This window comes from Pyrus communis, chromosome 1, assembly GCF_041283825.1.
Source record: "Pyrus communis isolate YQ-2024b chromosome 1, ASM4128382v1, whole genome shotgun sequence".
NCBI classification, from domain to species: Eukaryota; Viridiplantae; Streptophyta; class Magnoliopsida; order Rosales; family Rosaceae; genus Pyrus; species Pyrus communis.
In genome coordinates, this window is record NC_142565.1 from 15,843,938 (window position 1) to 15,914,160 (window position 70,223).

The 70,223-nt window shown below is 36.6% G+C and overlaps 2 protein-coding genes, 1 non-coding gene and 1 pseudogene across 3 annotated transcripts; 1 reads left to right on the forward strand and 3 right to left on the reverse strand.

The window, feature by feature from the left end:
* Positions 1-4,817: 4,817 nt before the first annotated feature.
* Positions 4,818-4,902, reverse strand: TRNAM-CAU (transfer RNA methionine (anticodon CAU)). The gene is given in 2 exon segments: positions 4,818-4,853; positions 4,865-4,902. It is a non-coding gene; the product is annotated as a tRNA-Met (tRNA).
* A 5,654-nt stretch (positions 4,903-10,556) lies between these two features.
* Positions 10,557-13,363, reverse strand: LOC137719620 (cysteine-rich receptor-like protein kinase 26; annotated as a pseudogene).
* An 11,308-nt stretch (positions 13,364-24,671) lies between these two features.
* On the forward strand, positions 24,672-28,945 carry LOC137721566 (uncharacterized). The gene is made up of 3 exons (XM_068460661.2): positions 24,672-25,107; positions 26,556-27,307; positions 28,079-28,945. Exons 1-3 carry the CDS (start codon positions 24,820-24,822, stop codon positions 28,614-28,616), a joined length of 1,578 nt encoding a protein of 525 aa, XP_068316762.2. The 5' UTR covers positions 24,672-24,819; the 3' UTR covers positions 28,617-28,945.
* Positions 28,946-47,658: 18,713 nt separating this feature from the next.
* LOC137720962 (uncharacterized) lies at positions 47,659-50,078 on the reverse strand. Its single transcript, XM_068460087.2, has one exon. The coding sequence runs from the start codon at positions 49,358-49,360 to the stop codon at positions 47,990-47,992; it is 1,371 nt and encodes a 456-aa protein (XP_068316188.2). The 5' UTR covers positions 49,361-50,078; the 3' UTR covers positions 47,659-47,989.
* Positions 50,079-70,223: the final 20,145 nt, after the last annotated feature.

The window sequence follows — 70,223 nt, forward strand, 5'->3', positions numbered from 1 at the left end:
ACAAATAATGTAAGCTTCATTTCCCAATGTGGGACTACTCTCATCAATGACATGGATTGTTACATCACAAAAAAACAGAACTTAAACCTAAAATTCAAGACTAATTGGCAGAGAGGCCAATTTGGTACCCTCCCTACGGGGTTTGTGATGTCTACGGCTTTGGCGAGATGTGGCCACACCCTTTCTGTGATGATTTTAAGTTTGTCGATGTCGAGTCTATCACGTATGTTGTCTTTGTGATAAATTTGTATGAATGACTTTTCATTCTTGTGTTGGTCATATGGTAGTTTTTTTTTTTTTTTTTTTTGCTTGTGCAAATTTCTCTTTAGATTAGGAAATTGATCACTATAAATAATATTCTCATTGATGCCTGTAATATTTGGTTCTTATTAATGAAATTACTCTCACTTCTTATAAAAAAAATAAAAAAATACTCAGCAAGCTTTACATTTCCGATATGAGATAAACTCAACAATATACACAAGATATGAAGCATGCTTGCTACTGAATTTGTTCAGGGAAAGTATGCGTGGGATTGCTCTACCAGGAAACGAGCAAAAGATTTTGAAATGCTCAGTTCGCATCGACTCTATGCTTGTTGCAATAAAAAAGGAATAATTTCAACGGAAAAAAGAAAAAGAAAAAAAAAAGTACGTTGAGACATAATTAACCACATTTAATAGGAAAGGGATGTTCGTGGATAATATGCCCAATATGACGGTTGTACTCTTAACATCATGAGGTAGACTATAGAACTATCCAAAGGAATAAGACGTAGTCTGCTCCTAGGAAATTGGGCTTTTATACCACCAATGGATCATGGGCCTTCCAAGCCGCCCATAGTACAAGTCATGGACTCTCCGAGCTGCCCATGACACACACATTCTGCCTTTTTGGTTGTACATAATACTTTTTGCCATCGAGCCATATCCGATCCAATTATGGCAAAGCACTGACTCTCCAGGGTCTCTGCTTGGGCGTCTGGTGCATCCACGCTCTTATCAACATGGACCTACAAAACTTCTAGTTAGCAAGTTAGCAGGATTGTGAAGACTAACCTCCATCATCAAGGACTGCCTAGTATGCTCTGCAACCTCCCTTCTCAGCTGCTTGCTAGGGTATTTCCCTATAAATAGCCAAGTCAAACAGAGAAAACGATAATCACCACATTACTCAAAATTTGCTCACATTCTATTTTTCTCTCTACTACTTCCAACTTAGGCATCATAGGCCCTTTGGTGGACACTCTCCCCATTTTTCAGGGTGTTCGTCAATTAGGCTAATGAGATTTGTTCTCTTGTAGGTGGAATTTTGTCAAATCAACGTGTACAAATTTGCCTCAACAATACACATTTGGGAATTTTATTGCACCTAAATCATTTGTTTCCTTTGCAAGGACCAAATTGAGAAAATAAATTGAATGGTTTAGGGTGTTTTAAGATATTACTAAGGTGCTTCAGAGTATCTCGCATTTTAATTCATGTGATTTAACAGTTACATATTTGTTTAAAATACAAAAATCGAGATTAAACAGTTAAAAAATTCGGAGTATGAGATACTCCAAGGCACCTTATCCTATACTTAGAATAATTAGTTTTTAAAACCTTATTTACAGAGATTTTTTAGTGTAATCGGAACACAACACAAGACAATTTACTACATGTCAAAATATAAGTGGATGGACAGTGGAAATATACTAAAAGTATGACATGTCAATGTTGCGGTGCACTTATCTTATAAGACATGATATGCTACCTTCGATCGTCGGTGTATGGCAAAAGGCAATAAGCAAGTATGTAAGGGCCATTTGACTATGGTATGTGTTCTACCTTAATTAGTCTTGTTGATAGCCGTCAGATGTAAGATCTGGGAAAACCATGTGTGAGTGCGAGACCGATGGTTGAAATAGTTGACTTGTGAGCAAGTTGGATTCAATGAGTGCTTATTATTTAATATTATTAATCTTGTTTTATTAACCATGGTGGCGTTAATGCGTTTCCCATCTGGGATTGGGATCAAGTTCAAGTTTCAACTACGTAATTAAACACCGAGACTGTCTGGTAGGGCCGTGGCACGTACGTGCCTGCATGAGGCCACGTTGTGATCACAAGTCCTACTGGGACCCAGTTGTGAGGATCCTATGCAATGGCTGATGTACCCTCTTTAGTATCTCTCTCATTAGAATGAACGTAGGGAACTGAGCTAGAATTATATCCTACGGACCGCACCTTTGTTTTGTATGCGGCTTGATCTACTAAACTAAACCTCACTCAAACAAAATATCATCCAAAATATCATTAAGATTATGATTCAACTTTGTGATTCCATTTTTTTTTTAATTTTAATTATTATTAAAAAAATGGTGAGGATTCAAAATTATTACAATAGTTTATAAAAGAGAGGAGTTTCGAACTCGAAACGCATGAATAGAAACCCAACACTCTATCCACTAGGATATTGGACTGCATTCAACATTGTGATTCTATTTGCTATGCAATAATTTATACATATAAAAACGATCTCATTTACTATAAATATTTTGGTTCGTAGAAGACACATTGGGATCACACTTGTTCACTTGTAATTGATAGGTTTTAATTTCAAATTATATAAAAAGCGAATTTGATATTAATTATTATTTGAGTTCCTTTAGGTTTTAACTTTATGGTCGTGCTTCCACTCGTCTCTGCCATTTGAAGCCCATGAGGGGTTAATTGTAATCGGTCACATGAAGAAAGTCATGTGAAAATGGCCAGGCAAGGCCATTAAAGGAACAAGGGCAAAAAAGGATGAAGAAGCCCACCATTTTTCTTTTTCTTTTTCCTTCATCTTTATATAAAAAGTCGGGGACATACATGGATCCAAAATATGCCCCCCTTGCCTTCTCTTTTTCTTTTTTAGCAATGATTTTTTAATTTTAACTTAATTAGAGCAATGATCCTTCAACTAAAAATCTATTACCATTAGTCCCTCAACTTATCAAAACATGCAGCTATGGTCTCTCAACTAAAAATCTATTACCATTGGTCCCTCAACTTTAATCTAACCAGAGAAATGGTTCCTCAACTTTAACCCAATTGGAGCAATGATCCCTCAACTTTAACCTAATTGTAGCAATGCTCATTCCAACATAACTCATTTTGACCAAATTCTGACGAAGTTTTACGAAAATGACTATAGCTACACTTTTGAAGAGTTGAGGAACCCCAATTGTAGCAATAGTCATTTCAACATAACTCATTTTGATGAGTTGAGGGACCAATGGTAATGGATTTTAGTTGAGGGACCATTGCTTTAATTTGATTAAAATTAAGGGACCATTGCTACAATTTACTCTCTCTCTCTTTCTCTCTCTCTCTCTCTCTCTCTCTATATATATATATATATAGGCCCTTTAGGCAAAGTGATTCTCATTTTTTTTTTAAATAGGGATTGGTTGTGGGGCTCACTTCACATTGAACTTCAATGATCTGAACCATCTATATTGTAAGTCTCGATTCATAGATCATCCTTGCGAAAATTCAATTCAATCCGAAACCATTTGCCTATATAAATATCAAGATAGAATTTCATTGTCTTTTATATAACAAAGTATTCTTTAATTTCTTTTAACCCAATTAGATGTCTTAAACATTTCTGGTTTTACTAATATTTTGTAAGGATGATCTGTGAGGTACAATTTAAAATATAGACGGTTCAGATCGTTAAAATTTGATGTGGTATGGACCTCACAACTAATCCCTATTTTAAAAAAAAAAAAAGTATCCCTTCCCTTAAAGGTTTCATATATATACACACACATATCATTGTTCTAAAAATCCTCGTTTAGAGCCGCCTAAGCCTCACTTAGGAGTTAGGTGGTTGGCCACTACCCTGATTAATTCTTAGGCTAGCCCGTCTGTACCACCTAGGCATTCACTTAAGTCGCGATTCTCACTTAGACAGAAAATCAATACATTTCATTTTACATTTTATTTTTTCAATAAAATGTAAGAGACTTGTTGAATATTTGAGTGAACACTCATTATATGCTTGTTCCCCATATTTTCAACATGTTCTAATACTTTATAATCTATATGTCATTTTATTTTTCAATTTATGTATTCCAACACAATTATTTATTTATTTTTAAGTATAAATAGATAATTTATATGATATATAATAAAGTTACTTGAATTTGTCTAGGTCCCGCCTAAACCTCGTCTTGCCACCTCAAATGCCTTCTCATTAATTTTCTGTGTTCTTCGAAAGCCCTTGTAATAATAACACAAGGCAAATGTACCACAAAGGTAAAATGGATGTACAAACAAACTTAAGACAAAAGGTAGGATTTGAGGAACGAAGGGTTTCCTTAGTTTCTGGATCTTTACATTTCCCAAAACACCGGCAAGTTGTTTTGTTCCCCATTTCTTCAACGTGTCCAAAAAGGTAAAAGGCCAACTATGTCTTTTAGTGCGAGATATTATAGTTTTGTTGATTAAGTATATTTAGTGTTGCATTAGAGGTTTTATATTCAACTAACTACTCTATCGTGACGGTATAATTTCAAACTCTGTTAGTGACTAATTTAATATCTAATTTAACAAATTTTATCGTTTGACAAAAAAAAAAAAAAAACTGTTATTAGCACTCTAATAATTTTATTCTACATTTTTTATAAGCATATTTTTCTTTTTAATTATAGAAAATTTAGAGTACAAAATGAGATTTTTGAAGTAACAATAATAATTCCAAAAAAAAAAAAAAAAAAAAAAAAAAAAAACTAACTACGAAAAATAAAACAAAATCAACTTCCGAAACAAAAATTGTAAAAACAATGGGGTGAGAGAGGCTCGAACTCTCGACCTCAGGATAACTCAGAAGCTATGAGACCTACGCGCTAGCCAACTGCGCCACCACCCCCATGTTGTTGTTAATTACCCTTTATATATATCAAGACGTAACTCCTATAGTTCTGATATTTTACATTATCTTAATAATAAAAAAATCCCACTAGATATGCCAAAACCAACTGACCAATGACGTTGAAATCTTACCATGTGACTTTTATTTTTTTTTCACAATTGGGTCCGTGATAGTTTCAATTTTCAAGGCCTTTTGAGATTTGCTTTTGTTGTAAGCTGTTTTTCTGATCACAAACCCAAGTCTAATGTCTCTTTGTTATTTAGGTTAATTTTGTATAGACTATCGCTTACATCGAAAAAAATATAAATGAAAGTGACTACAAATAATTAATGTGAAGCAACGAATGAACGACATCATACTGCTAATTAGGATTTATTGTGGGGTTTAATTGTATGATATTATTCTTCTCACCAAGGAGGGGGAGGGAAATATATATTGTACAATATTGATTTACAAGGGAAGAAACATAAAATAATACCTACTCTAATCATATCATGATTACGAGGACCCAAACGGACAACTAAACTAATTACAAAAGGTCAACTCTCTCCAACACTCTCCCTCAAGTTGGTGAATAAATGTCGTTCATGCCCAACTTGCTGAGAGAGTTGTAGAACGCTTGATTTGCGACAACTTTAGTTAAGATGTCTGCTAATTGATCATCTGACTTTACGAACAAAAAATGAATAAAATTTCCATCCAACGTTTCCTTAATGAAGTGTCTGTCATGTTTCGTACGATCATGCTGGATTGTAGGGATATGTTCGGTTTCATTCGGTTTGGTTTTTTGCAAAACCTAAACCGGACCAAAACTTCGGTTCGATTTTTTTTTGGGTTTGATTTTGTTCGGTTCGATTTCGGTATGGTTTCGATTTTTTATTTTATTTTATAAAACTTGATCTTTTTTAATATGGAATTTAGAAAATAGTCTTGCATTGGTAAACTAATAATAAGAAAATAGGGAAAGTGGAGAGTGCGATACTGGATTGGATTGTGTGAGATATCAATGGCTACTTTATTATCAAAACAAATCTGCGCCGACATTGAAGGATACCCAAGTTTTGCGAGTAACCTCTGAAACCATAATAATTAACATACTCCTTTTGCCATACCCCTGTATTCCGTTTCTGCACTTGATAAATACCACTTTTTGTTTCTTACTCTACCAGGTCACTAAATTTCCTCCCACAAATGTAAAGTATCCAGATGTGGATCGTTGATCAGTAATATTCCCTGCCCAATTTGCATCAGTATAACCTTTTATCCGACAATGACCATTCTTTGAAAACATGATGCCTCCACTCGGGGAGGACTTTAGGTATCATAGAATGCGTTTAATTGCACCCACGTGAGTATCACTTGGGGAATGCATAAACTGACTAACAACATTTACTGCATATGCAATATTAGGCCTGGTGTGAGATAAGTAGATCAACCTCCCAACTAACATCTGATAACAATCTTTGTTAGTATGAACTTAATCAGGGTGCACGACAAGGTGGTGATTTTGGACTATGGGGGTGTCACCTAGTTTACAGTCAAGCATTCCGGTTTCGGCTAACAAGTCTAAAACATATTTTCTTTGATATAGAAATATACTCTATACAATTCGAGCTACTTTTATACCCAAGATATATTTCAATCCACAAAAATCTTTCATCTCGAACTCGATTGCTAAATAATCTTTCAGTCTTAAGATTTCCTTTTTATCATCACCTGTAACAATCATATTGTCTATATAGATAATGAGTGCCATCAATTTACCCATTCGACGTTTCAAGAAACGTGTATGATTGGAATTGCTCTGCCTGAACCCATACTTCTTCATGGTTGTCTGGAACCTACCAAACCATGTTCAAGGTGATTGTTTCAATCCATACAATGCCTTATTCAACTTGCACACTGTTCCAGATTCACAACCAATGCGTATCTAGGCGGAAGATCCATGTACACTTCTTTCTTAAGATTTCCATGTAAGAAAGTAATACTTCTACCGTATTAATCTTTGCTATTGGGAAAATGTTTCTATATAATCAACACCATACATCTGAGTGTATCCCTTGGCCACCAACCGTGCTCTGTATTTCTCTATGAACCCATTAGCTTTGTACTTGATGATGTATACCCATCTACATCTGATTGTCTTCTTTCTTCATGGTAACGGAACTAAATCCCACATTTGATTTTTTCTGAAGTGCATCAATTTCTTCCTCCATTGCCTTGGTCCATTGATTGTCAAATAGTGCCTCATTCAATGAACTTGGTGTGCTATCATTGGATATTTGTTGTACAACGGCCTTTTTGGGTTCTAATAATTTATGTAATGACACATAGTTGACAATGGGATACTTATAGCCTTTAGTTGTTCCCAGTGAGTATCAATTAGGTGGCTTTCCTCGGTTGTGCCTGAAAGGTAACTGATAATTTGGAACTTTGGATACATAAACAGGGATAGTAGAGCTTACCTCAGAAATATTCTTAGGAGTATGGTCACATCTGGTGGTACTATATTTGGAGATGAAGGGGAGTAGTATCAATAGAAGTCCCAAAAACTGCAGGTGCCAACACTGTTGCTGTGGGTGGTAAGGGCACTATTGTCGTGCCTGCTACTTATTCTGTGGGTAATGTTTGCAATTGTTGTTGATTGGGTTGGTAGCACATCAACTGTTATCTCATCTGATAGTGGTAGCGGAAGATTGGTGGTGGTAGCCATAGTCCAATCCTGCTCGTCATTCGGTGTCTTCCCCAGAAAAGTAAGGTTGGAAGGAGCTGAAGAGTAGTACATCTCGGGCTCTAAAAAAGTGACATCCATGGTAATATACATCTGTCGTGAAGAGGGTGGTAGCAATGGTACCCTTTTTGATGTATTTTGTACCCCATAAAAATACGACAAAGAACACACGGGTCAAGTTTTGTCCGTTATTTCTTATGAAGATGAACAAATGCAACACACCCAAAAACCTGAGATGGGAAGACCAAGACTGATGGTAGATGCTCGAATGTAACAAGAACTTGTAAATGTGTATGAAAGTCTAAGACTTTGGATGACATTCGGTTGATAAGATAACTGGCAGTCTGAAGAGCGACATCCCAAGAAAAGCAGGGAACATGCACCTCAATCAATAGAGACCGAGCCATTTCTAATAGATGGCGATTTTTGCGCTCAGCCACCCTATTCTATTGAGGAATCTGAGGACAAGTAATTTCGTGAAGGATTTTGTGATTAGTCAAATAATGTGTAAAATCATTATTAACATATTCATCGCCATTATCCGAACGCAAAATCTAGATTTTAGTAGAAAACTATGTTTAAACCATGGTGTGGAATGTCTTAAAAGCCAAAAACACGTCACTTTTATGCTTAAGAAGGTATAACCATGTCATCTGTGTGCAATCGCCTATGAAAGTCATGAACCACCTAATGCCAGATAAAGTAGTAATTAGGATGGCCCCTAAAAATCCAAATGAACAAGTCCAAAAGAAGTAACCCTTTTATTAGAATTCAATGGATAAGAAACACAGTGACTCTATGCAAGTACGCAAGTGTCACATTTAAAGTCTGAAACATAATAACCAACAAATAAATCCGGAAACATATACTGTAAATAAATGAAAAATGAATGACCTAAACAGTGATGTCATAACCAAATTTGATGCCGCTTGTGATCTACGGCTTCTTGGGTTAGATTAACTCAGCCTATATTGACATCATCCACAAAATGGAGATCCTCTTTTTATTACACAACCAATTGTCTCATTCGTGAGAACATCCTGAATAAGATAAAAGTTCAGATACATTAGTACACAACAATTCAATTGCTCAGTAACTTGGCCAGAAGACATCAATTTATGCTTTCTTGAATGTACAAGTAGTGTATGAGGTAAAGAGAGGGTGGGTATAAGCCGTACAATGCCAACGGCAGTCATCGATGAGGTGACACCATTAGCATTGGTAATATTACATCGAAGTGGAATGGTATCACATGCTAAATTAGATGGATCATAAGTCATATGGCTCGTGGCACCGAAGTCGATGATCCAACCGGACTAAGTATCATCACATTCATATTAAAAGCATAACCACAATTACCTAAGGACTCCGGAGATACATCAGAAGAACTAGACACAAGAGGAGGATCATCCTATGATATCAAAGATAATTAGGACACTAAGGTTGCAAGATTGGCTTGCCCAAGCTTGGCTTGCTCGTCTTGTTCTCGTTGTTTTTGAAGTTTCAATGGTTCCCACGGGTCAAGATAGCCATGCAACTGAAAGTAATTGTCACGACCATGCTTTTCACTACCATAGTAGGTACAACCACCAATCGGGATAGTAATTGTCACGAGGAGGGCGGGGGCCCATGGTGGGCTGTGAGGCTGTCTTAGCAGCAAATAGTGAGCTCTGTGCTGGGTTCGGGGTAGTAGCCTGCGCTACAGTCCTGGGCTCGATGCAGGCATCTTCTCGGGGGCGCTGGGACGAGGTAAAGCCATGGCTCGTGCTATAGGACGAGCCACCATTACTGCCCCACTTAGCAGTTGTCCTATGGTGTTCATAACAGCATGTCGCATCGTTTCCCGTCAAACATAGGCAAAGGTTTGTTAGACAGAAGGGAGGGGCTCAATTCATAGAATATCACTATGAATTTTATCAAACATCTCATCCAATCCTACAAGCAAAGTATACACACGATTCATTTGAACAATTTTATTATAAATTTCAATATCAGTACTGCACTTCATTGGATTAGGTCAACGATAATCAATCTCTTGCCACAAAGATTGAAGATCATTATAGTATGTCTCCACCAGTAGTCCGTTTTGCCTCATGAGAGAGGTCTTGCAAATAAGATCGTATACTTGAGATATATTGGAGCCATCATAGTATGAGTGAACAACCGCGTCCCACACCTCTTTTTCTGTCAGTAATCGAAGAAAATATCCAATTAAATTGGGTTCCATAGAATTGATAAGCCAACCTTCATGATGGCGTTCTCCGTATGCCATTTGGTGAAGGCTGGATCGTCAGTAGGGGGTTGGGGATTACTCCCAAACAAGTAGCCCAACTTGTCTTTGCCAGCAACAAACATCTCAAAATTTTGAGACCAAACTCCATAATTGGCACCATTGAGCTTGATACTTGTTGAAGCCATAGAAGAATCACGATGAACAATTTGTGTAACAACTTGTGGTAGAGATGGGGTAGGATTCATGGTAGGGTCAGTTAAAGTTAGGGTAGTAGTGTTTAGGATAAAGGTAGTATTGGTTAGGATGGGATTTTGATTTCACCGTGGAGTGGTGGTAGGTTCTTCATGGGAGTGCTGGGTTTGCTTGAGGGAACGGGCAAAGCAGAAATCCTAGGATCTCTACTCTAATACCATGCTAATTAGGACTTATTTTGGGGTTTAATTGTATGATGTTATTCTTCTCACCAAGGAGAGAAATATATACTGTACAAGATTGATTTACAAGGGAAGAAAGATAAAATAATATCTACCCTAATCACAGCCTGATTATAAGGACACAAACGGGCAACTATTACAAAAGGTCAATTGTCCAACACATACACCATCCATAAAGAATAAAAATGAATTACAAAAATACTAAAACTCCAATTACATTATAATTTCATAAATCAATTTCAATCTTGAAGCTCTAGCGAGGATATGTTTCACTTAATATGGAAACCTCATGTTCCGCTACTTTGACGGAGCTGCTTTTGGAATATTGATTGGACTTTGTCACCCCTGAGTAATTCTCCCATCCTCGTGACTCAGACAATTCTGTTCCACCGCTGCTATGCATAAAAAATGCTGGTTGCAAGGGCACTGGGAGAGTAAGAGAGTAGCTATTTAGCATCATAATAACCGACGCCATGGTTGGTCTATCACCTATATTTTCTTGCATGCATAATAGTCCAATGTGGCTGCATCTCATTATTTCATTTCTCGAATCAGTCTTCAGTGTCAGATCTATTAGCTTTGATGATGTCCCGTCTCTCTAACTCCTCCATGCCTGCAATGATTTGTGAATTAATTTGCAGAGATAATCACTGATAACATTTGTTTAGTTTTGTTGCACTCAACTGCATCAATACGTAGAGTTTATATACATATATTTACTTATGAAGCTTATAAGATCTTCCACATTATCTCCATGATGGAAAGAATTGTTTTTCTGTCCGCTTACTATCTCTAGAACTTACACACCAAAACTATAGACATCGGACTTAACAAAAAAGTATCCATACATTGCATACTCTGGAGCCATATACCCGATGCATATAAACAGGAAAAAGGTCAAGTTTCATCAACATAAATGGAAACTTAGGAAATTATGACAAACGAACACTGCTATACCATAAGCCCCCGAGGCAGTTAATTGCATTCTTACTAGGTCCCCACAATTCGACTAGTATTGCCTTGAGTTTGATCAGGCACAAACAACCTTGCCATGCCAAAATTTGAAATTTTGGGGTTCATTTCTTCATCGATTAAGATGTTATTAGCTTTGAGATTACGATGACTAATTCTAAGGCGAGAGTCTTCATGGAGGTAAAGGATCCCTCTAGCAGTCCCTACTATAATTTTGTAGCGCCTATCCCAATCCAGTTGTGCACGATTTGTTGTGTCTACATATTCGTGCAAAAGAAAGACTTCAATTACAATGTTTTCTTGCATGTCACAGAATTGGAATTATCAATAGAAAAATTAATTTAGGAAAAGTTCAGAGTATAAAGCATAATTCCAGACATATCGAATATGATGTGATCGAGACTTGCGTTGGGGACAAATTCATAGACAAGAAGCCTTTCGTTTCCTTTTAAGTAGAAACCTAAACGTCTAACTAAATTCCGGTGTTGAAGTTTGGCGACCAGCAAAACCTCATTTTTAAATTCTAAATATCCTTGTCTAGAATTCGTAGAGAGCATTTTCACAGCTATATCTTCTCCATTGGAAAACTTACCCTAAAAAAAATAAAAATTTTATCAGAAAAATTAAATTATCATTAAAAAAAATGAGATAAGTTTCATTCAAGAAATATGAAATTTAGCTTGGCACATAATTTATATAGTTGTTCATATATGTGTGTGTATATTTCGAAACAATGATGTATGATTACCCTGTAAACAGGACCAAACCCGCCATGTCCAAGTTTATTATCTTCACAAAAGTCCTTTGTGGCAACCGTAATGGTGCTAAAGTCAAATTACAAGGACTCCGCATATCTAATTTCATTTCTATCGTCACCCCCTGATGAACAATTTAACAAGAAAACTGTATAAGTTCATTATTTAAAATGTTCATTGTTTATAGAGTGGAGATGCAACATAGTCAACTCTAAATGTTCATAATTAATTATTTTTGTTTCATTATCGGAAAGTAACATACTAGTTTCAAGCTTTTGCTTTGTTCTCCTTACTCTTAAACAAACGAAGATGAATATAATTAGTACTAGAGCAACAACAATTGGCACAACGATAATGATGATAGTCTGAGATGCGTTACTCTTCGATCCTGCAAATACCCGAATTCTTTTTAATTAATCAAACCATAATTTGGATATATTTAAAGTAGCACATATTTTCTACTAAAGCATCATAATATATATAGATATTTACGTATCAATATATACATGTACCTCCTGAATTTGTGTTGTTGGTTGACGATGGAGGAGGACTTGGTGGCGATGAGGGCAATGGTGCCACAGTTGTAGGATCGTAAAAGCGAGAGATCTCGTACCTAACATTACAGTTGGGTTTAACAACCTTACCACCTTGCTTCATCCCACAACAATTTGTGATTTCTGCCATAGTGCGAGCCAAGCAATCAGAGCAGTCTAGCTCGGACAAATCCGGCGTGCACTGCACAAGTCCATATACTGGTTGGAAATTGAGAGCTGTTGTTGTCCCTATTGCAAACTTACGAAGCGAACCATTCGCTGCAGCAGTCATCCATCAGCTTCCTTTGCTCTTGAAAAAACCCGTCAACACCTGACGTTATGTTTTGTGTGTTCGACAACCGGAAAGAAAATGAGTCTTCCATGATGCCGTAGATGGAACGGTTTCAGTAGGGTAGCATGCACTCATCGTAATAGCCAAAAACTTCTTTCTGGTTGGGACAAACCTCTGTGATCTTTTGTGTAGAGTTTTTGAGGCAGCTATGGCAAACGTCCGCCTCAACGTTTCCTCTGCAAAGCGCGATTGTATGAACCTGGTTGGAGTTTTGGCCGTAGGATAAGTTGTAGAAGTTGTAGTCGTTGCCGTTGTTAAAGGGTGAAGAAAGGGAGGAGAGAAGGGTGTTGAGGTTCGTTTGGTAGGTGCTACTGGTGGTGTAGTTACCTTTCTCATTAAAACATTTAACACTTTGAAAATCTGGCTGAGCAATGACTTGAATAGTAACGAGTAACAGAAGTGGACAAAGGAAGAACATAAATCTTGAGCAGACCTTTAATGGCGCCATGGTGTTTGTAAATAATTTTGTTGCCAAATATTTTGCTTCAGGACATATCGTTTTATACAAGGAAAGTAAGAAGTCAGTGCCTAAAGATTTGGTATAGTATTGGTGGAGTGGGTAGATAAATATTGTTCAACATAGGATCATATCACTGCGCAACTTTATGTATAAATAAATTATGTTCAACGATGCAGAATTTTCAAAGATGGTTTCTATTATAATTGAGGGCCTATAACTTTTTATTCTATCCTAAGAAAAGTCCCTTATTAAACTTAATCAATTTTTTTAATAAACGATATTATCTACGCAAAGTGAATGGGGGTGAGGGAATAGGCTAAATCTCACAATGAGCTAGCCATAATAATATAATTCAAATTCACATTTGACAAGAATTGAACCTAAAATCTCTCACTTATAAATAAAAAAGAATACTACTAAACTGTAATACTAATTGGCTAAACTTAATCAATTAAAGCCTCGTGATGTATTTATTTCGTTTTTAGTTTGACTACGATGCCTAAGCTAGATTTAACTGGATGAATCACAAGCTATAGGTTTTTGGGTAGGAATATTTCGTCTTCATAAAAAGCAGATATGGGAGCAGTCAATACTGGCCAGCTAATCAAATTGTTTATTTGACTGTTTTAATTAATTAAAACATAGATAGCAAAGTGACTGGCAATGCTAGTAATTACTTTTATATTAGAGGAGTAGCTAATTGAATATTAATCCGACCAGGAAAAAGATGCTCTTCATATTAATAAACAATCGATTAGATTGAAACGAGAGTGGTGGCTGAGGAAGGTAAGAATTTTTCTCTTCTTTCTTAAACGAAACTTGATTGCCTAAATTTTCTTGGTCAATTCGTGTTTTATTAACGCAGAATCATGGTCAATGAGAACAAAACTTCTATCAAAATAAATTAAGGAAACAAGATAAGGTGATCATATACGTTCCTAGAATTTAATAAATTTCCATGAGAAAAAAAAAAAAAAAACTGCTGTAAATTAATGCATGAACAGATTGGAGAAAAAATCAAATGACCATCTTCTTCTAAATATAAAGCGTACGTCTAGGCAGGGCTCCATGGTATTTTCCTGAAATTTCATTTCGTCCAGGGAGGGCTCCATCTACCTATAACTTTTTAGAGAAAAATACGATATTTATCAAGATGAAAGAAAACGTACAATGAGAGGATAGTGTGCTTACTAATAACTATACTAAGATGATGACATTTGTCAACTTGTAATTAGTTGAGTTGGTTGTTATTGTAGTTGTGATTAGAGATTGTTAAGAGGGTATTATAGTCATTGTTGTAAAAATGGTTTCTATAAAACCATAGTGTATTAGTCATTTGACCTTAATGTGAAATATCCAAAGTTTACAATTTCTCTCTTAAATCCATGTCTTTCCGCCTATCTCAATTTCATAGCTTCAACACATATACTGAAAGTTTAAGATGGTATCATCGCTGAAAAAGGCTCATCCCCGTTTCCAATCCTAGGCTTTCTTCCGCTACTCTGATGATGTTTGATCTTTGGTGGGTTGGTCAAATTGGGTGTTGAAGTTTCGTTTCGAGTGCATCTCTTCTTGAAATGCTGCGACTTGATATGGATTGTTTTGGGATCGTCTGATTTTTTTTCTTCTACTTGTTGTAATCAATTCAGATATCGGTGGTATTTTCACACATCTGGTATTCAACGATTTGCTTCACCCATGACGTATTGCTTTTTCATCATTATTATTTAGGCTTCTTCTTCAATTGGTTTAGTTTTTCTTTTATATCTTGAATCTTGGTGAAATTGAATGTGAGTTTTGTGATCTGAATCATATCGAAGTTTTCGATTGTTTGTTGATTTTGAGGGTTTGAAGTCTTTATTGAGCAGTTAAGTTTTGTGTGGGCACCAAAGGTTTGTGACATGACATTTGTTTCTCACTACGACCAACAATCTGCGTAACCCTCGATTCTGTATTTCGTTGCACTTCCACATTTTTCTCTGGGCTTGTTAGGGATTTTGGTTTGTCTGAGGTGCAATACTTAGTGAAAATTTACTGCAATCGATATGTGATTTCCTAGCAATGATTCTTGAGACTTTTGGTGTTTATGGAGAATCAACTATGTAACTGTGTAGGATATGTCTTGTAGTATGTGATGAACAAAATATGCTCAAAATGGAATGCTTTTGCAAATTTGCTTGGCATGACTTTGTGCAATTGTAATTACAGCACCATTTGCATTTACATTGGGCCTCTTGGCATCCATATTCATCATTATCCTTTCAATCAAGGAGTATATATGAACGTATACAGCTCTTGGTATGGATCCCTCAGCGATAGTATCAGGTGGTTTGATGTTACATTCTTGGTGTGGTTTTCTGGCGATTTTGTTTTGTTTCTATGCTTTTGAAATTCATAGGCGGTTTCTTGAAGATATATGGGTTTATGTTGAAAACAGGGGTTATTCTTGCTTTTGGATGAATCTAATGAGAAACTATTGTTTCATTCAATGATTTTGTTGGATTACAAGATTTCAAGAAAGTGCCATTCTTTCTTGATGTTAAGAAAGTATCATCCTTTCTTTCGTTCCACATAATTTGTCAAGAGTATCGTTCTCTTGTTGCCTTATAATTTGTCAAGAGTATCATTCTCTCTCTTGCTGCCTAGAAGAAATCATTTGTTTTGATTTGTGGATTGTACTTATGTCCTTCATCATGGCTACACCAATGGTTCAAGTCTTTTTTGAAGGGATTTTCCAGTCATTAGTATTTCTGTGCAGCGTAATCTTGTTGGAAGGTGTCTACAACAGCAACATGGTGATGGCTCAGGTACTCTACAATCTTAGCTTGGAAATTCCTAACTGAGTTTGAGGGGGGAGTAATAGCTATACTAAGATGATGACATTAGTCAATTTGTAATTGGTTGAGTGAGTTGTGATTAGAGATTGGTAGAGGGTATTATAGTCATTGTTGTTAGAATGGTTTCTAGTCATTTGACCTTAGTGTGAAATATCCAAAGTTTACAATTTCTTTGTTAGATCTCTTTCTTCCCACCTATTTCTTTCTTCTCAATTTCATAGCATTAACACATATATTGAAAGGTTAAGACTTACATGGGTCTTGATAAAAACTTTGCCGGAGATTTCAACCCTATCAAATAGAAAAAGACCATCCCAAATAAACTACTAAAGTTAGCTATCCTCACAAGAAAATTAAATGGATACAATTAATAGGAAACATATTCAACTAGTACATCCGCATTTAAATCTGAAGTTTCTTCATGCCACACCAACTCCGAAGAACAACCCATTCCAGTGCGAGCAAGTCTATGAGCAACTTGGTTAGCCTCTCTTTTAACATGTAGAACTTTATTTGAGAAAAATCATTAATCAAAACATGAACATCATTGATAATAGGAGTGAGTGGAGAGCAATCCTCTCCTTGACCATTCACAACAGCAATAATGACAACTGAATCTCCTTCAAACATGCACTGCTTCCCACTCAAGCCTAACTGTTGGGCAACAATTGCAACATTTCTTGTTGCAATCAACTATACACATAATGCAGAAGACACGACCAAACAATGCGAATGCCATTACAAAGACGCCCTCCTAGCTACTAACTACCACCCCCACTCGAGCATTTTGTCCTCTCTTCCCATTCTCCATCGAAATTAAATTTAATCCATCCATCCTTAGGTTTCTTCCACCTATATTTGGTTTTTACCCGCTGTTGCACCGATGGAAAATGCCATTTTCTATATTCCGAGAGTCATCCCTTCGCATCACACAATGGTAACTAGGATCTTTTCCCAAAAAAAAAAAAAAAAAAAAAAAAAAAAAAACTCACTTCGTACCTTCCAGATCATCCAAAGAATCATGGGACTCAGCTCAAAAGTTAGAGTGGATGAAACGTGAGCCAACTGAATTAGCCATTCTTTCACATTCAATCTACTAAACTTCGTGGTTTGAATGCCCATACTTGAAAACCATACCGACGTTGCCAATGAACAATTAAAATGATATTTCCTTGTAATTAAAATGTCTATTCTATCCGAAAAACTAATATTTCCTTGTCACTTCCCCGTCATTACCAAACGTAGGAATGAAAATTTTCATTTTTGATCCCCATGTAAATTCATTTCTACAAAGACATAAATTAACCACATTCAATAAACAAGAACACTTCAACTTTTAACTTAATATGACGGTTTTACCCTTGACGTCGAGAGTAGACCACAGGGTATACCACAAAGAGCCTAACATCTATATGCTCTAAAGGTATTGGCCTTCGGGTTAGTTACATATCAAGGTGACCTTTGGACACATAATAACCCTATCTTCCCACCCGTGCCATACTTGGCCCAAGATTGTAGGAAGTTGACCCTTCAAAGTCTTCATTGGGTGTCCAGCGCTACTGTGCAGTTACCTTCCAAAAGCCTCCAACAAGACTTTAAGTAGCTGCTTGCAAAAATTGGTTTGCATCACACTAGCATAACATAACAGTCTACCTAGTATGGTATACGACCTCCTCTCCCAGTTGCTTGCAAGGGTTCACTCCTATAAAAACTAATTTGAACAGAAAAATCGGTAATAACCACTTGTTATATGAGTTTCTCTCAACCTATTCTTTGACTTAGGCATCAGAGGTCCTTTGACTGATACCCTCCCTTTTTTTCTTGGTGTTCGTTAATTAGGCTAACTGTGTTTCTTGTTTTGTAGGTGGGGTTTCATCAATTCTACCTTGAACGAAATTTGTATCCACAATTTCTACGTACCAAATGTAGCCTAATAGGAAAATAAGAGCATTACACATCGCTCATCTTGGGTAGGGATTTCTACACAATATTTTTCAACTTTTGCACATGTCTCTTAATTCTGCCTCTTGTTTTTCTTTTGATTTGTTCAATATATATATATATATATATATTTTTTTTATGCAAAGAAACTTATTAAAGCACGAAACCTCTAGTACAATCGTTTCCAATACAATCAAAATTAAAGGCATGAAGAGCAACAACAGGTAAACAGAAATCCTAATAATGAGGATTCAAGAGGGAGAGACCGTGGTGAGCTAAAGCATCCGCAACAAAGTTTGCTTCCCTGAAAATGTGCTACCAGTCAACATGACTAACAGATTGAGCCAGGATAGAAATATCATTGATTATAGAGTTGACTCTCCAAGGAATCCCCTAGTGACCCTGCAAGCTTCAATGATGAGTTTAGAGTCCTCCTCCACCATCACTTTGGTAAAACCCTTGTGCCTACCACACTGGAGCCATTCTCGCAAACACATCTCTTCTGCTACTGAAATAGTAACGCCATCAAGGTTAAGAGCCCCTTCCCCAATAACTTGTGAATTACTGTTACGAAGCACAAAGGCAGCAACAACACGGCTGTTCAAAACTGAACCATCAAAATTGAGTTTAATCACATCATGTCGGTCAGGAGGATGCCATTTAATAAAGGAAGAGATAGGTAAAGCCTCATTGGGGTCACACTTCCCATTAGCCTTGAGAAAAGACAAACCAACACTACGGGTGAGAGAAACACAACGCGCCAAGATCGGGGACACACTTCTGAACACCAAGTTATTTCTTTCTATCCAGATTTGCCATCAGTTCAGAATTACTTGACTAAGATCAGAAATGCTGTCTTTGTCATTAGAACTTAAGCATTCCATCCAATCAAAAAAATTATCATTAGTACTTATGTTACCATTATTAGGGGGTGTATTCAATTGAGAATTTGAGAGATTTAAATGGATTTATAAATCCATGGATTTTTATGGAGTTTAACTGATTTGTAGAGATTACATGTAAAATTTTGATTCAATTCCCTCGAAATCTCATGGGGAGATATGAGATTTGTGGATACTTAAAATATACTACAAAATCTCTCAAATTCCTCAACTTTTCCAAATTCTTTAAATTCTACTTCTAATTGAATATATCTGAAATGTTATAAACTTCTTTAAAATTCTAATTAAATACCCCTGGATTTACAAGGATTTTAATAAACTATCTTAAAATTCTGATTGAATACATATTGAATTTTAGATAATCATTTAAAATCCTGATTGAATACCCTTAGATTCATTAAAAGAATTAAAATTCTTCAAAATCCAAATTAAATACACCCCCTAAAACTACCAAAAGTTGAGCTCTAAACTTTAGTAGCAAAAACACAATTACAAAAGAGATGACATTCATCTTCTTCGGCTGTATTACATAATGGACATAACTTATCAATATTTTTAACAAAACAACTTAAGTGTTTTTTGGTTTGCAACCTTTCCTGAATCATAAGCCAAGCAAACATTTTAACTTTAGGAGGAATAGTTAGCTTCCACATTTTCTTTAACAATGTTAGGCGATTACTAGAGGGATCGTTCCGATTTTGTAGCCAGGTAGCAGACTTAATGAAAAGGTTCCCATTATTGGTTAAACCCCAAATTAACTTGTCTTTTGACTCCTGTAGAGGGAGAGGAATGTGACAAATTTTTCTAATGATGTCATCATCAACTACAATAGCTAATTTAATGCTACCCTAACTATTATGAACTATAAAGTTGCTTACTTTAAGATTCCAATCAATATTATTCCCATCATTCACATGTATTAAATGAAAAAGGGGGTAAGGAAAAATCCATTGATGGGTCCAGAATAGTATGTCTTCACCATTACCCACAATCCATCTCAATCCTTCATGAATGATGTTCCTATTAAAAAGAATGCATTTCCAAGCAAGTGAGTAGTTTTGTTTAATCTTCGAATTTAAAAAATCGAACTTACGTAAGTATTTACGTTTGACTATTTTAGTCCACCAATTTTCTTTGTTGGTTAAAACTTTCCAACCTAATTTGGCTAAACAAGCATTGTTAAAATGTTCAATCCATTTGATTCCTAAACCACCATGATTCTTTGGAGAACAAATCTTCTTCTAGGCCATTGGTCTGAGTTTAGTATTTCTCCCCCCAAAGAAATATTTGCATTCTTTATCAATTTTAGTTGTTACCCTACTGGGGCACTTAAAACAAGACATTACATGATTTGGCATTCCTAGAATTAATAAGAGTTAGCCTCCCAGCCTTGGAAAGGGTTTGCCCTTGGCAAGTTTTTGCTTTACTCGTTTAATTAATTCTATCTTGTTAACTGGATCCATCCAGAAAACTATTTTATGGATCCTTAAGTACTTCCCAATAGTGGTTTTATGTTGAATGCTCAAGATATTCACAATATATTTCTTATCCTGGTTGATAGTATTATTCAAAAAATAAATAGAAGATTTATGAAAATTTACCTGTTGGCCTGTAGCTGATGCAAACATCTTAAGGATTTGAAGGACATTTCTAGCCCCTTTAGGGGTAGCTCGGGCAAAAACTAGGTTTGAAATTCTAAATCCCCCAGGGGATGATGGGATTTCCACATGGGATTTAGGAGTAGAAGCCAAACGATTAAAATGTCTAATAAGCGTTTCCATTCATAAAATGAAAATGTAAGGTGATAAGGGGTCACCCTGTCGTATGCCACGATTAGGATAGAAATAACCATGCGGAGAGCCATTAATTAAAATTGAGAAAGAAGTTGATGTAATGCATTCCATTATTAAGTTGATCCATTTCTCATTAAAACCAAAGTGAATTAGAACATACCTTATGTAATCCCAATTTAAAAGGTCATACGCTTTTTCCAAGTCCAATTTAACACCCATGGACCCTGTCTTGCATTTCTTTACCTTGAAGCTGGAAAACAACTCATGGGCAATTAAGATATTATCATGAATGGAACGCCACTTAGTAAAAGCACCTTGATTAGCAGAAATGCATAGGTCAAGCAAAGGCTTAAGCCTTTTAATAATAATTTTTGTTATAATTTTATAACTAACATTACAAAGATCAATGGGTCCATAATTGGACACAGTTTCAGGATTATCCACTTTTGGGATTAAGGCAATATTTATGTGATTAATAAACCTTAGGCTTGAATTATTTTGAAAGAAATCTTTAATCATAGGAATAATAGTATTTTTAACCTCTTCCCAACAGCCTTGGTAAAAAGCAACACAATGACCATCAGATTCGGGTGCTTTTAACGCACCAATGCTATTCACCGCTTCCCAAACTTCCTTATCTCTGAAATACATTCAAGTAGTTGCATATTATGCATATGATCAATGCAAGGAGTTATGATATCAACCATTGTAGCCAATGTTTCCTAAGAAGTGGAACTATCACAAGAAAAACGTTGTTTAAATTCCTGCACAAAAACTTGCTCTAGACCTTCCCCATAATTCCACCAGAAACCATTACTATCTTTAATAGATTTTATTTTATTTATTTTCTTACGAATAGAAGCCATCATTTGAAAATATTTAGTATTTTTATCTCCCAATTGAAGCCACTTAACCTTAGCTTTTTTAGCCCACATAATTTCATCTTCCTGTAAAACTCTGTTAAGCTCACTTCTAAATTTAACCTCGTCCTCCATGCTTATAGAGTTATCTTGATCCCTCATAATTTTATTTTGAATATCACAGAGAGAGGTTAAAAGCTTATCTTTACAATCTTTGACATTACCAAGGGTCTCTTTGTTCCACTTCTTTGCAAAACACTTGAAAGTTTCTGCACAAGCAACAAACTTTTCTTGTGGCCTTGAAGTATTTGTACAAGTCCAAGCACTTTTGACAAAATTCCTAAAATTAGGATGACGTAACCACATAACTTCAAACTTGAAGGAATAAAGCCTTTTCTAATAGGGTTTACATTATTCATAAGTAAGATGGGACTATGATCCGATCCTAAGATAGGAAAATTATGTAAAGAAAAGTCATGGAACTCCCTCAACCACTGAGGATTAGCAACACCATGATCAAGTCTCTCATAAATCCTAGTGTTGTCACTATGACCATTGGTCCAAGTATAGGTACACTAGAGGCAATTAGGGAAATCAAGTCACCCTATTTAGAAAATTAATGAAGTTATTCATATAGATAGTAGTATTAGAGCAGCCCACAAACTTTTCAATGGAATCCACAATATTATTGAAGTCTCCAATTAAACACCAAGGATGCTTTGGTGGTGTATGAGCTAAAATTTGATCCCAGAGATTAGCTTGTAAATGTTTCTGAGGATAAGCATAAACAAAGGTAATGAATTGCACCTTATCATTGTGCACAAAACTATATCTCTTAGCACTTAGTGGTACAAAAAACGGCAGAAGATGAAAAAAAAAAAATGTGTGCAAACCATATTCATATTATTTAGACCATCTTCAACTCTTGAGTTAAAATCTAAAATATTTAACTCATAAAATTTAGATTTTAACTTGGAAACTGTTTTTTTTTTTTTTTTTTGCTCCAATAGCTCGAGGTTAAAATTTTATCTCGAAATTACTAAAGAATGAATTTAAGCTAATTTTGTTTTGTTAATTTTTTTTCAAAATAAAATTTATGTAGATTATCATAATTTAGTTTTGTGAACATTTTAACCTAAAAAATATTCAGATTTTGAGAAAAGTTGAAAATTCACTAAACTGACCCCATAAAACGTGAATTTATAGAGTTTTTGGATGAATCTTGATTTAAATATTTGTTTAATTGTTTTAACAGTTGAATTTAATTTTGAGCCGTTAGATTTTTTTTTAATTTTTTAATTTTTTAATTTTTTTAATTTTTATCATTAGATTTAAACATAGGATTTAATGTACGTAAAAATTTAAAATTGCCCAAATTTTAGGTTTTAACTCAAAACTTATTTTAGATATCCAACCATTGAAGAATAATTGAGTTAGTTTAAATTCTAAATTTTTGTGGGCTAGCCTTTTAACCTTGGCATAAATTATGGGTTAAATTTGCCCAAATTTTGGGTTTTAACCAATTTGGATTTTAATCCAATACTTATTTTAGGCCCAATCATTGGAGAATGATTGGACTCGCTTAAAACCTAAATTCTAAGTTTTAAGCCAATAATTAAAGATCATCTTAATAGTATAAAAATGAAATGTATGATATTAAAAATAAAGGGTTTAACAATTTAGAAAATAAAATCTGACATCTAAAACCATCTCCAAATGAGACGTCAAATATGCCAAATAGGATTAAAAGACATTTAGGTGTTCTCCAATAGATATGCCATATATGATGTGGCATGTGAGTCATTTGACTCCTTACTTTTTAGCTGCCTTTTTTTTTTACAGCAAACAAAGAAGGAGTCAAATATATCTAATTGAATTTTTAATACATGGATCCCATTAACAACCAATAGAATAAAAACTACAATTATTTTTTATTATTATTTTTAATAGTTAATGTAACTCTAGGCCTAGTAAAATAATAAAATAATATTTGACACATTCATTGGAAAAGAAGAGAATTTAGCACTTGTATTCAGTTTGCCACATCAGCCATTAAATAAAATTTTGACTAGGAATGGAAACTATTCGGTTTGGGAACGGAAATGTTATATCCATCCATATAACCACGAAAATTAACCATATCCATAACCGCAAATTAACCATCGGGTATAATCCATAACCATACCCACTGGATAACGGATTCCCCATTGGTTAACAGGTATATCCATCTTCGTCAATACAAAAAATATATTTGTTCAGTTGAGACATTATAAGTTAGTAGATATTAATTTCGTTATTAAACATTTGATGTAAAAAATGATCCAATAAATGGATCTTGTTGAGTATAAAAATTAAAACATTGATGATGTTTGCTTGTATTTGATATCTCATAAGCACCATTGAGTTCGCATTGATTTTAATTCGAAATTTTACTTTCCTACAAAATGTAACTTTTGTATTCTCAAGGTAATGGTTCAGAGAATAATGGATATACAAATACATACACACACATACACACACACATACACATACACATATAAATATTATTCTATTATATTATATATAAATTATATTGTTTACTATTCGGATCGGATTCGGTTACGGATACGGTTTGGAGACTCCTATAACCATATCCAAAACCATAACTGAATAATATAAACAGTTTTTCCCCATATCCAAAATATACCCAAACTTCCATACCCAAATCCGTTCCATTTGGACAGTTATCCACAATTATCAGATTTAACGACTAGAATTGCCATCTCAAATTTTAATATATTATATTTGACATCTCATTTGGAGATACTCTAAAATATTCGTATCACTTAATGCTAAGGCCACATCAAAAGCCTGCCAGGCGGAATCTTGTAGACTTGGTACCACATTCAATCGTTAACCCCGACCATACACGTGTAAGATCTTGGATACTAGGTCCCACATTGGACGTAATTGATTTCCAATCCAAATCTACTCTTGGTCAACGAAACCTTCTTCTCCTTTGTCTCAAGCATAAAACCTCCGATTTGGTCCCACTTCTCTGTTTGGTCGGAGAACTGAGCTGAGCAGAGCAGAGCAGAGTGATCCGTTTTCAGACCGAACAGAAGTGCGACAATGAACGCAGAGTCGGTGACATTGTTGTTAGTAAATCTGGCAAGTATTATGCAGAGAGCCGATGAGTCATTGCTGCCAGGGGTGTACAAAGAAGTTGGGGCCACTCTCCACACCGACCCGACTGGGTTGGGGTCGCTTACTCTGTTTAGATCCATCGTTCAATCTTCCTGCTACCCACTCGCTGCTTACCTCGCCATGCGTCACAACCGAGCCCGTGTCATTGCTCTTGGCGCCTTTCTTTGGGCTGCTGCCACCTTCCTTGTTGGCTTCTCTTCCACTTTCCTTCAGGTCTCCCTCTCCCTCTCTCTCATTGTTTTCATTTTTTAAATTTTTATATACAAGCGACGAACTAAAAGGGTGTTCTTTTTCCTTCAAATATGAATATATTGTGAGATGGAATAGTTACTTTTGTCATCTTTGCCGGTTCGTTATTAGACAGTATGTTTGTATGCATAGATCTAAGACAACCCATGTTTTGAATTGGCTCTGTGTTTTGCTTTGAGTTGTTGCTTGAATTGGAAATGGGGAATGCTGTTGCATGTCTTGCCATATATTATTTTAGGGAAACTGTTGATTTCAATCTTCAGCTATGTTTCCACGTTGTGTAAGTGTGGAGAAAATCATCTAAGGCAGCTGATTTTCAGGTCTTGTTCAATGTAAGTCATACCGGAGCGTACTGTGTGATGGATATCCTGTTTTACAAAGGAGGTTTCTTGATTTTGTTTTACAATTAGAACAGTTTTGAGGAAATCAAGGACATTGATGTAGTAATCACGTAGGATAAATAATATGATGTACAAGCAAACAGAAGTAGTACACTGAAGGTAAGTAAGTGAAAGCAATAATCTGAATGAACACCAATGCCCTTGAAGAAGAAAATCGTTTGATGAGCCTGTCATGGATTGTTTTCAAGTCCATCATCATTTTAATCGTATGGTTCATTAGCAAGATCATTGCTAATGCTGTAAATTTCGAAGAAAAAGTAGATTGGCCTTACCAAGTTTGAAAATGTGCTTATTAACATTACCAAAAATGGTCAAGGATACAAAAAGAAAACTATGCTTATTTCAGGAATAGACAGATGTTTAGAAATTAAGGTTATTGTATCTTAGCTTTGATATCAAAAAGTAAAGATTTAAGGCTAATTATTTAGATTGTTAAATATAGTAGATAAGGGTTTGATTATAAAATTGACTTTGTGTTGTTCTTGTGAGAGTTTATTTTATTTTTTATACTGCCAATTCACCCGTTGTAGATGATCAGAGAATATAAACATAATGTTGAAGTTGTGATTTATTTGGTTTCTCTTCTCTTCTCTCGCTGTTTTAAGTCAGCAGTATGTATTATGATAGTGTCTGAAAATCCAGCTGTGTCTTACCATTTATTTATCTTATAGCAAAATCCTACTTTTGCTCGCCTATGACTGCCAAATCTCATTCTGTATACTTTCTTCATAAGTATGAAGCTAATCTAGGGTGCTGCACCTATGGAGATGGGAGGTTTGGGGAAGAGATCAGTTCATGTTTCAACATGAAGCTCATAGCTCTTGATACGAGATAATGAATCTTAAACTAATCACAATTAAATAAGCTAAAAAACTGTCCAATAAGTTTGTAAGGTGTAATTCAGAACTGCAACGTTTTGAATCACTCAAAACTTTCAGCACGTGAAAGCTATTGTTTTGTTGGATTGCAAGATTACAATTCAACACTAAGTTGTCTGATTTGGTCAATTAGGTGGCTGTTTCAAGAGGTTTAAATGGAATTGGACTTGCCATTGTCACTCCTGCTATTCAGTCTCTTGTTGCCGACTCAACTGATGAGAGCAACCGTGGTACAGCATTTGGATGGTTACAACTAACAGGAAACATTGGCTCCATAATTGGCGGTCTTTGTTCTGTACTAATAGCGTCCACTTCGTTCATGGGCATACCTGGTTGGAGAATTGCATTCCATTTGGTTGGTCTCATTAGTGTCATAGTCGGTATATTGGTTCTCCTTTTTGCCAATGATCCGCACTACATAGAGAGCAGCGGTAGAGCTAAAGATATAATTCCACATAAGCCTTTTTCATCACAAATGAAAGATCTGGTTAAAGAAGCAAAGTCAGTTATTAGAATCCCATCTTTTCAAATTCTCATTGCTCAGGGTGTCTTTGGATCATTCCCCTGGTCAGGTTTGTCATTTGCTCCTTTGTGGTTAGAACTTATTGGTTTCTCGCACAAAGAAACGGCAGTTCTTTGGACCATATTTATTATTGGTGGATCACTTGGAAGTCTCTTTGGAGGAATCATGGGGGATACCCTTGCAAAACCCTTTCCCAATGCTGGGAGGATAGTTCTTTCACAGATAAGTGCCGGTTCGGCCATTCCTTTTGCTGCTATTTTGCTACTGGTGTTGCCTGATGACCCAACAACAGGATTCTCACACGGGCTGGTCTTGTTCATCATGGGATGGTTTACTTCCTGGAATGCTCCAGCAACTAACAAGTATGTATCCTTGACCCACTGTGTCCCTTTTTTCCTTGGCTTTAGAGTTACCATGACAGAATTTTCTTTTCTTACATTTTCCCCATGCCATGGTGGGGATGAGAATAGTAAAATTGCATTGAAGATTGAATTTGGTTTCTATTTCTAGGAGTTGCTAATCCTAGTGACCAGTTTATTCAGATGTGTTCTTGTTCACAAAACAATAAGATTATAAGAGGAGTCGATCCAACTTTCTTCGAGTCTTGCTCATTAGAAACTTCCATTGGAATTTGTTTTTTTAATTAGGTTGGGGAGGTCCTTCATGTCAAATTCAAATTTGCTAACTCTCTTGAGTTGGTGACAATTGTTCAGCATTTTAGAGTTCCATTCAAATCTTCTCAACTCATTTCGTTAGCCTTATTAGTTTGTTTACATCAATATGTATTTTAACTAGTTTCATAGGTACACTCTTTGAGTTATTGATAAATTTTACTATTAAATTTTCAAAAACTCTCTTGAGTTTCATAGGCTTTATCAGATATGGACATTCTTGCATTGACAGAAATATATGCATGATCTGTAAAGTAAAAAACACATCCTTCACCCTCTTTTTGCATGAACAGTGCCGAAGAGTTAGGGTTGATAAGTCATATTGACTAGAGTTACATTCCAATGCTGCATGGTCATGTTTTCAAGTGATCCTCGTGCAGTCAAAAACTAAATTACTGGTCACAAAAGTTCAGATACTTACACTTTCTTGGAACTCCTTTCAATGTGCAAGCTGGTTCACAGTCCCATATTTGCCGAGATAGTCCCTGAGAGGTCTCGTACCAGCATATATGCTCTGGATCAATCATTCGAGTCCATCCTATCATCATTTGCTCCCCCGATAGTAGGACTTTTGGCGCAGCACGTTTATGGTTTTAAGCCAGTTCCTAAAGGATCATCAGATTCTGTAGAAGTTGAAACAGATAGAGAAAATGCTGCATCACTTGCCAAGGCACTCTACACAGCAATGGGCATTCCGATGACACTCTGCGTTTTTATCTACTCCTTCCTTTACTGCACATACCCCAGAGACAGAGACCGGGCTAGAATGCAAGCATTAGCAGAATCCGAAATGCAGCAGCTGGAAACGAATTGTTCCCCTTCACGAGGAGAATACTCTGAAGTTCATGTTTCGGAATCAAAAATACTGAATGGAAATGAAAAAAGCGAAATTGACATCGAATATGGATTAGAGGAGGTCATTGACTTGGATGATAATGATGAGAAGTCCCTGCTTTCCGATCAAAATAACGTTCTCAAATCTGAGAGAATGGGGATGTAGAAAGCAGAAGCTGAATTTTGTTAATTGGCTTCATGTAAACCAAATCAAGTGCAGAAAATTTGCATGCTTGGGTAAAGATCGGATGCTCATGAAATCTTTTTTAAGTTAACAACTAGAATGTTTGTCATACCACATTTTGTTATTTGTTAGTAACACACTCAATGGTTTATTTTGAGGGTTTCCACAGATTTTAGAGCAACAATTTCAAAGGTTACCAGTTGATCATTGTTATAATCGCAACTGTTCATTTTTGTAATAGATATAACCTCTTTAATTACTTGATGGACTTTATTTAAGCTCTCTTTAATAGAATTGTTAATGCAGTCGTATAACTTATATTATATGGTCAAAGGTTCCTTACCGCTCACTTCTAGGTATGCCTATGTTTTCAAGACAGACCAAAAACAAAAAAACTTACTTCCAACCGTTAAAGAGTTTTCGGTTTTTTTTTTTATTTTTTTTTATTCTCTTTATACAACTATATATAAATTAAGAATGGGAGTAATAAATATTTGTATTAAATTCGTTATTTATTTATGAAATTTGAATCTATACCTCTAATTTGAAAGTAAAGTAAAATATTATTAGACCGTAGTATTATCCGGTTAAATTTTGATTAGACATAATAGTCTGCGCTATTGCAGATTCGCAAGCGCATTTCATTATTTTGATCGAATTCCAGGGACTCAAAAGTCCACTTCATCCAAATTAAAACAATCATGACCTCTGGTTCTTTGCTAGCTATTCATCAATCTTAGCGGTTTTCCTTCCTAGGAAATTCAAGAGTAGATTCATCCATGCATTGATTAAATTGTTACGAATTCAAAGAATTTAATAGGTGAATCTAAAGTAATTTAAAGGGAGTTTTAACGAAACACTTCTGGTACTATTCACTTTAACGAAAAACTACATTTTTACTCTAAAAAGTCACTTCCGGTATTATTCACTTACAACACATTTTTGTCATTTTGATTAAAACTCAAAGTTTTCAAGCCATTTTCGTTAGTTTTCCTTAATTTTTTAAATGCAATTTATATTATACATACACACACGCTAATATATGAGATATTTCATTACACATTGATGACAGACTAATTTGCTTTTATATGTTGTCTCGATACCACATGAGACAATAGCATACTTTTGACCATTGAGACAAACGATACTAAGAGTTCGAACTAGAATTTGGAGTTTCAAACCTTTGCTAGCTTTCCATTAGACGAACCGAAAAAATGCAATTATAGTATACATTGATATAATGACTCTTCTTTTGTGTGGGAGGTAGGCCTGACAAACGGGTCGTGTCTGTTGTTTTCGTGCAACACCTGTTATCTTAAAGGGTGATGTCGTGTCACATCCGTTATCTTAACGGGTCCTTAATAGGTCGGGTCACTTTACCTAATGGGTAAAGTGACCCGACCCGTTATGATCCGTTAAGAAAAATATATATTTTTCTTAAATTTGCACATACCACACATTGCCAAATAAATATTACTTCAAAACATTAAAACACATTTGCCGTTTAAGTACTATATCTACACTAAAAAATAAAAGCCTAATAAACAAACATATATACACTACTAGTCTATTACAAAATATTAAATGTGCAAGGATATGCAAAATGAAAGAGTTTTTGTTTTCAAGGTTGTGAAGTCTTTCTCAAAAGTTTAAACCTTGCCAATGGAACTCAAAATTTGCATGTTATTCCTTTTACAAAATCCTCAATTTTCATCGATCATCATGACAAGATTTTGTGGTATCCACTAGTGTAAATATTTTAAATTGAAGATTGAATTCATTCATTGTATTTATATAGGGTCAATGAGTGTAGCTGTAAAAAAATTATCAAAATCGAAGTTAAAATAACCATTAAATAGTGATTTTTCATTGATAACCGTCGAAAAGTTTTGTCCCGTTACTTGATCTCTAAATGTTTTTTTTTGGTGTATGCGATCTTGAAGCATATACAAATAGGTTTGACGGTTGGATCGTTGAAATTAGTTTCATAGAATGCGTATCCCATCAAAACAATAGATTCACTAACACTTAGAGTTTAATTATATTTTCATTAAGTATAACATAAGATTTTGTGGTATCCACTAGTGTAAATATTTTAAATTGAAGATCGAGTTCATTCATTGTATTCGTATAGGGTCAAGGAGTGTAGCTGTAAAAAATCATCAAAATCGGAGTTAAAATAACCGTTAAATGGTGATTTTTCGTTGATAACTATCGAAAAGTTTTATCTTGTTACTTGATCTCTGAATGTTTGTTTTTTGCGATTTTTGGCGTATGCTATCTTGAAGCACATACAAACAAGTTTGACGGTTGGATCATTGAAATTAGTTTCGTAGAATGCGTATCCCATCAAAACGATAGATTCACTAACACTTAAGAGTTTATTCATACTTTCATTAAGTATAACATAAGATTTTGTGGTATTCACTAGTATAAATATTTTAAATTGAAGATCGAATTCATTCATTGTATTCATATAGGCTCAAGGAGTGTAGCTGTAAAAAATCATCAAAATCGAAGTTAAAATAACAGTTAAATCATGATTTTTCGTTTATAACCGCCGAAAAGTTTTGTCCCGTTACTTGATCTTTGAATGTTTGTTTTTTTTGTAATTTTTGGCTTATGCGATCTCGAAGTATATACAAACATGTTTGACGGTTGGATCGTTGAAACTAGTTTCGTAGAATGCGTATCCCATTAAAACAATAGATTCACTACCACTTAAAGAGTTTATTCATACTTTCATTAAGTATAACATAAGATTTTGTGGTATCCACTAGTGTAAATATTTTAAATTGAAGATTGAGTTCATTCATTGTATTCATATAGGGTCAAAGAGTGTAGCTGTAAAAAATCATTAAAATCGAAGTTAAAATAACCGTTAAATCGTGATTTTTCGTTGATAACTGTCGAAAAGTTTTATCCAGTTACTTGATCTTTGAATGTTTTTATTTTTTATTTTTATTTTTTATGATTTTTTTGTTGATGCAATCTCGAAGCATATACAAAAAAGTTTGACGGTTGGAACGTTGAAATTAGTTTCGTAGAATTTGTATCCCATCAAGTTCAATGGTGTGTGTGTATATATATATTTATTAAATAGATTTAAATTTATTTATTTTGTACGTATAATACTTAAGAAATTGAATGATATATATATTTAAGCCGATCTAATGTTCACCAATTTTTAATATTTAATTTAATATATATATATATATATATATATAATTATTATAGTTTTTAGAGGTATAGAATTGTTAAATTAATATATATATATATATATATATATATATAATTATTATAGTTTTTTTTAGGACTATAAAATTATAAAATTAATATTTTGCTTATCGTGTATCGTGTTATTCACGTGTATATCCGAACCGACTCGCTATCTTAACAAGTGCTTATCGGGTTACCCAATAATGACACGATTCGTTATCGTGTCGATTTGAATACCTAATAATTTTATGTCGTGTCGTATTGTATCGAGTTATCGGGTTATGTCAGGAATTGTTAGGCTTAGTGGGAGGGGGAGGGATAGGAAGAAAAAAGAAGAGGGGGGTGATTTGCTCAGCTTAAGTGTGTGTGTGAGTGTGTGAGTGTGTGAGTGTGTGCAGGCAATTGAAAGTGAGGGTAGGGTCATAGCTGAGTCAGTGGCCATGATTAATATGGGCTCAGGGAATTGGAATCATGAAAGGGGAGCAACCATGATGGAACAGAGGACGGTTGCCAAATTGGCAAAGGCCCCACACTATGCCTGTTTGTGCTTGTGCAGTGCATATTCTCGATGTCAATGGGCTTCCCTGCCCTTCTTTCTGTATGTTTCTCTGAGCTTTTCACTGGGGGCCAGACAATCGACAAATCTAATCAAATGGCAAATGGGTGCACACCAAGCTATCTGAAAGCAATGCTTGCCCTACACCCGCTCTCTGCATCTACGCGTGCATCTCATTGTGTTCTTTGGAGGCAGATTGTCTGTCCTCTTGTTTGGTGCCCTTCTCATCTCTTTCTACTTTGTACGATCACGATTAAGCCACATCAATATTTTATATTGATTTTTTTTTTATAGAAATAATAAGACAAAAAGCAATAGGAATATAAAATGTTGATGTGGCTTAACCGTAGAGGAAGAAATATATATGGATCAACCAGAGGGTTTTATTATCCCAGGACAAGAAAATAAAGTTTGCAAGTTAGATAAGTCACTTTATGGATTGAAACAAGCTCCTAAACAATGGCATGCAAAATTTGATAGTTTGGTTACTTCGAATGGTTTTAAAATAAATGAAAGTGACAAATGCATCTATTATAAGTCTGAAAGTAATATATGCACTATAATATGCCTATATGTGGATGATTTGCTTATTTTTGGTTCGAATATTCATGTTGTGAATAATGTCAAATCTTTGTTATGTGCTAATTTTGATATGAAAGGCTTGGGTGAAGCTAGTGTAATACTTGGTTTGAAAATAACTAGGTCCGAACATAGGTTTTCTTTAGATCAATCTCACTACATAGAAATTTTTTTAAGAAAGTATAATCTTGGTTTGAAAATAACTAGGTCCGAACATAGGTTTTCTTTAGATCAATCTCACTACATAGAAATTTTTTTAAGAAAGTATAATTATTTTGATTGTAAACCAGCATGTACTCCTTATGATCCTAGTGTAAAATTGTTCAAGAACACTGGTGACAGTGTTAAACAATCTATGCGAGTATTATTGGTAGCCTTCGTTATGCTACTGATTGCACTAGGCCTGATATATCTTATGCCGTAAGAGTTTTATGCAGGTTTACTAGCAGACCTAGTTTGGATCATTGGCATGCTATAGAGAGGCTTATGAGATACCTTAAAAGAACGAGGAATTTCAGATACACTATGAGAAGTTTCCCGCTGTCCTAGAAGGTTACAGCGACGCTGATTGGAATACTCTTTCAGATTACTCTAAAGCCACTAATGGATATATTTTTAGTATTGGTGGTAGGGTTGTGTCATGGAAGTCTAAGAAACAGACTATCTTGGCACAGTCTACTATGGAGTTAGAATTAATAGCGCTAGCTACGGCAAGCGAAGAAGCAAGATGGTTGAGAAACCTACTGTCAAATACCCTTTTATGGGAGAAACCGATTCCAGCAGTTTTGATCCATTGTGATAGCACAACGGCAATAGCTAAAGTGTAAAACCGTTATTATAACGGGAAAATGTGACAAATACGTTGTAAGCACAGCACTGTAAGAGATTATCTCTCTAATGGAGCTGTAAGAGTGGATCATATACGGTCTGAAGAAAACTGCTGATCATTTGACGAAAGGACTAGCAAGAGAAAAGGTTTGGAAAACCTCGAAAGGGATGAGACTAAAGCCCGTAGAAAATTGAGTCATTTGTGATAGCAACCCAACCTATAAACTGGAGATCCCAAGAAATAGGTTCAAAGGGTAATAACAAGTCATAAGTGATATGAGTGAAGTCTTGCTAATTTTAATTTGGAAAATTATTCCATGTCCATCCCTAAGAAGCATGACATCCTGAAGCGTTTTTAGGTTCAAATTTTTTTTCCTCTTAGTAAGGTCTATACTCTATGTTTAGTGGGATATCTAGCTAAATGAATATCCTTGATAGTCTTACCTATGTACAGGTTCAAGTTGAGAAACACCTTTATTTATGCTTTATGATATGTTGCTTGATATATCTTTTAAATAAAAACAAGTGGGGGATTGTTAGAGCAGTTATGTTTTTATTTAAATATTTAAATATATTTATGTTTTGTTTTATTACCGATATTAAAAGTCAATTAATTTTGGCTTAAGGAGTTATCTCCCCTAAATATGAAACATGCAATTGAACCGTTTTGTTTTATTTTTCAGTTTGAATTGATTTATGTTTTGTCCCGTTGTGTTTTTTTTTATCCATTTTGATTTCAATTGCCATGATTCCTTGCGGTTTGGATTTCAATTGCTTTGATTCATTCCAGATTGCAATCTCAACGTATTTGTTATTATATATATATATATATATATATATATATATATATATATAAACACACACCAACATATATAAAAAAAGACAGATTCAAGTTATGCGGATGTAAAGAGGCTAAGAGAAAAAAAAAATAGTTTTACATATTGATTTAATCGCAACATATCGAAAGGGTGTAAGTTTGAAGGTTCTTCCATTGTGCAAGGATGAACCTTATCAAAAGAAGAAGGTTCTGGGCTGTTTTATCCTAGGGACGACGTGGTGTTTGTGAACTGCTTGCACACTTTGGGCAGAGCCGCGAAACATCTTAAAGAGAGTGACTTAGTCCGCGACTCATCCCAATAATCATTCACCATTCAAGACTTCTACATTTTTTGGGTAACTTTGTTCCTTTCTATTTCAGTTTTCAACAATTATAAATAAGTCATATTGACCTTAAGTTTGTAATCTTTTGCTTATTATTAATAGTTTACTCTCCCTTTCGTCTTAGTGAATTATAGGGCTTGCTAATTGATTTGTAGCCAAATGATTCTCATTCAATTCTCCTTGTTATTTAACGATAAGATTATTTATGCTGAATATATCTAAATGATAAAAAGATGTTTGAAATTGAATATAAAGGATGAAAAATACTACTCTAAATAACTTGACTAAGCTCGTCAATACTTTTCTCTAATAAAATTGAGAACTTAAAGCGTTGTAAAAAATCATGAATGAAACTTTGTAATATATAATTTGACAAAATTATCCCTAACTTTAGGCCGAGAAGCAAGGGAATTAAACTGTGTAACACTTTAACACAATTCATCAATGAGATTACAAAGTTTTATGATGATTGTTAACTAGGGCTGGGTTCGGTAGGCAAACTGTGTCAAATTCCTTGTGCCACCAGCCAACCATATATACACAATTACCGAAAATCATCTATTGCCAACCAACCGTTATCTTGCAATTGCCGAAATTTGGTTCAGCCGAAACTGTTGGTCAGTTCAGTTGGTAAATGGCATAACCGGCAATAGCACCTGATATGATACAAATTATATAATAGTTCACAAACTTTGTAAGCATATATAGAATGTCATTGTTTCATAAGGCAAGCAGCAACTAATATTGTATATACTTGCAATTCTAATAAGGCAATAAGCACAAGGTAACAAGCAGAAACTGATATCATATATACACAAAATATTATGATTTAATTATAATCAAATCACATTAATTTGAACCTTGTAAGCATCATTCATATGATATTACATCATAGGACAGCAAAAGCAACTAAACTAATATAGAATGGAAATCAAGTCATTGCTTCATAAGGAAACAACAATGTCAGCAAGATGGAAATCAAATCAGTTGTGTAATCTGTTATAGGAGAACAGGTCACCAGCGTGGTGGCTGTTGATTCGTCAATGAAAATAGGAAAACTACGAGTAAGGCTACGTTACGGGAGATCATCAGGAAGTGCTGAGTAGAAAGAAACTGAGAGTTGCATGTGGGTTTTAATTTTCTAAACCCTAAAGGCTAAGACTATTAAATGACTTTTGCATGCAAAACAATATCTAAGATAGTTTGAAAGTATTTAAAAACATATATATCGGTCGGTATGGTATACCGTCGGTATAACAAAACACAAACCAAAGCCATACCGTTAATGATCGGTTCGATTCCATGCCAACTGATTTTGAAGATATACCAAAATACTACTGTACCAATAGGAGCCCCACCGGTTCGGTTTGGTCGGTAAGTCGGTACATGGCAAAAAGTTCCAGCCCTATCATTAACTCTACACTTTTTAAATGATTTTTCAAATAGATCACGAGATCTCAATTTTCTCATATTACACCATAATATTTTAAAATCATAGCAAATCAAAAACAAAAAAAACAAAAATAAAGATATTTGTAATGTGGAATATAATAATATGATGATGTTCTATATCACTTGTATATAAGGTGATTATTCTATAAATACGAATCATTTGTCTTCATCTAGTACTAGCCTTCATACGCTCACGCGCGTGCAGTAGACATTTTTTAAATCACGACGTGCTACGCGCGACTTAAACATTTTAAATGTATTTATATGTGTTAAATTGACAAAAGGAAAGTTAAATATTTGAAGTAAATGAGTAATTTTAGATCATGCTAGAAGAAATCCCTCATAAACCAATTAAAGCAGCTGCATCCACATAATAAAATCTGTCTCTATTGAATTTACATTATTGCTAACCCATTGTGAGGCTAAGCTCACCCCTCTCCTACTTAGTGTAGATAATATCGTTTGTTCAAAAAAAAAAATCATTTGATAACTAATTTAATTACATTATTATCCGTGTGCGAAAGACTTTTTTTATAACCGACATTACACGCCTCTTAAGATGTTTTGAACGTGTTTAAAAATAGAAAAAAAAATTTTAATGAACAGCTGATTGAATCACATTATTGCTAGCCTATTCTGAGGTACTAATTATTAAAAAAAATTATAATAAAAAAATGTACAAAAAAAATTAATTATTAAAAAAAACATTGTTAAAATGGCAAAAATACCCTTGCCACATTTAATGCATTATTTTAGATTGCTTTTGAAGTTTTTTGTTTAAAAGGTATTTTTATCTAATTATTTTTAATAAGGCTTGTGACACCAAAAAAACACTAATCATTAAGCCATTGGCTTTATGTTTAAAGATATGTCACTTTAACATATACTTTTCAAGTGAGGGAATGGTGCCACCTTTTGATGGGATGCCAAAAGTTCGGCATCTTTATGAGATTAGGCTAAAATTGTGGGGCAGATTTATAGAGTGAGAGATGCCTTTTCGACTTTGCCTTACTGTTTCTGCCTTTGACATTTCCCTAGCTTGGAGTAGATTCTTTTCCCTTCTTCCTCTTAAGTCTCCTCCTATTGAACGGTCATTATAAATCACGTTAATATTTTATGTTGACTTTTTTATAAAGAAAAAGAAAAATAAAAAATGAGAGAGGAGAGGAGCGGAGGGAAGAAAAGGAAATTCGGAAGGGTAAGAATCCTACCCTCATATCTTATGGGCTGAGATGTGATGATACGAGTGAGTGAAGCAAGAGCCATCGTTGCTAATGAGCAAAGGCTTATTCACTAGCATGGGCCACCATGATGCCTAATTAAGTTTCACCAGTAATACTAATAACAATCTCCCTCTCAAAAAGTCCCTTAAATCTCTCACAACCCATGCCTAATCATTTTGGATTTATTTACCACAACACATTTTGAAACGAGATTTGATTTCTTTTGGTTTTTTAATATACACGATATTATATACATTAGGAGTGTGGAGTGAGTTAAGTCTCACAATAAGTTAGCCACAATAATTTGATTCGAACTCACCTTTAGTGAGAATTGAACATAAGATATCTTGCTTATAAATGAAGATGAATAATACTAAACCGTAGTAATAAATACTAGTAACATTTGATTTCTAAATAAAAAATTTAACTACTTTTATAAAAGCGTACAAAATCCTATGATTTTCATTTCTAGACGTGTCTCCACTTTGCACCAAAATATTCAATTTTTATGAAAGTTGTATATCCCTCTCATCATTCCAAATTTAAACCAAAGTTGAAAAGATGCATAATTGAAGTGAAAAAGATCATGATCTATCAATCAACCAAATGAAAAAGATTACCAACTTTCACACACACACACACACACACACACACACACACACACACACACACACACACACACAAGTAAAGTTACCCTCCTTATATCTTAATCATAACAATTCCAGAGGAGGGAGTGCTTGAAAGTAGTTCAACTTTTCCCAATTCATAAATTTCAAAATTGAAACATCATGTGTGGTCGGGTCTCGCCGTACGTGACACCTTTTGGAGAGAAAGTAGGGAATTTTATCACAATAATTTTTTTTGTCAAACGATATATTTTGTTATATTAGATATTAAATTAGTAATTGACGGGATTTTAACCCACGCCGTCATACAAGGGTTTCACCACAATAATTTACCCAAAGTGTAATTTTCACTTCCTTTCTTTCTATTTCTTCCCCAAACACTACAATTAGTTACAGTACGCTTGAATATGGAGTGCTGCCAACCGAAAAAAAAAAAAAAAAAGAGAGAGAAAAATATTGTACGTGGCTAATAAGATGCATGGCACGCACATAGTGTCACATCCCGGCCCGGGCGGCACCACTTCCCGGGCTCGCTCCACCACCGTAGCACGATATTGTCCGTTTTGGGCCCCGACCACGCCCTCACGGTTTTTTTTTGGGAACTTACACGAGAACTTCTCGATGGGTCACCCATCCTGGGAGTGCTCTCGTGCGCTACTCGCTTAACTTCGGAGTTCCAATGGAACCCGAAGCCAGCGAGCTCCCAAAAGGCCTCGTGCTAGGTAGAGATGAGAATATACATATAAGGATCACTCCCCTGGGCGATATGAGATGTCACACATAGTATAAATTTTGTTTATACAAGTTGAGAACAAGGTTCTAAAAAACGTTAGGCGTTAGTCGGGAGGTGGGCTGGCACCTAGTGCCTAGGCGAATTTAGGTAAATTTCTTGTATATCTTGTAAATAAGTGCATATTGATACTTGCAAAAAATTATACTTGTATGAAATCCATAGATAAGATAATAAAAGAATGATAAAATGCAAAAAGTGTATCCAACAAGTTCAAAATTCAAAAACACATTAAACATATATGTCATATTACCATAGTGAGGAGTATTGTAGGATGACACACGTACAACAAGTTCATACTTTTAAACCACTTAGACTTAGATAGGATTTTTTTATTTTATTTTTTAATTTCATTAAAAAAAAAAAAACCGCCTAGAACCGCCTAGCCCCGTCTAGCCGTGCCTAGAGCCCATCTGATTTTTCCCACCGATTTGCAAGAAAACGCATCGGCTCACCACCGCCTAGTGCCTAGGTGGCTAGGCATTTTTTTAGAACATTGGTTGAGAAACGAATATAAAGCATGAACGATGCCGCACATATATTGGTGTAGTCTTCTAAACCATTATAAAAAATCATGAGAAAATTGGAGAAGTGATCTCTTAACTTTAGCTCAATTGAAGTTTTGGTCCCTAAACTAAAACATCTTGAGTATTGGTCCTTAAACTTGTAACAATGTGAAGCAATAGTCTTTTTTGTTTTTTTTGTTTTTTTTTTTTTTTTTAACAAATGATGTTATCTATACTGAAGGGGAGAGGGGTGAGTTGAGTCTTACAATAGGCTGGTAATAATATGGCTCAAATTTGTTTTTGGCAAGAATCGAACCTAAGACCTCTCACTTACTTGGCAAAGCAATAGTCCTTTTAGCTAATTTCGTTGGAACCAATACTCATAGCTTTTGAGTTGAGCGACCAAAACTCTAATTGGACCAAACTTCAAGGACTATTGCTCTAATTTTCTAAAAAACTGATAATCATGATAAAAAGGGTTTTTTTTTTTAACTTCAGGGACTAAGCTGGACTGACTTAATGAAGCGTTTGGAGTAGTGTCGGACTAAAAAGAAGGATAATAACAAACTACAATATTATATTTTTTTAATTCATATCTAATAATATTATATTAATTAATTCTATCTTTTTTATTCTAATAAAACTCTCCCTCTCTCTGGAAGCCTCCATCTTTTTCTCCCTCTTTATCTCCCTCGTTCTCTCCGTCCCATGCTTTCCTTCCCTTCCCTCTTTTTTCCAATTAATTGCCAAATTTTTTTTAGCAAAACGAAGAATCGAGCTTGGTTTTTCAGGTTTTTGTTTGGTGCAAGATTCCAACTGGAGAGAGCTTTCCAAGTCCGTGGATTCAATCGGAGCCGCAAGTCTATGGAGCGGCAGAATCGGCTTGCAGCGATGCCTGGCGAGCTGACCGGTGACGAGTTGGGGAAGTGAGAGACGGCAATGGCTTGGTGGCTTGGATTTCTTGGATTCGTTTCCCCAAACCCAATGTTGCAGACTTGGAGATCTTCTGAGATGGAGAAGATGGAGGAGGAGAGAGAGAGAGTTAGAGAAACAGAAGGCAAGTTATCGCTCAAGCCTAGGGCGAAGCAAAGCAACATGAGGTGAAGCGAAGAACAGAAACGGGACTACGAATCCCCTCGTTTTTGGTGGCTCTTGCTAAGCCCACCTAGCGAAGGATTTAGTCGGCACGAGTCCGACTTAATCCCATTAAACACAATCCCAATTTACACCAAACACAGGACTATTGATTCTAGCTAAGTAGTCTAGTCCAGTGAAACTTAAGCCGGCCAAACAAACGCGCCCTAAAGGAGTGTGGGAGTGGACTAAGTCTCACACTGGGCTAGCCATATTAATGTGGTTCGAATTCGCATTTGGCGAGAATCGAACTTAAACCTCTCACTTACAAGTGAAAAATAATACAACTAAACCGTATTATTAAGTGGCTCATGATAAAAAGGTTTTAAAGTTACTTGAATATATACTAATAATTTTGATATTTAAATGTGATGGTAATTTTGAGTAAATCTTAATTCTACTCAATTTTCTTACATTTTGACAAGAAGAATGATTGTCTTAGGGTGTAGAATTGTATCCTAGCGCTTGGTCTTTAAATTTCTAACAACAAATTAATTTATTAGGTTTTTAGTATCTAATTTTGATCCCATTTAGGATTTATCGGGATGTATTGTACATGAAGTTTGATAGACTTTGGATGATTTTTAAATTTAAGTGTATTCAATACAGACTTTTAAGGAGTCAACAAAAGTCTCCCTACATTGATTAAAGACTTTTTATGACTTCTAAAAAGTCTATGGAAATCTTGAGGTATTCACTTATGACTTTTTGTGAGTCTATAAAGAATCTAGTGTATTCAAAATTTCACTTATTTTGCCACTTAGTACTATGATCCAAAGATATTCCTCTTTACTTATAAGTAAGAAGTCTTAGGTTCAATTCTCACTAAAGGCGAATTTGAACATTACTATGGCTAGTCCATTGTGAGGCGTAGTCCACTCCCCCACCCCCTTAGTGTAAATATTAACATTTGTTAAAACAAAAAAATCACTTATTTTAAAGGATTTTAAAAATTCATGGATTTTAATGGACTTTTAGTGATTTTTATAGAAATTTTTTTGTCATAGCAAGTCAAGCCTTTCCTCTAAGATTTTGATGAATTTCATTTTTCTTAATTCTCTGATGATATACTCCACCACCTACTATAATGGAACAACTATCATTATCACCATTTTCAACACCATGTCGCCACTACTACCTTACCATGATCGTCTACTCCCCCACCCCGACCATTGTCACCATTAGCTCCACCAACGTCATTGTCATGAGCATCATGACCACCACCTACATCACCATATACCACCGGCATCACCACACCATCACCACCGCCCCCATCCTTGCTCCTCTACCACCCTAACACCACAATTGCCACTTGACACTTCCACCACCATTCTTGCCGCTACTGCTGCCACTACCACCTCATAAGGGCACTTTGTCATAGTCCTAGTCACCATCTCAATAATGAAAACTTAAAATAAAATAAAAAAAACAAATAATGCTTATTAATAAATTGGTAATTAAAAAGTCCATTACAATCCATAAAATTTTAAAAATTCTAGCTTCGAACGCTCTAGAATTATGCAAAAGTCTATCATGTAACTCAACAAAAGTATGTCATTAAAAGTCTACGAAATTTTATGGAATTTATAATAGTTAATAAAAATTTACTAAATCTGTGAAAGTCTTTCACTTTTTACTCAACAAAAATCTATATAAATCTTAATACGATACAAAGTTGATAATTTTTAACCTCAAGCCTAAATTGAAGTTATAAAGGAGACCGATCAGATATCCTAAATGAAGTGAGATTTTCTCGAGTAACTAAAATGGACATAACTAAGGACAAAACGTCCTGCGCAGAAAATGCATATTTATGATTTAGGACTTAACTAAAATGGACATAACCCCGTGATTCGGGATTTGCTTCTAGTTTTGATGACAAGAAAATCACATAGAAAACAAACATTAATTTTTCTTTCAACGTGTGATATGTATAGCTCAGATTAGTTCATATGATCATATCGGCACCACTTATTTCAATCCAGTCATCCATCAAAATCATGCCTCTAAATTTTATCTATTTGCCAAATCTAGTTCTAACTGCTTATGAAGGATCTTGGTGCTTTTTCTCATTTGGTTTTGGTTAACATCGTCACAAAAGGACCTTATTGTTTGAGTTGCTGGAGATCAAGTTTTTTTTTCAAGATCCGTTTCATAGGCTGGTTATTGGCGACACTCTTTCAGCCAGTGGTGGTTTCATTTTTTTAGGGTTTATGTTGTTTTCACTTATGTGAACTTCGTCAGGGACCATGCTTAATTTATATGATTTCGGCTTTCTTGTTGTTAGTGTGACTTTTGCCCATGTTAATTTTGCTCTTGCGTGCGTGTTACTTTTATTTTATAGTTGTTTTGTAAATGTGTTTGATGTACTCTTGCATTTTAGTCATAAAATTAATGTGTTTTGATAAATAAATATTCTAGTGTCACATGTCAGATGTGGTATCAAGAGAAGTTTTGATGACTCTAATATGATGCAAGAATGCAAGAAAAAAACTATATAAAGCTCAAATAGTTCATATTTTTTACTCACATTACCATTGTAGTCCATGTACTTTTAATTTGGCCAAATTAATGCATATGCTTGCTTCCAATGTATCATTCCATTGTTAAAATCAGAGGCTTATATGCCAAAATGATCATTATGTTTGATTATTTTTTAGTTGTTGCACGTTATCTTTTTGGCCAATTGGCATTTTACTTTTAAATATAGTAGGTATCCTAGCACACATTGGTGTAGACGCCTTTTCTATGTAGACCCGATACTACATAAGTCAACAATGTACTTTTGGCTCTTGAATATAACGGTGTGTCAAAGCAAATACGTCAGTGGGAAAATTTCAATTAAAATTGGAGGTTCAAAACTTTTACTAGCTTCCGACCAACCCTTTGAGGTTGAATTTAATCTTATAGATGTTTTTGTTTCACCTTTTACTATACTATAAGTTTTTCTAACTTTAATTTTATAGTTTTCAAGTGATAACCACTTTTGCAATTTTGTGAAATGTTTATGCATTTTCTCTTCAACTTTACTTATTAGACATAATTGACCAACTTTCCCCCTTAATGGAGTCACTCACAATGAGCTAGTAATAATGTAACTCAAATTTGCCTCTGCGCGTAAATCGAATCTAAGACCTCTCACTTACATTTCAAGATGATTACTATTAAACTGTAGTACTAAGTGGCAACACAATGACTAAATCAACTAATAGAGTTAAACAGTATGGGGGAATCTCTTGTCCACCCACTTGTGATTATTAACGTTTGTACAATCATTATAATCGAAACTTTTCATTCTTTTATTATTATCTAAAAATCATAAAAATCATTCAATTTAAAGATCATTTAGTCATTTATGTGTGTTGAATATAAATGGTTTAGTAACAACTACCATTCTCATGATAATGTTTGGACTACACCAGTTTGTTACTATTAGGAGGTTATTCCTTAATATTACAAAATTATTCTGAGTTGGTTAACCCTAACGAAAGTTCAATAGATAAAGGTACTACGTTAACAGCGGAACATGTTCACTTTCAGAATGTAGATATTAAAAATGAAAAATCTCAAATCATAACTTCATACAACGTAAAATTTATTTCTACACATAAATAACCAAAGTTGAGATGAAATTTCTGTATTATATATTAGAGGTTTTACAGTATAACATAAGCAAGCATTTTGATATTTAAGCCTAAAATAAAAAGGGAAGGAAGGAATTCACAATCGACATTCGTGGTTGTGAAAAATAGACAATAATAGAAATTTATGTGGATGTACTTTAAAGACAACTAAAAAGAGTTCATTTCACCTTAGGTCTTTATTTATTTATTTATTTTTTTTTTGGTCAATGAGTAAATATTATTAGATACGAATTAAAATGTTTACATCAGAAGCCAGAGAATTGAACAACCACTCTGGTTCAAAGCAATCCCACATATGATAGCCTTCCACACGCGCGACATAAGATGCCACCTGATGCGTAGCCCCATTACAGGCATGGGGAGTAAAACGAAACTCAACCGAACTTAATTGCTACTATAGATGCTGAATATCTCAAAGAATACCTTCAATGACGGCATCCAGTTGCAATACTCCATTTAACATGTCCACCATAACCTTCAAAACTGTTTCCAATTGAACTATCCCAATGCCTTTCTCCACACAAGCCAACAAAGCCGCCTTCATCGCTTCCACCTCCATTTCCTTTGAAAATACCAGCAAAATCTCTGGCAACCCACCCAAAGCCAAGCCCCATCACAATTTAATTTAATTTAATTGTAAAGTAGGAGTAGCCGAAATTGAAGGAAAGATGAGAAAAAATCGGTTACGGTGGTTTGGACATGTGAAACAAAGGCCTACTAACGCTTTGGTTAAAATATGTGATTACGGGACAGAGGTTCAGGGCCGAAAGGGTATAGGAATACCTAGGAAGACTTTGGAAGAGACTATAAGAAAAGACTTAGAGTACTTGGATCTAACAGAAGACGTGATACAGAACTGAGCGCGATGACGTTCTAGAATTCATATAGCCGACCCCACTTAATGGGAAAATGCTTTGTTGTTGTTGTTGTTGTTCATTTGAATTATTATATTTTGCTTAAGTACAAACATGGAGATATTAATGAGAAAGGATCCTCGTCAGATCCTCTTTCTGAGGATCTCGGAGATCCTTAAATCACATTCGTTCATCGTACATCGTGCGGTCAGAAATCAAAGTTTTTTTATATTTAAAATTGAATATAAACAGTACTTGACGAAAATTGGCTGCAAGATATACGATGAACGTATACGATTTAAGGATCTCCAGAATCCTAACAAAAAAGATCTGATAAGGGTCCTCACTCAATATTACGTATGAAATGTAATGGAGGGCAACGTATGGAAGTATATGCACATTAATGATCTGCAAGATATACGATGAACGTATGCGATTTAAGGATCTCCAGAATCCTCACAAAAAAGATCCGGTAAGGGTCCTCACTCAATATTACGTATGAAATGTAATGGAGGGCAACGTATGGAAGTATATGCACATTAATGATAATTTAATGGAGGGCAACGTATGGAAGTATATGCACATTAATGATAATTTAATGGAGGGCAACGTATGGACGACCCTCATGGAAAAAAATAGCCATGCTTGGTTGCTAAAAAAAAGTAGCTAGCGAAGCTGAAATAACACAAATTAACAAGTGTAAAAATCATAGTTTTCAATTTTAATTATTCAAACAGGTGTCTATTTGTAATTAATTTTTTAACCGCATTTGCTGCTCTTCTTCGGAGCATGATTAGAAATAAAAAATATGTTGGGGGTATCCATCATTTATGGGTTTTGTTGTATAATAGCCATTAATATTTTAAATTTTTGTTTTTTTAACAAGCAATATTATGTACATTAAGGGTAAGGGCAAGCTAAGCCTCATAATGGGCTAGTATTATTTTTTTTTTTTTTTTTTGAACAAAAAATATTATGTACACTAAGGAGAAATAGTAAGTTTAACCTCATAATGAGTTAACAATAATGTGGTTTAAATTTACCTTTGGTGAGAATCGAACTAAAGACCTCTTACCTACAAGTGAAGAGAAACACCACTGAACTGTAGCATTAAGTGACATCAATCTTTTAATTTTAAAATAAAAAATAAAAGAAAAGGAAAACAACAAAAGAACTGCAAACAGACGCACATGAAAGATATTTGATTCGTATGAAAGATATTGCGGCGGCTAACTATACCCCGAATCTCGCCGCCAATCACTCCTAGACGTGATATATAATATTCAACAAAATAATTGAAAAATAAAAAGAAATTTGAAAGAGTAATATGAAATTAAAGGATAGGGAGATTAATAAAGCAAGCAAGCAGACAAAGCTCTCAATTATCAGGCAGGACCGTGAGATTTCGGAGGCCAGTGCAAAATTTATAAAATGACTCTTCTTTAAGATAGTTTTTTAAAAAAGTAGAACAATGCATTGATGTTAGAAAATGATCACTTAAATCAAAATAAACTTTAACATTCACTGATTACAAGTTTACAAATATTATTAATTATAATTAAAAAAACTACAAACATAACCTTTACTAAATAATTAAAAGCAATTCAATCTTAAACAACCAAAAATAAAAAATAAAAAAAACTTCAAAACTCGAACTTTAAAATTTCACTTGAATATATGATATTATTATGTAATAAAGTTGAAAAACTATCGTTTTTTGGGATTTCATTATTGACAATAATATCCTATTGTACTCCATATTTTTATATTGAGTAATGTTAGAAAGATTAAATTTGTAAATAAAATTTTGTAAATTAAACATATGAGTCGATGATTAGTTTATTGGATTATTACTTAAGCAATAATATATATGCTCATTTCCTATTAAGGACATATTATTTAGTTTATAAATTTAGTCATCCTAGAATTACCTTTTTATATTCAAAAAAAATTACACTTATAAAGAATGCAATGAGATTTTAAATGCTAACAGTCATTTTTTAAATATAGAACATCATTACATAATATTATATGGCAAAATTTTGGAGCTCTTTCAAATTTGAAGCCTGTGCTAGATCCCTGTCCACCTAGTCTAGGATCCAGACCGTTAAAATTTAATTTAACGGTTACAAACAGAGAGTATCTTTAAAAGTGAGAATAACTGTAGCCATTAAATCAAATTCCAACAATCCAAATCTCGAACTAGATGAATTTGGTAAAAAGAAATCCGGAGATGATCATTTTTCGTCCGTCTGCACATTTTGCTCATCCCCAACGCGCCCCCTCTATTCTCAGGCCATTTGGTGCGGTGCAGTGCTACTGTGCTAGTACTAGTACATTTTACTTCTTGGATTCAGATATATTTAATTATATATTTATTAAATATTTTCTACCTATCTGCTTGATCATCGATATTCCAGAGATCTAAACCGCTCATTTGTGAAAAATAATGTTCGGGAAAGAATCATGCATGCATTCAGGTTGCAGCTAATTACAACAGTGGTCCAACTTGACCAAAGCCATGTATGACCACACATTTTAGTATTTGAGTCACAAAAAGACCCAAATTATATAAATGGATCGTGTATAAAGTATGAACAGAAAAGAGAAAAAGAAAGAGGAAGTCTATTATTTACATATAAAGAGAGAAAAGAGCAAAGGGAAACAAAAAGGGTCCTCATAATTTAATTATGTTGGTGGTGGTCATGGTTAAAATGGAGGGAGGCCAACCCACAGAGATTTGATGAATTTTAGTGTAATGATTTTGGCTGTTGAGAAAAAGCCTAATCTGAGGAGCAAATCCATGATTCCACCATACCTTCGCTTCGAGGAGTGGTAGTAGTAGCAGCAGCAGCAGTAGATGAAGGCACATTGCCGGCATGAAGTACAATATTCGACGAAGGACCAGCAGCCGAGTAGTTGAGTTTCCCATTGCCGTAATTGCCATTGATAGAACTCATTAGTCTTTGATGATCAACGATATTGTCGCTGTTGTCAATGTTCTTGTTGGACCCTGTTCTGTCAGTACCCCAGCTTGGACCATTACTAGTGTCGTGCATGGAAAGCGCGGCGTCCGAGGAAGATACAATGTTGTTGGAAAGCGCATTAACATTAACCTGCTGCTGCTGCTGATGAGTCAAACCAAAATGTTGATGAGGAGGACCCCCCAAAGAGCCTGCTTGATGATGATGAGGTGGTGAAGTAACGGACATTAATGGGTATTTAGGACTTTGTTGTTGGGACTGAAAAAGGGATTGGAAATTGAGAACTTGTGAGGAAGATGATGATGATGAAGGGTTTTGGTTTTGCACATTGAGGAGATTGTGATTTGTGGAGGATGAATTAATAGGATCAAGCAATGAAGATGGTGGTTGGTGCGTCACTTTTTGCGCAAAAGGCCTCAAAAGGTATGGAGGAGTAGCGTCCAAACCTAGACCCCCTCCTCCTCCTCCTCCGCCTCCTGCTGATCTCATCAATGAAGAGGCAGCAGCAGCACTGCCAAAAAGGTCCAATCTGCTCCTCGCGAAAGGTGAGGAAGAAGAAAATGGAGGAGCAGGGATACCTGTAAATTCCTGAACCATGGCTCTGAAATTTGTGGTGTCCGTTGTCAGCACCGTCGTTGGTGCTCGCCTCGACGCTCTCGACCTCTTTTTCGGATTCCGCACAACACCGTTGTTGTTGTTGTTGTTGTGGGTTTGGTTGTTGGGAGCCGAAAAAGAGGCAGAAACGTTTTGAATGTCTTGTGGAATCTGAAGCGCCGCAAAAGTAGACGACCCGCCTCCTCCTCCGCCGGCGGCTGCGCCGCCTCTGCTTTGTCCTAATTGGTTGATACAGGGACTGGTCAATATGGGTTGGCTGAGACCGGCTAGATCGGTGGGATTGGGGTCGGATCTTAAGGTTTTGGACCACATCATGTCGAAATTGAGGAGCGGATTTGGGTTGGTGAGCCTGGATGATAACGGATCGAACATGTTTGATAGAGGGTCCATTTGGTGGTGGTGGTGATGGTGATGGTGATGTGGTGGTGGGTTAGACATGGGACCGAGTTGACTCGGTGGGTTACTGAGCACGGCGGAGATTGACTCAGCGCGCGAATCGTACTCGTCATCGCCGCCGCTGGAGGATTGCATACTCCCACTGTTGCCAGAATCCATGCGAGATAAAGAGAGAGAGAAATGGAAAGACGAACCGGAGGGACAAAGATATGAAGGAGTAGAGAGATATTTGGTTACTTAAAATACAAACTCATTTAAGAAGAGCAAGCTACCAAGCAAACAAGGTACAGAGAGAGAGAGAGAGAGAGAGAGAGAGAGAGAGAGAGAGGTGAGCTAAGCTGTTGAGAAAGTACCGCTACAAGCGTACAAGAAGCCATATGGATGCATGCCTGCTGGAATTAATGAAAGCCGAACTGAGATCTGAAAGGAGGGGAGAGGACAGAGTTTGGTAGGTGGTTTGTCCTGGAGCTGCAAAAGGGTATGCCGTGTGCGTGCGTGAACAAGAGAATAATAAAGAACCCAAGGCCACGGATGCAGACACGGATCATGAAAATTGATGGTTGCAGAAAGAACGGAAAGCTATTAGTATTGTCCGAGATCCAATCCCTTCTTCTTTTTACTATTTTTGGGTTAAAGGTCAATTAGGGTTTGAATATACAGAAGACGAGAGAGAGAGAGAGAAAGAGAGAGAGAGAGAGAGAGAGGAACATGGGTTGTTCCCTAGCCTTTTCTCTTCTCCAAAAAAGAAGCTGCTTCTCTGTTCGAGGTTCCATTCAAAAGATCAAGGTGGGGCAGCCATAACCCATGTCTGAGAGAGAGAGAGAGAGAGAGAGAGAGGAGAGTGGTTGTTTTGGTTCAGTATGAAACGAAGAAACGGAGATATGAGGTTTAGCAGCATGTTAAGAATTATATAATATTTAATTAAGTTAAAATTAAATTAATTTAGTTTTTTTGGAATATTATGAGGTGGGCAAGCAACCGAATCAGGGATGATGGCTGTTGACTGGTACTATAAAAGGTTAGAGAACCACCATAACCACCGTTACTTTTAAAAAAACCCATTGAAATATTAAAAATTTAAAATAAAAAGCCAAGCAAAATAAATAAAAATCCAAATCATTTGAGCTAATTATTGGTCTTCTACATGTCAAAAAATTTTTTTATTTTTTTTATTTTTAACAAACGATTATTTACTCTAAGAAAGAGAAATGATGTAATTAGTCTCATAATAGATTAATAATAATATAATTCAAATTTATTTTTAGTAAGAATCAAACATAATACCTTTCACTTGCACATGAAGATGAATACTACTAAATCATAATATTTTGTTTAGAACATTAATCCCATGGTTAGGTTTAATTATGCCATGGTAAGTTAATAAACTACCTACTTTCTTTGTTATTTTTATCCAAAATTAAACTATGAGTCTATGATGAATAGATATTTCAAAATAAATATTTTACCGTAGCAATGTTTGACTAGGTCAGCAAATTGACATAAAATATCAGAAAAATGATCTGGAGTTATCATTGAAGAAGCTCAGAGAATCTTTCAGAGTCTTTCCCTGCAGAAAATTTAGATGGAAATAGTGATGTATCTGTCTAATCTACCTGCTGGAATCCTATTTGTAGTTAGATTAACAATTTAACACTACTTTTATACTCTTCCGCTTTCTATTATCCGGAAATGGATAATCTACCTAATATGAAATTTGATTCAACAGTTATAAACAGGAAGTTTTTTAAAAATGATAATAACTGTAGCCGTTGAATTAAATTTCAACAGTCCCCTTTTCCTATTTTCCTTAATGGCAGAACACTGTTTGTTCGGATAGATCAGTTCAACAACATCTTAGGTTCGCTGCAACCATCAAAACTAATAAAGAACCAAGAAATGTTAAATTCCATATAGCGTCCACATGAAATAAGATATAACCATACTTAATTATAATTAAATATAACACAACTTGGGTTGTAGACATATAACGTCATTATCGTTCTTTCACGTCATATTATTATTCTCCTTTATACATTTTTTTTCTCCTTGTAATGTATTTTTTTTTAGAACAAAAGTGTGATAATGTATTTTTGTTATCAGCCTATATTTGCATTATGGGGTAGGAAAATAAATTAGTTGTGAACTCATTATTTATGAGATTCAAACATAACACCTCTCATTTATCAGTGAAGAAGAATATCAATAGGCTAATCATTCCTTGTAAAATATTATATATGAGAAATTTTATTTGGACTCATATGACGATTACACCCAATTGAACAATTTTATTCACCAAATTATCAAATTTACGTTTAATAAATAAGAAAAAAGAAAAGAAAATAAAGATGGGGGTTTTCCTCTCTATTAGTAACCCTAAACCACCACACCCTGCGGCGGAAAGTTTCCATTACTTCCAACAAACCAAACCAAACATAAAAATTTCCTAAGGTCGTGGACAACTGTTTACTCCATCCCTTCTTTTGGAGAAATTTTTAGGTGTACCGGGTACACCAAAAAATTTTGGTGTACCCTCACTCATAATGGTTTGATTTTTATTTATTTATTGAGGGTACAAAAAGTAAGGGTACACCATTATGAGTGAGGGTACACCAAAATTTTTTGATGTACCCGGTACACCTAAAAATTTCTCCTTCTTTTGCTTCCCTTTCTCCTCCTCCCTCTTCTAATTTTGAGAAGAATATGAACCACCATACTATGTCGGTTGCCGGTGTCGACATCAACATGGCTCTGCCATACTCCTCCTATCAACACCAATTCACAGCCGTATCTCTCTTCCCAATTGATTTGGTCCAAGTTCGCACAAAGAAACAAGAAAGAGAGAAAGTAGAGCATTAATTGAATATGAACCACCATTCCTTTCCGTTCTTTCTAGTTGTAGCAGGATCCATCTACAAATTCTAATTGTTGTTAAAGTAAATTCTTTATTTATTTCGGGACAAAGTTGGACTTTCGTTAAATAAGCTTTTAATTTAAGTGTAGAAATAAAATAAATGAATTCAAATAAAATTTTGCATTACATATTTACCTTTAAAGAAAAAAACAACCGATAAAGAAAAAAACAACATGCAATGCATACGTATGATTTCAGAATAAATATATATAGTCTACCCGTACAACACAAAACCCTAAAAAGTCTGTATTCTCACATCTCCTCTTCGAGTGCTTGTTTTTAACCGTTAGTGTGTCATTTCGGTCCTGCTTAGTACTGATTACATATCATGTAGCCTTGAGTTGTATATTGTATAAATTCTACTTATTATCGGTCAAGTTACAATAGTATGTACCATCTAGTGACACAGGATAAAATTTAATTATTGTAAAAAATTATTACACATCTCTATATGTAAAATATTATCGTAATTTTCTGAATTACTTAGTAACACACATTGCAAAAGACGAATGACATTATCATATGTTTTTGTCATCTTATTACGTGTATCCTCGTGGCGTTTATTACCCACTAATCAATTACCTAATTGTGTCATATTTAAGTTACTTGAACCTGTAAAAGTGCTTCTTTTTTTTTAACCGTATGTGGGCGGAATTGGATCCTCTTCTAAGCAAAGGTTTGGAATCCTCCTGATCCATTAACACGGACCGTTGAATTTTGATTCAATGACTATAATTATTATAATTTTTAGAGGTGTCCCCTATTTGCAGTCATTGGATTAATATTCAACGACCTGTGTTATTGAGTCAGGAGGATCCCTTGCTAAGGAGAGGATCCAATTCCTATGTGGGCGCTATCTCTGCCAACTTGAAAGATTAAGTAAGATCAAAAGTTTGGGGTTGATGGGATCTCCATCATTTTCAATGAACCCGTACCTCACAAAAGGATGCAATGCACACACAACCATTATTATTGATCTCCACCATCGGATTCTTTGGATCTTCTTTGATGCGTCATCTGTGTATTATTTCAGACACATGAAACGCTCCGCTTCAAAATATTAGGTACATTCACTAGTAGAAAAAACAGTTTGGGCAACGAGATTTTGTGTGACGAAACAAATTTCGTCGCCTAAGTGGCACTTGCGTGATGAAAAAATATATTCGTCGTGCAAAAATAGCAGGATAGGAAAAAAAAACTTTATGCGACGAAAATATTCATGGCGTAAGAATATTTGCACGATGAAAACTTATGGTCGTCGCACAAGCAAATGTGGGAAATTTTTTTTTTGCCGCCAAGTGTGTGCGTGACGAAAATTTCCACATATTCGTCGCTTAAAGTTTCACTCAAACAATCAAATACCCTTCAATTGAACCCATTTAATGCGCATTTTGCATGACAAACCACACACATTTTACGCAACGAAGTGGTTCGTCGCAGAAAGTGTTACGGGTTCTATGTAAACACAATTTCAGAACCCTAGTTTTCAAAGGTTTTATTTCAAAGGCAATGGCTGATCCGGGGAGAAGGCTCTCGCGAAAGGAAATGTGTATTGCGAATAGAGAGATACCGTCGTAAGCAAATGCCTTACTTTGAAGACAAAAGTAGGACTGATGCGTACACCGAACTTAGGTTTGATATTGGGGGTTTGGTGTGGAGCAAATGTTTTGCCGAGTTCGAGTCTTGGAAAATGTGCCTAAGGAGTTGAAGAAGGCCATGATGGGGGAGTTATCGGTAAGTTTGTATTAAATAATGTATAATTATTTTTGTTAAAAAAGTATTTTTTTTAAAATTACTAATTTATTGTTATTGGCATTAATATAGGTTCATTAAGATGTTGATGAAACCAATGAAAAGCAGCAGAAGTATTTGGTTGACCTTTTCAAGATGCATTTCCGACAATGGAAGTTCGATGTGCTACGGGATACGGAGCAAGGTGTTGATGCCCCAGAGGAGGAGGATTAAAGTTTAATTGTTTTTTTTTTTTTTATGAAATAAGATTTTTAGGACGTTATATTTGACTTTAATTAATAAATTTATGTTATATGGATGACTATTAATCTTAATTTATGTTTGTTATAATATGTATTTGGAATAATAAATTAGTTTTATTAATTATTTTGCTAATGTTTAATTAGGTTTGAGTTGTGACAGCCCGTTCCGAAAATTTTAAAACGTACGCGTGAAAAGACGATTTTGCCCCTAGTGTGATTTGTACGTTGTGTGGTTGTTTTGAGCTTGGTGTGGCTGGTTTTGCACCACACATTTTCCCCCACACCTTCCCTTCACCCTTTCCCCTATCCTTGCACCCATCTCGTGCCATTTCCCTTCCCATTTTCATACCCATGTGTACGGATACACTCCAAAACCACCCAAATCTTCACAGATCGAAGAAACAAAGTACATATCCATGCTCGTGAAGTCCATTGGAGTTGAACCATACCCATTTCAGGTAAGGATACCTTCGTTTTCACGTCGAACTCGGGATACCCGATTTTTGGTACTGATAATGCACACGTAAATTCTTATGTTTTTGGGAATTTCAAGCTTGTAGGAAGCTTGGTGAGGTCCTTAGGAGGCTCGAGGTGGTTCGTTTGAAGGTTTTGGACGTCGGGATCATGAGTTTTGAGGTTGGCCGGAGTTGAGGGTATTTTCCAGGCGAGATTTCGTGGATTTTAGCACTTGAAAGTGGTATGATTTTGTTCCTCTCGTTGTAAGCTTCAATTTGGTACCAATTTTGTGAAATTTGGTTGAAAAACGAAGAAGATAGGACGATTTGAAGTTTTCCCGATTTTCCGGCGCCGACGACAGCGCCGGAGCCTCGCCGGAGAAGACGACGGAATATTCCATCAGTTTGGACGGAATATTCCTAACCCGTTGACGAAATCCGTTAAAGTTAACGGAATATTCCTGACGGCGTTAACTGACGCCGTCAGCGTGCCAGGCATGTGCCTGCGCATGGCCGGCGCGTGTGGCCGTGCCTTGGCCGGCGTGTGGGGGCGCGTGCGATGGTGAAAAATTATTTTAAAAATATGGGGATGTTCCTGAGGTTGAATAGATCACGTTGGTGTATTCATACACCCCATTTGAGCATTGTATGAGAAGTTATTTCTTAAGATTGGTTATGTGCTTTAAAATTGATGTTTTTATAGTTGTTTCGCATATAGGTGATACCTATCCCTAGGACGAGCGTGGTCACTCGAGGCAGGGGCGTTACGACCCTTCCACATACCAGTGAGTGGGCTTTTGGTTTTCCGTATATACCTATATACTTATATTTTTTCCCATAAATTGAATTAGAACGTTTAATTGTTTATATGTCATGCCTATAGTTTGCCGTTGTTATGCATTGTTAATTGTTTATATATATATATATATATATATATATATATATATATATATATATATATGTTCGGTGCTGCGGACGCACAGGTAAGTGCCAGGTGAGTTGTGATTTATGTTTACATTCAGTAGTGATTTGAGATGCATAGAGAGCTCATAACCTGCACCCCTGGTGTCAGTGCTCCCGCCCAGAGTTGGGCACAGTCCTTCACGTGATGTTCACCTCCCGCACCACACGCTCAGCTTGGATCCAAGTTAGGTGCACAGTCCTGTCGTACAAACCACTTTAGGTGGTTTCGACTCGTAGGTGACCCGCGATTATTCGCCCAGCCTTCACGTGATCGTAGTACTTGAGCGTATATATATATTACACCCAGGCTTGTCGTACAGACCACTTTAGGTGGTTCCGACTCGTGTGCAGGTCTAGTTAATGAGATTGAGATTTGAGCTCTAGATTCAGCCGTACAGGTCACGTTAGGTGACTCCGGCTGACAGATTATATGATATTGATGCGATATTACCTGAGCACTTGCATTTTACTTTGAGGTTTTGGCATAACATATTCCTGAGCATGACTTATATATTTATATACTCTATTTTCTGGGAAGTATACAGGTTTTACGGCGAGGGGTTAGAACTTATTTATTAAATGGTTTTCGAAAAGCTTTGTTTTTGCCCACTCACGCTTTTGTTTTGCGCCCCTCCAAGTTCTAGTTGGCTAGCACGTTTGGTGGTTTCCCTGAGGATTTCCCCGGCATATCTGACAGACGATCACCAGTGTAGGACCACCTTCGGGTGTGCTTTTGTTGCGTCGTTTTCTCCTAGACTGCATTAGGCTTTCATGCTCTGAACTTAGTGTCGCACTTACGCTTGCATTTGTTCGTTGTTACTTTGTGTAGAGCTAGTTTTTATTTATTCGTACTAATTATATTGTTACTTTATTAGCTTCCGCACTGTGCACATGGTTATGTCACTTCCACGTGACGGCCAGCATGCCCTGATCTCGATCGGGGTGTGTCATGAGTTTTTTTATTTAGATTAAAATTAAAATTTACATTAGTTGAAAAGAAAACGGAAAGATATGCATGTTGCGTGACCAAAATAGTATTCGTCACGCAACTTGTTTACATTAATAAATTAAAAAGCAAACGAAAAAAAAAATGTAGACTTACACGAAAAATATATGCCTTAGTTGCGCAAATATATTTTGCGCGGCAGACATCATATTCGTCGTGCAAAATGAGTCGTCCAAAAGTAATCTTTATAAGGTGGTTTCAGCTGCAGAGGCAGAAAACTGCAATAAAACTGCAGATTCAGCTTTTGCACCTCATCCTCTTCATTTTTCTTCAATCTGGCATCCGTCACTTCTATTTTCTCTCAATTTCATCATCTAATGTTCCCTCCATCTTTTTCTCTAGGTTGATCGAGCTATCTCAGTGTGTTTGGTAAGCTTAGTTTTTTTTTTTTTTTCTTTCTTTTTTATGGTAAAAGTACTAATGTAAATTCATACTAACGCCATGAAATTCGTTGCGACACACCTCGACCCGAAAAATCCATTAGGATTCCGAATCGAGCTGTGCTGGGCGACACCTGGAAGGTGATGAAGCTATAAGGTGTGATGGAGTGTAAAATGTGAATACATTTAAAACTAAAAGTGCCTAAGTACACGAGTGCGCCACAAGCGGTTATGGACCCTTTTTCAAACGTGATGCAAAGCAAAAGTAAAATATAGTGAGGTAAAATAATGATTATACCAACATAAAAAGCCACCTATACTAGGAAATGCCATGAATCCTCGTTGATACGAAAACTTTGCTACTAGAACCTGGAGGGGTGCAAAATAGAAATTCTAAGTGGACAAAAACAAAGCTTTTGAAAACATTATTTCTCTTCTCAAGTAATAACCCCTCACCATGAAACATGTATACATTCCCAGAAAATAGCATGCATAATATCTATATCTCAAAACCATAATTAGCATAGCAAAACCATAATATGCTGTGTCCAACATCTTAGCAAAGAATAAGTAATTCAGGTGAAATAAATCCATAAAAAGTAATATGTCAGCCGGATCCACCTATTGTGGCCTGTACGGCTGAACCCATATCTCATCAACATGCTAGCCGGAGTCACCTCATGTGACCTGTACGACTTATTCATATTTCATCAATCAATGCTAGCACATAAGTCGGGAATCACCTATAGTGACCTGTACGACTTATCCATATCTCATTAATCAATGCTAGTACATAAGTCAGGAGTCACCTATAGTGACTTGTACGAGTTATCCATAGCTCATCAAATATCCCTGCACACGAGTCGAAACCACCTTTAGTGGTCTGTACGACATGACTGGGTGTAAATAAGTACGCTCAAGTGCTACGATCACGTCAAGACTGTGCGAGTAATCGCGGGTCACCCACAAGTCGGAACCACCTATAGTGGTCTGTACGACAGAACTGTGCACCTACCTTGAATTCAAGGTGAGTGTAAGGTGCAGAAGGTGAACATCACATGAAGGACTGTGCCCTGGCCACAGGCGGGAGCACTAACACCGGGGTGTAGGTTTATGAGCTCTCAATGTATCTCAATATAACATGTACAACTCATAGGCAACTAGTACGACAGTGTTGGAGTTGCCTAACACATAAATGTAGTCATGCCATAATTCCATCGATTCAACTAATACCATAAACTCACCTGAACTTACTTGGGTGTCTTGCGTTCACCTTTGCACTTCAAAGCATTCACAATAATTATGTGTAGATATTATACATATGGATATACCAAGATGCCATCTAAAACTCAAACATATCGTAATGCTTTCAACTATATATACACATATAATATGGCGTAAAATGCACGATCGATAATGTCCTACTCCCGAACTATATATTTTCGGAAATAATTACCGGTGACAAGCTTAACTAAACACTAGTTAACTAACTATCAATACTTATGATTCATTACTTCAATTTCTCGATTCCTCATACATGATTTATGACCAACAACAAACCGCCACAACATAAAGTCAAACTCACATTTTCACCAATTTCATTCACTTTGCTTAATTCCCCAACCAAGGCTTTTATCTCAATTATTGTATGGCTGCATCTAACGTCTCGTTAGACTACCTACGTATCCTTAACAGGGATCAAGCCATTTGTAGTTCATAATTCCATAATTCAAACCAAAACCGAATATATGCATTTAATCCAATATATACTACAATCATATTAATAATCAAACCACAACAATTAGGTCTCCAAAAACATAATTAGAATAAAAAAGTTCGCATAAAAACACTATGTCGGCTCCCTGGCCGTGCGCCGCCGCGGGTGGCGGTCGGCCACCCCGACTCGCCGGAAAACTCAACTATTTCTAAAAATTCTCAAAAATTACAGAAATGAAGGTCTCAAAGAGTAGAGCAAACTTTATACCTGCGGCCAAGGCCAATTTGGCTGGAAAACACCTCAAATTGGCCGCGAACCGCTGGAAACCTTAGATTGGGTGACACTGATCCATCACCTTAGATGCTCCGCCGCTTCCAAGTTTGTTTGAGCTTTGTTCCAGGTCTCAAGGGAAGTCTATTGGTGGTCGCAATTGGAAGAAATTGCTTCAGAATGGGAGAATCAACACAAGACCCGCCGCACCCCCCGATGCAACGTTTCTCGAGTTCCATACTAAAAATCTATGATTTCTGGGGTGTAATAGGAAGAGGGAATGATAGGGAATGTTTTCCTGATGGTTAGATGCCTTGGTTTGTCAGAGAAATCGACGAAATTTGTCGGAGAACACGAACGAGAGTCGGGTCGAGTCCGATGAGTTACACGAGCTACCCATGTCTCTCCCCTTCTTCTTCTTCTCTCCTTTCCCTCATTTTCTTGTTTTCTGATTGGGCCATCCTACCCTCTCTCCTCTCCCTACTCATCCATCTCCCTCCTTTTCTCTCCTATTCCCTCTTCTTCTTCCCCCGTTTCTTTTCTTCTTTTTTGTTTTTTCCCCTCGTTTTCCCACACACACCCCTGGCCTATAAATTATTTAGTAATAATAAAAATATAGTGTACAATAATTAAAATAGTATTTCATTCCAAATACTTTCGGGTTCGTAACTCAATAAAACTTTAATCGTAACTTCAAAATCACTTCTACCTATGCCTACGCATCCGTAAGATCGAGCTCTATCCGAATATGTCAGGAAAATATGACAAAATATACAAAAATCACATGTGTCCTCGAAAAATCACACTTTGCCCATAGGGCATTTCCGTAATTTCACGCATTAAAATTATAAAAACCATAATTTTTAGGGACGGGCTGTCACACGTTGTCTATAGGGATATTGTGAAATTATATTTATATTATGTTGTTAAATTTGTATGTGACATACAAATATGTATTGTGATGTACAAAGTTAATTGTCCTTAACTTTGTACTTTTTTTTTAATAGTAAAACTTAGTTTCCCGTTTGAGGATTGGTTAGATTTCACACATGGGTGCGAAAACATGACTACGGTTCAATTGATTCTGAATTGTCCCCTTATTTGAATAGTTTGTGAATGCAGTTATGGCGCGTAGTTTATGATTGAAGGATTAGGTTTCGGTTGTGGAGATTTCGGTGTCATCTTTGTACGTTCTTTGGGTGGCACATAGGTATTTCATATCTACATCGTCCATCTGAAGAACTGTACCCAGATGCAGCCGAAATTCCTTCACATCGAAATCTAATCTGATGTAGCCGTAAATTACGTGGCATAACTTTGCATTCCTGAATCGGATAGGGCCCTTAGCGAAGGCATAAGGTGACAATATCATTTGTATGAAGTTGGTGTGATTGTTGTACTATTATTGTGGTTGTAGCAATTATGGACAGAATGTGGATACAAAACTTGAATAGATGCACAGACGAATACTTGGATAGAATTGAGGATTTTATTGACTTTGCACGTACACACAACCTGGGTGCAACTAGAATCCGGTGTCCTTGTAGAAGATGTAACAACATGTTAAAGGACACAATTGAAAATGTTCGATTTCATTTAGTAAGGAATGGAATAGTTGAGACCTATAATACTTGGAACCATCATGGGGAACAATTAGACAATGCTTCGTCTTTAAACGCCACAAGAATGGGCAACATTGAACCTAATGTGGATCCTAATGAACAAGTCATCGATATTATAAATAATGCTTTTCCATTTGCATCAACAAACACCAATCAGGAAGGGAAAGATGAAGTGCCTACACTAATGGACAGTGCAAAGTTCAAACAATATAAAAAACTATTAAAAAATACCAACCAAGAGTTATAACTGAGGTGCGAGACCTTTTCGATTCTCACGTTTCAATTACTTTTTGGAGGTTTTCAAGTGAATGCTTCTAAAAGACAATTGTTTGCCGAAAGACCATAGACATGTGCAAAAGGTGTTGAATGGTCTGGGATTGGGTTATGAAAAATTTCACGCTTGCAAAAACAATTGTATTTATTCTACAAAGAGAATAAAATATTGGACAAATGCCCTGTATGCAATGAGTCGAGGTTCAAAATGACATCTCAGAATAGAATGACTAAGATCCCACAAAAATTCATGCGTCATCGGCCTTTGAAACCTAGGTTGCAGCAATTGTATATGTTGACTCACACTGCCATCGACATGAGATGACATAAGGAAAAATGGGTAGACGACGATGTGATGAGGCATCCTATAGATAGGGAAGCATGGAAAGAGTTCGATCGAACGTTCCCCGAGTTTGTTACTGATCCCTGGAATGTTAGATTGGGACTTGCCACTGGCGAATTCAATCCGTTTGGGGTTCTAAACTAGCACCACAACACTTGGTCAATTTTCGTATTTCCATATAATTTGTCTCCTTGGAAATGCATGAAAAAAGAACACATAATGATGACTCTTTTGATAATTAAGAATCTTGGTAGGTCAATCGTTGTTTACTTTACTTAAGGCCGTTGGTTGATGAGCTAAAGGATTTATGGACAATCGGTGTGCGTACATACGATAAGTGTACTGGGAAGATGTTCACTTTGCGGGCTGCAATTATGTGGACTGTGAACGGTTTTCCCACATAGGCAATGGTTTCTGGGTGGAGCACTAGGGGTTACATGGCATGCCCTGTATGCAAGGATGATGTAACATTTGGTTGGCATGCCGAAAAAGTTTGTTACCTTGATCATCGGAGATGGTTTCCATGGGAACACGAGTGGTGAGAAAAGGATAAAGAGTTCGACAAAAAAACAGAGTATCGCCTTAAACCTAAAGAATGGTCTGGTGATATGATTTTGGAACAGCTTCACTATTTGGATTTTGCTCTGTTCGGGAAAACAGTGAGTAGGACCAGACTTTCTACATATATGAACTAGACGCACAAGTCTATGTTTTTGAGCTCCTGTATTGGTCAAAACTAAATTGAGACACAACCTCGACGTTATGCATGTTGAGAAAAATGTATTTGACAAATTGGTGGGCACCATTCTAGATATCAACGTTAAGTTCTATATTGTTTTTTCATGTTAGTGAGTGCTCTTGATTTTCGTTAGCAGTCTTGTTTCGTCAAACTTTAGCATCGGCTGGCATTACTAAACTCAATTTCACATTTGGGTTAATTTTAACACTTGGTTTTATTAAAAAAGTCTAACCAATAGAAAAAAAAGAATTAAGGTATGAAACTCTGTTTCTATTTGTCCCTATGGTTTTTTTTAATAGAAAAATAGTATAAGAATAGAAGGGAATTAAAAAAAGGAAATTAGCCTCTGTTCTCTTCTCCATTCCCCTTGGACTACACATACACACGTTAGCCTATGTGCTTGTGAGTTGTGACCTCCCATTTTTGTTTGGAGTTTTTCAAATGTGACCTCCCATTAGCCTCTGCACAAACACACATTAGCCTTTTGCTGCATTTATATATACATCATATATATTCCCTGTTTGTTTGCTGAGCTAAATGTAGAAAATATTAAATGGGGTTTTTTTTTGAAGATTTTACTATTCTTATTGTTATTACCATAGATGTTAAAAGTTCAAACTTGTTTCAACTTTTGTGGGTAATGTAGAAGTAGACTTAGTTAAGCCAAGTGCCAAAGTGTTTGTTGTATTAGGCTTATTGGGTTTCTGCAGTTATGGTTTAATTGGGTAGGGTGACAAATGATTAAAGTCTTAGTTTTTATTAATTGTTGTTTGTACCATATTTGACCAATCCCAAAACTATTAAGCACCGATCAACAGCATACCGTCAAGGACCCACAAGACTTTTCCTCCAACCAGGAGGCCAATCACAACACGACACATGACGGTATCAGAAGCCAATCACAGCACGACACGTGTCGATATCAAAGGCTAATCACAACACGACACGTGTCAATGTCAGAACAAAGCTAGAAACTTTCTTATATAAAAGGAGATCATTCTCCCCACAATAATCCCTAATGTCATTTGTACTAAACTATTCACTAGAACTCACTAAAAAAGAGCTTGAACCTATGTATTTGTGTAAACCTTCACAACTAATGAGAACTCCTCTACTCCGTGGACGTAGCCAATCTGGGTGAACCACGTACATCTTGTGTTATTTGCTTCCCTGTCTCTATTCATTTACATATTTATCCATACTAATGACCAGAGCAATCTAGCAAAGGTCACAAACTTGACACTTTCTGTTGTACCAAAGTCCTCGCCGATTTTGTGCATCAACATTTGGCGCCGTCTGTGGGAATCGCACTTATTTTTACTCTCTCCAACTTTGTCAAGCTGGTTTCCACCATTCGCACACTTCCTTCGACCAGGCACCCCTCTCCAACATAGGGAGTGAAGGGAGCCACAGCACGCAAAACGACACCCTCATCGCACTTAGTGCAAAGCAACGAAAGAAGGAACGAAAGAGGTTTGCTCTTAAGGCTAAAGTCGATGAGCTAGAGGCTCAGAACAACAAGATAGCGATAAAGAATGAGATCCTCCAAGAGCAGTATAAGAAGCTCTTCGGAATGCTCCATGAAGCTAGGCATACTCAAACACACAAACTCATCGCCCCCGGGGAAGTCAACCACCACCTGGGTGCCCCCCAACACGGGGGATCACCTGCCTTCAACATGGATATCCTTAATGGGGAGTAAGTTACTCATCAAGGTGTTGTCAACATGAAACCTCTATTGACTCAGCTGCTTCAACCCGAAGCAAGAGAAGTGGAGGAAGGCAACTTCTTGCAGAAGGAGTAGAAGGATCAAAAGCCGTTTATCGCGACTGCTGGGACTTCCTGAGGCAACGTCGAGAGAACCTCATCCACATAAGCTCAAAGGTCAATGATCCAAGGATTTCTGAAAAGTCCGGTCCTCTTCCATGCCCCAAGCCAATTGCCAGTCTAGAGAATGAGCGACATGTCCTAGAGGAATATGAAGGTACGGGGGACTCGGGGGCGTTTCAACAGGCTAGCCCTGGAAGTCAGTACAGTGAGTCCAAAGAAAAATCTCATGCCCTTGACCAAGCTTTCCTACTTCCAAGAGGAGATGGAGACATACGGAAGAAGGATCCAGCAGTACCTGACTCCACTTAGGACCCCCTTGTCCTACAACTCCTTGAGGAAGTAAACAAGTTGAAGGCCGAACGTCAGGCCAAAATACCTAACTGGAACCAACCTAGGCCTGGCCGTCTTACAATGAGGATCCTCGACACCCCCTCCAGGCAAAGCCAAAACAGAAGCTTGGCTTACAACTCTACATTGGAAGGGAAGACCCGGTTGAGCACCTTAACCTCTTTGAGTCCACCATGGCATACCGAATGCACACTGACGAAGAACGATGTCTTCTCTTCCCCTCTACCCTCTCTGGCGGAGCTCTGAATTGGTATTGTCGTCTTCCACCTGAGACAGTAGACTCATTTGAGGAACTGAGGAAACTATTTGTCTCTCAACACATCTTCCAGACAGATCGCTTGCATTCCGCTGATGACTTGTACACTATTCGCCAGAAGCCGGATGAGTCACTACGAAAGTATGCCGGCTGCTTCAGCCATGAGTATTCTCGCTGCGCTGAGGCAGATGACAAGACCGCCCTTAAAGCCTTCACGGCAGGCCTACGCGACTGTTTCTTCAAGTACATGATCAATGCTAACACTTGGAAGACTTACTCTGAGGTAATGGCACAGGCTTATAACCATGCCTCCGCCGAGGCAAGGACATATCAAGGGAAACCCCCTACAGCCATCCCTTATCAGCAAATGGAGAGTGGAAGCCAAATCCAACCGAATGAGAAGACCTCAACCTTCCAAACAGCAGCGACGCTTCCCCCTGCCCTACCTAATACCTCGCCAAGTCAACAAGCGTATCATTCTCAGGGCAAGAGGAAAGACTTATATCCTCACCAGTCTCACTTTAATAAAAAGAGTAAGGGGCACTATCGTGATAACCAAAGGTATCACCACGATAATACCCGCCCCCAGGCAGTCAATGCAGTGGGCCAAACACGTGTCAAGAATGGTCCTAACCCGAGGTATGAGACATACACACCTTTAAACTCCACATGCACGGCCATTTACCCCAGTATAGCTCACTTGATACCAAAGCCAAGGCCGATGGAGCCAGATTTCAAGTCCACGAAGAACACATGCATGTTTTGTGGTTACCACGAGTATAATGGCCATGATGGTGAGAAATGTATCACCTTCCGTGATCATATTGAAGCTTTGGCAAGTGAAGGAAAAATTGACCAGTTCCTCCTTCACTCTCCAAGGGATAACCGCAACCAACGCCAAGTAAATGTGATATATTCCATAACCAGTGGCACACCCATATCTGAATCTTCCAACAGGGCTATGAAAAACAATGAACAAACGTTGAAGCCTGGCCACCAAGTGTTTCACGTGGAAGACATCAGGGGAGGCAAGTATCAAAAGCCTAACTGGGATCCAATATGTTTCTACCCTGAGGAAGAAAGAGGTATCATATATCCTCACAACGACCCATTGATTGTGGAGGCTCACATGGCCAACTTTGATGTACGACAAATCCTGGTAGACACGGGGGCGTCGGTCAATATCATGTTTGCTGAAGCTTTCAAAACACTTAATGTAGCTGAACACTTGCTCGATCACTCTGTTTCTCCTCTGATAAGCTTCTCTGGTGATGTCGTACAACCTTTAGGGAGCGTACATTTACCCTTCACCATTGGTATAGGCCCGTACACAGCCACCATCACCACTAACTTCTTGGTGGTCGACTGCCCAACGGCATACAATGTCATCTTTGGGCGCACAGGCATTAATGATCTTAAGGCCATGGTATCCACGCATATGTTGTTGATGAAATTTCCAACCCCCTATGGCAATGGTTACATCAAAAGAGATCAACTTAGTGCACGATCATGTTACAACACTTCACTCAAGCAACAACACTTGCATGTACCCAAAGAAACATTTTCTATACATGACCAAGTTATCAAGACCAGCTCGGACAAAGCCAACTTGAATATTCACTGTGGTAACAATCAACCTGACGATCCTCGAGATAACTCTTTCACCCAGTAAGCACAACCTGCTGAAGACTTGGAGAAAGTCTCTATCTCAAAAGATTATCCAGATCGCATAGTGAAGATTGACACAACTTTGTCACCACCCATTCGGTTGGCATTGATCTCCTTTTTGCAAGAGAACACTGAAGTCTTCGCCTGGTTATACGAGGACATGCCAGGCATCTCTCCCGATATCATCTGTCATCGCTTGAGTATAGATCCCAAGACCAAGCTGGTGAGACAGAAGCGAAGATCTTATGATGCTGAACGATATGAAGCAATGAAGGCAGAAGTTGAAAAACTTAAAAGCATAGGCTTCATCCGTGAAGTCAATTATCCAACGTGGGTAGCAAATGTGGTCCTTGTTAAGAAAAATCCAACCAAGGAAAGTCTCTTGCTTCAAAAGATCTTGTGGATAATGTGTGTCGACTACACCGACTTAAACAAAGGATGCTCGAAGGATAGTTTTCCCCTTCCTCTCATTGATAGACTTATAGACTCTACAGCAGGGTGTGAACTCTTGAGCTTTATGGATGCTTACTCAGGGTACAATCAAATCCTCATGAACCCTTCGGACCAAGAACACATGGCCTTCACCATTAATAGAGGACTATATTGCTATAAAGTCATGCCATTCGGCCTAAAGAATGCAGGGGCGACTTTTCAAAGATTAGTCAATTCAATGTTCGTTGAATAGATTGAGAAAAGCATGGAAGTTTATGTTGATGATATGTTAGTCAAAAGCAAACATGCTGACCAACACATTGCCAACTTGTCTGAAACCTTCTCTATCCTGAAGAAGTATCGAATGAGGTTGAACCTCAACAAATGCGCTTTCGGTGTGGGCTCTGGAAAATTCTTGGGCTTCATGATTAGCCAACGAGGCATTGAAGCTAACCCCGAGAAGATCAAAGCAATCATGGACATGAAAGAACCAGTAACCTCAAAAGACATACAGAGCCTTACTGGCAAGGTGGCAGCCTTGACCAGGTTCATCTCTAAGGCCACAGACAAATGCGCTTCTTTTTTCAAAGCACTTAAGAGAAGTAAGAAGTATATTACGTGGATCGATGAATGTGCCGAAGCATTTAAGAACCTCAAGGTGTTCATGAGTAAAGCCCATCTGCTTTCCAAACTTGAAGTTGGTGACACCCTAATTGTCTATCTATCTGTCTCAACTTCAGCAGTCAGTTCCGTTCTCATTCGTAGGGATGGTAGTATCGAATGACCTGTCTACTACGCTAGCAAGGCTCTACAAGATGCGGAGACATGATACTCCAACATTGAGAAATTAGCTCTTGCATTAGTCATGTCTGCTCGGAAACTTGGCCCCTACTTCCAAGCACACTCCATCATCGTGCTTACCAATCACCCCCTCCGACAAATACTTCAGAGTCCTGACACTTCGGGGTGAATGATCAAATGGGCCATAGCACTGGGAGAGTTTGACATCTCCTACCACCCAAAGCTAGCTGAAAAGGGCCAAGCAGTTGCAGATTTCATTGCAGAATTCACTTATCCCGTTGACATTTCTCCTACACCTAAGACAACGGCTTCATCACCCCTGGAAACCCTGAAGGTAGAACCAACACTCCCAGTATGGACTCTATATATTGATGGCTCATCCAACCAACAGGGTTGTGGAGCAGGACTAGTCCTGACTACCCCCGACAAAGTGGCAATGGAGTATGCTCTCCGCTTCAAATTCAAGGCGTTAAACAATGAAGCCGAGTATGAGGCCCTTTTAGCAGGCTTACGTTTGGCCAAACACCTTGGAGTTAAACAAATTAATATCTTCAGTAACTCCCAATTGGTGGTTAACCAGGTCACGAACAACTTTGATGCTAAGGATAACTCCATGGCAGCGTATCTTGCGCAAACGCAGCTTTAGCTCAAACACTTCCACTACCAAATCACCCAAGTCCCTCGAGCGGCAAACAGTCATGCAGACGCTTTGGCTCGCCTCGCCTCAGCAGTGGAAGATAAGATTGGGAGAAAAATTCATGTCGAATTGTTGGCAACACCAAGCACCATGGTCACAGAAGTATGCAACTTGCAACAGGGGGATAACTGGATCACCCCAATTTATAAATTCCTTGTTCATGGTACTCTCCCAAATGACAAAGTCCAAGCTAAATAGATTCGATACAAGTCTACCCGTTACCTGATCATTAATGACCAACTATACAAGTGAAGTTTCAACCTACCATACTTACGGTGCCTCAAACCTGCGGAAGCGAAAATTGTCCTTCGAGAAATACATGAATGAGTCTGTGGAGATCATGCTAGATCTCAATCCCTAGCACACAAGGCTTTTCACCAAGGATATTACTGGCCAACACTCCACCAAGATGCCATCAGGATATCCCGCTCATGTCATAAGTGTCAACGCTACGCAACTATTCATCACTCCCCTCCCGAGCCTCTTACTCCTATGATCAACCCTTGGCCCTTGGCCCAATGGGGACTTGATTTGATAGGCCCAATACCTGCAGGAAAGGGCAAGGTCCGCTATGCAATCGTTACAGTTGACTACTTCACAAAGTGGGCTGAAGTAGAACCCTTGACAACCATTACTGAGGCAAAAATAGAAGACTTCGTATGGAAGAACATCCTTTGCAGATTTGGCATTCCTAATGCGATAATCACGGACAATGGGCGACAATTTGACAACAAGAAGTTCAGGATGTTCTGTTCTAAGTTCAACATCAACTTATGTTTTGCCTCCCCGGCTCATCCCCAGTCTAACGGACAAGTTGAGGCCATCAACAAAATAATCAAGCGCACTTTGAAAACCAGCTTCGACAAGGCTAAAGGTTGTTGGCCAGAATTTGTACCCCAAGTTTTTTGGTTATACCGCACTTCATATCGGACTTCAACAGGAGAAACTCCATTCTCACTTGCCTTTGGTACAGAGGCTGTTGTCCCAGTTGAGCTTGAGCAAGCAACGTTTCGAGCCCAGAACTACATGCAAAGTGAAAATGACAAACAACTCACCCTTAACTTAGATCTAGTCGAGGAGCACAGAAACCAGGCTCACTTAAGGAATGTCGTCTACAAGCAGCGCATCTCCAACTACTATGACTCAAGAGTCAAACCTCGCTCTTTCAAAGTGGGGGACTGGGTATTGAAGAAAAGACTACTCTGTGATAGAGTCCCGAGTAAAGGCACGCTTAGCCCAAATTGGGATGGACCGTTTGAAGTTATTGGCATCAGTCGCCCAAGTTCTTACAAGCTAAGGAGCTCCAATGGCAAGACCCTTGGCCATCCATGGAACGTTGATCACTTGAAGTACTATTACAAGTAGACTCACACTGTACAAGTGTTGAGCTACGGCCATTTGGCATCCTATGTAATGAAGGTCATCTGGCATCAATTAAATAAAGAGGTGATTTAGACAACTTGGTCCTAACTCCCTTACATCTCTATCACTAAAACGCTCAGGTTCAAAGCTTCAACACGAATGCTTACAACATGAAATAAAGTCTAAGTATATGTCAACATGACTCATATCCAAACAAGGGATCCCTTCATGCATAGCAAAACATTCATAAGCATCACTCATGTCAATCAACATAAACATCATACATTCCAACACATTCATACATAAACATCATACATTCCAACATATCCATAGATAAGCCAACTGTGGGTTCAACACACTTTGTGTCATTCGACACTTGCTACAATGTGCCTCGACACCTTGCCCTTATTCTCACCAACTAAGTGATGAAACGTGAAGAAAGAACTCATCTTCATGCCACCAACGAGGTGATGAAATGTACAACCTGTACTTTCTTTCATGCCACCAACTAGGTGATAAGATGTATAACCTGTACTCTAATATCATTTGGAAACTTGCCACTCATGCCACCAACCAAGTGAAGAAGGAACTCATCTTCGTGCCACCAACCAGGTGATGAAATGTGATGAAAGGTGATAAAGGAACTCACATTCGTACCACTAACCAAGTGATGAAAGCAACTCACCATTCATTACACCAACTAGAAGACGAGTGGTACAACTTGTACATGTGAACTCCTAGTATTCACAAATAATAAAAAACCCTCAAGCTTTACAACTTAACTAGGGAAGCACTTATGCCTAACAAGAGTTTTAGTCACCAACAAAGTCTTATTGCAAGCCAACAACGGCTTCAATGCATGGTATACGAAGATCAAGCTCTTCAGCCCTCTTACATCTGCTTCAGACATTTCTCCTCTGTAACAATGCAAACACTACAACTCGTAGAAAGCTTC

Excerpts from the sequence above, each read along its gene's own strand:
- LOC137721566 (XM_068460661.2), top strand. The coding sequence starts at position 24,820 with ATGAACGCAGAGTCGGTGACATTGTTGTTAGTAAATCTGGCAAGTATT. Across the intron at positions 25,108-26,555 it reads TCTCTTCCACTTTCCTTCAG|GTGGCTGTTTCAAGAGGTTT; the intron begins GTCTCCCTCTCC and ends TTGGTCAATTAG. Across the intron at positions 27,308-28,078 it reads AATGCTCCAGCAACTAACAA|TCCCATATTTGCCGAGATAG; the intron begins GTATGTATCCTT and ends GCTGGTTCACAG.
- LOC137720962 (XM_068460087.2), bottom strand. The coding sequence starts at position 49,360 with ATGGATTCTGGCAACAGTGGGAGTATGCAATCCTCCAGCGGCGGCGAT.